We start from the raw sequence: 65,302 nt of genomic DNA on the forward strand, positions 1-65,302 counted from the left end.
CTCTCCCAACGCCTGCAGCCGGAGCCAGGATTGATTACCGATAGAAAACACACTGGCGCTGATTTAGGAGAAAGCAACACTTCAGCACGGACCGTGGGTGGATGCGGGACAAATGTTTGCTGTTTTCATATCTACTGTACAGGTGTCAAGCTGAGAAATCCATTCACGTGACAGGGCGAGGATAGTCATGCGTATGATTCTATTCGGACGGTCTCCGTGACGCAGATGCACTAACGGTCAAAGTCTCAGAAAGCAGTGAAAAGCCCCGGTAAAGTCAGTGTCGGCGGTCAACACCCAGACGCGAACCACTCTCAGCAGCAGTCACTCCATCACATGCACAACTGTTCTGTCATCCGCGCGGTCATATGGTTGCCGAGCTCCGCATCTAGAAACGGAAACACAAGGCCGACGCACCGATGTAAACGTGACTGCGGCCGACAATACATGGTAGAGGCCGCGCGAACCATGCCCTTCACCGATCACGAGAAAGCAGGTCTCGAACAAACAAGCCGTCAAATCCCTTCACACGGATCTGGGGATGCAGTAACTGGTTTCCAGGCTCTGACAGAAAGGCCACTCTACAGAAATTCTTTTACTCTTGAACCACAACCTTCTAACCCTGGAAAAACGACTAAGACACCGAGAAGATGCAGATGCGCCGTCCGGTCTGCAGCCGTGAATGACATGCGAACAGGTACAGCCCTTCCGCACTGCAAGGTAGCATCTTGGACACTGTGACACCTCGGCTGCCTCTCTCGTCTCCAACTCTCAGAACGAAAAAGGCTACGGAGTGTCCCCGGACGCTCCCAAGCGTTGCGGCCGGCTCCCACTAGCGTACGTCAGGGAGAGAAACGCAGTAAACAAACTAAACCGTATTCTGTCACCCAGATGGACATACACGGAGGCGAGCACGCGGGAGAGATGTCTCTTTGAAGCTCAACTCTAACCACTCGCACGTAGCGTAAACGTACCCCGAGTGAAACGTACTCATACAAAAATGGCCCTGGCGCTGTTCGGTGAAGAAAGTGTACGAATTTTTCGCTCTTCGCACTGACTACCCGCTTTCTGCTCTGTCAGGGGCGATCTTCCTGATGCTGGCTTTGAACGACTCGTCTGGGCTCACCTGAAGAAGTTCTGGATACTGCACGCCAAGAGCTGCTAGGCTCTCCGTAAGTCCCAGTATCTCCTCAGGCCTTGGTACGCATACGTCGAATCCGACAGACACTCATGTAAGAACATCATTCACCTGCATATCCAAACTCGTGAGCATTATGTCATGGCAAAGAGACTCCCAGGTCTTCGATAATCTGTACACGCTTTGGCATGTTGTCTACGGGTAATATTACATTTCCTCTACCTACACCTGAGCGTTTCTTGCCCTGGTGAGGGTTTTGCTTCTCTTTTTAAACTGCCCTTCTATCGACAGAGACTAGTGAATGATGGCAAAGGACTAAGTGGAGTTGTAAAACTTTTACACACAGCCTTGGGATTTCGGTACTCTACAGACGGCCAATAAGCAATACAGAGTGAAAAAGTCCGCCGGGAGCCAGCCAATAACGATATGTGCCCATATCGCCACCGGGCTGGATACACACATACAAATCTTATAGCATGTGAAACACACCGTAAGCTCCTGGGAGAGACTCATGCATATAGCTAATATCTGAATAGACGGTAGAGTGCGCTTTTGATAATATACTCATCATTCCCTCACCTCATGAACGGGGCACGGGAGAGGAAACAGCCTTGCAAGGCCTTGTCAATAAGAGATCCAGGCTGTACGAACACTCAAGAAAGCAAACTTACACAGCTCCGTCAGACCGCTGGTGAAGGCATCTACTAGATAATGGCGAAGAAACATGAGCGAGACAGAAAGAAAGAAGCACGGAAAGAATGCTGATCACCATAACATCCTAACCTGTAGCAGGGAAGTATCTTCCAAACTGGATACCTCCAGTCGGGGAGACAGTACGAATCCGACGGCGACGTTGTGGTGCCAACTTGGCGACACCAAATCAGTACAGAGGGACACCGTACCTGGCTCTTCTGAAAGAGAAAGCAAACGCGAGGAGGCACCTTCGCGTCCCGCTATGATAAGAAATGGCTAGCTCGTTCCTGCCGACTGCCGTCTTCTCTCAATGCTAACGTACTATGATCTCGGGTGGACTGCCAAAGGACCAAAAGGGATACTGAGAGTACTTACTAGGAGACTGACGAAAGTGAGCTTTCCTTTCGGACCAGGCAATACACCGGGGCGAGATATTCAGAGACACTATAGGCAATAAAGACCTTCACCATCGTGACAGACGCTTGCGTTCGCGTAGCCTACGTAAGTGAGGTGGAGATCTTCCGTGTCCACGAATGTTTCCCGGCGCGTGTAATCAGTAAACAAGAGAAAAGGACGAGATGAAACTTACGAGAGTAGAGAGAAGCACGAACCCGCAAGTGACATGATATTTTGTGAAGAAGAAAAACATGCGTCAAGGTGCGAGAATAAGGATCAAAAAACTTAGAGAGAGTTACACTCGTGCCGTTCAGCCGTATTTAGTGAAATTTCACTGTGAAAGTTTCTCTTCGGCCTTCTTCTTTTCCTCTCTCTTTCTTCGTCACCAGCACCCGCTTACGGTATACGAGAGGAGAGCTAGAGCGTCAAGGCAAAGAATAAGAGTTCGGGAATCTATCACATGCATCTGCAAAAAACTCAAAACAGAAAGGAGACCTCGAATAAAGAAGAGATTTTTTCGAGGCCAGACTATTCTGCGCGCGCTCAGGAGAAGAGTTCCTGAAATGGAGAGATGTCTCTCATATGTATTTTGACAAGGAAGACTGCTACGAACCTAACTTGTTCCTCTCTCAGAATAGACAACCTTTGATCGGCAGGTGTGCGAAAACAAAGCAGCACTGCACCGACAAACAGATACAAAAAGATACGCATATACAAATCTCCGTCTATTCAAGAACGAAGACTGGACTATACGCAGATGACGTTGGTTTGCAGGGGAAGACACACACCGCATAAATTATACAAAGGAAACCGCGTCGGTGTACTTGTACCTAAAAACATTCTATAAAAGCGTCCACAAGGTGCCCTAAGCCGTAGACAACTCAGATGGGAAAACTAGAGAAGCTACTCCCGTGATCCGAGGAGATCGTCTTTAACAATACGAACGAGATTGAAAATAAGACAGGTAAGCGGATGGCCCACTCACTTTCTAGGCACGGCGATAACAACTCCGGTTGATGCTTCAGCGAGAGACAAAGCCAGGAGCACTGCTACGGAGTTTGTTTTCCGAATTCCTAGTGTCGCCTGAGTGACTGAAGAAGACAAGCACCCCTTACCTTTTCTTCTATCGACTGAAGACCGCGTAGCATCAATCCCGCGACATGCCAGTCCAGTTGAGCTTCTTCGTCTTCATCGTGCTCCTTTTCATGTCTTTCCACCTCCTCTTCCTCTTGGTTGATTTGCATTCTACCTCCGTCACCTTCCTTCTTTTCCGGCCACGACCCCAATCGAACAGCTGTGTTGTCCGGCCAGGGATGATCTCCGACCATCGATCCCTCTCCCGATTCTTCTTTCGTCTCTCGTTCCCTATCTTGTCTTTGGCCTCCTTCTCCTCCACGCTCGTCCGCCATCTCTCCAGGCATAGAAGGCATGCGCTCACCAGCGGGACTACCGGCGACGCCAAAACTTGTCCGGTCAAAGGAAAGCGAAAGACAGGAAGGAGACGATTGAGAACAGAACGAAGACGGTCCATCAGATGGCGGAGAGGTCAACACTGTTGAATGAAGAATCGGACGCCGTGCCAGGTGCATTGCGCAACCGCGGACGAGGAAAACAAGATCTGAGGGTAAAGACAGGAACAAGTGAAGATACACAAACAGTAACGGAAACACCACGGGCCACACACTTATCAGCGTTGGGGGGAACTGCGTAGCAAGCTCCAAACCGATCTCTCCACGAAAAGATGAGAGCCCTCCAGGTTCAAGATGCCCGACGCCAATAGAACTAGGAAAGGTCATACCAGCCAGGCACACACCACACACATGGAAAACTGACACAACTAAAGAAGTCTCTTTCGGGCTTTCTTCTTTCTTCTCTCGTCTTTCTAGCAACGTTGCTTTCTGTAAGCAGGCAAAGACACTGCACAAACGAGGTGAGAAAGGCCATCTTTAACGACCCATCCCAACAGGCAACAGTGTTCATGGATGTCTTCCCGGCGATTGCTTCACTGGATATGACGATTGATATCGTCCCACCGCTACACCCTGACGGCACCGTCTTTCCTTAAGCCCCTTCTGTCGATAGAATGAAGCCTTTCTGAAGCCAACAAAGAGCCCGTTGTTTTCTTTAGTGTCCTGTGTGCATACCTTGAATCTGAAGAGCTGAAAGTCTTGCTGAGCTTCGACTCGTACTGCCGAGACCCCCTTCTTCTTTTCCTTGTCTCCGCCTCCGAGACAAGGCGGAAATCACGGCACCAGCGACGTCAGGTGCGTAGAGTCCACAGGAACAACTACCATGCCAGATGCGAATCAGGCGCTCTACCCTTGGCCTCGTGGAATTACGAAGCGGAGGGGCGTAGGAAAAAGATTCCTGTATTTCCTTATGCCCAACCACGCCTGTGTTTACTGAAGTCTCGTGATAAATCTCGACATCTTTTGTCGTAGAATCTTCGGCTGGAGAACGTAGATGAGGAAAGATCAGATGCTGAACTGAAGAGAAATCACAGTGACCGTTGTCTCTGAGGGGACCTACGGAGAGCACAATTCTCTCAGATGCAGCTGATATGAAAGAAGGATGTCGATGTTGAAGAAGCTGAAAAACATTTGTGACTTCAGTGATATCTTCGAAAGACAGGAGATCGAGATGCTTTAAGAAATGCATTTCTGCCGCTTCCAGAAACTCAATAGGCGCTGCCGTTGCGCCGCCGAAGGCAAACGGAATATATGAAGAAGCTCGCGAGGACATCAGCTTGTAGCCAGGTGAAGTTAGAGATGAATCAGCGGGGAAAGACTGGAAAGAACATGAAGAGACGGGAGTAAGCGATAGGTGCTCTTGACGTGCAACGGTTGTGTGGCCCTTATGAGATCTGTGCGGTGGCCGTGTTCTTTTCTTCGACTTCGTACAATTAAGGAGAGAGACTGAGCCCCCTTTGACTAGCAACTGCAAGAAGAACAGGAGCTCTCGAAGAGAAAACGCATGTAATATCCCATGAGCTTTGAACACAAGGTCACCCCACATCACAGAGGCGGAAGAAGAAAGAGGAAGCCCAGGGAGAGAGGAAGAACGCAAAGAACGGCTGCTAGTCGGTGAGACGCAAAACGACGGGATGGCAGAAGAGGAACTGAAACGAGAGAGGAAAACAGACGGCGACGAAGCAAGCTTTGTCGCGAGAGATATAACCTCGCGGGGGGTATTGGTATCGACCAAGAGCGGAGAAGGCGTAGAAGTCGGAGATGATGAAGCAGCAGCTGAACAGAAGCGCTGAGAAGTTAACAAGAACCTTGAGGAGCAAGAGAAAGGCGTGAGAAAAAGCGAACCGGAGGAGCGGCTACGATGGAGAGGAGGGACAAGATTAGCCGAGACAGAACTTGTCGTCTGTTTTGCAACAGGCGGTCTCGGGTTGGTAGAGCACCAGAAAGAGATGGAAGACAAAAACATTACCTGGGCATGGACACCCAGAAGAGGAACAGAGCTCTTTCTTTCGCGAAGAGATTCACGTGGTTCCCCGAGGGGAGAACTAGCCCGGTAAGAAAACGTGATGGAGTTAACCACAGAGAGACGTCTTCCTGTGTCTCCATCTTGGCTCAGCTCTCTTTTCTTGATTGACGTACCGGGCCTCCGCTCCCGCAGACAACACTCTTTGATACGCAGAAGCGGGGAATGTCTCGCGGTTCGGCAAGCGCTATAACACGCTGTTTCCGGAAAAATAGATGGAAGCATTCCCGTTTGAAAGATGCTTACATGCAGAGAAGGAATCTTCTCTATGCTGTCCTTTCTTGTAAAAAAGAAAGACGCGCTATCCAGGGAAGAGGAGATCAACCTGTAGGGAGAGGTGGAGACATAGAAGGAAGACAACTGACGTCGCGGTAGTATGTCTCTCGCTCGAGCAGATAAAGAGATCTCTCTTTTCTGTTTAAGACCACGGCTCCAGCAAGGAAAAAGAAGCCGGCCCCACTGTAGTTGTGGGTCGTGACCTGCTGATGCTGTAGAGTTGCAAGGTCGCAAAGAAGAGAATCTTGCGCAGGTAGCGCTGCTACTCCTCTCCCGACCTAAGAAGATGCAGAAGTTCCTTCTTCGACTCCTTCCCGTGTGGCCCCGTAGACGACTGGATGGCAGAGAGAAAGAAAAAAAGAGACGTGTTTTTCGGCAGGCAAGATAGCCACAGTGATCCTCATGACAAAGGAGAGGACGGGAGAGGAGGTGCGGTCGAGAGAACATCCTTGGTAGGCGCACGCACTTCACCCGCTGGAACCGTAAGTATACGACATGGCTAAACAGATGGAGAATGATCCGCTGTCAATAAGGTGCCGAGAGAAGTAAAGACACAATAAACAATCTTCGTGAACTAAAGCTACTGACCATGGATAATAACTGTACACACCCAAGTGTACATACGGAATCCCGTATATGAGGGGGTACCAGTGGGTCCCACGGTATCGAGATGCTTCTTTTCTTTTCGAGCAAGCAGCCTGTAGTTATGTCATGTTCCCTTCTTTCTTTCTGTCGAATATTCGTCTACAGCTCCATAACCTCGCCTGTCTGTAGAAACATCGGCTTCACACTGAACGGTATATCCACTCAAAACACATTAGTGGTCGGAAGTGTCTGCATCTTATCGACCCAGTTCCACGGAGAATCAACGGGGAAATACATCTCCGAGGTAGATCACGTTCCTCGCAGTACCCCCACCACCTTGTAAAAAAGTTCATATGCCTTTGATAGCGTACAACACATAGTTCGGGAAGTGAGTGCTGGATGAGAATTGTTTAATCTTCGCAGCGCTGCGGCACGAGGCGTACAGGCCGGTGAAACTAGACTGGAGAGCGAACGTCAAGGGGGATAGGGGGAAAGGGAAATCGAGGAATCCCAGTTCAAGCACCTTGTTTGTCAAGCGGGAAGCTGGTCGGCCGTCTTCGGGAAGAGGTGATTTTTATTGACTCCGGGAAAGTCTTGGGAAAGCCAAGAAACAACTTGACTGACAAGACGAGTGAAAAGAGCTGAGCGTGGAGTTCCCAGCATGGATGAGAGAGAGGAAGAACTTACTTGCGTCGGTCGATTCTCAAACTCGTGAGAGTTGAATTCATCCGTGCATGCATCGACTCTCCAATCCATGCATGCCGCACACTTCCTTCTACGAAACACGCATGCTCCAGAAGTAAGAAAATGCTCCAGAAGCGGGAGAGCAGACAAAACGGACGTTCTCGGAAATCGGAGAAGAAAGTAGAGGAGTTCTCTCGTGTTCTCAGAGTATTTCGCAACCTATTCTTGTGTGTTCACCCGGGGACGATTCGCTCAGAAGTAGGGAAACGCTCCATCAGTCTTGAGGGCGGTGTGACTACATTGAGAGAATCTGTGTTTCTAACGTATTTATTGGTTGTCCCACTAGTTGGCGGTGGAACGTCCCGCTCACGTAGAATGCAGCAGGGAAAACAAGATGCTATCACTTAAGTTAATAGAGCCTCTCACACGCCTTGTATTCTAGAGAAAAGAGGGAGGACCCCCATCTGCGGTATGGAAACGCCGAGCATCTTCGGCCGACAATGCAGATGAGAAGCGAGATTATGGCCTAAAAGAAGAAGAAAACTCTTGGAACTACGCCCGTTGCATGAAACCAGTATGTGTTTTCCCTCGTTCGGCCTGACTTGCAGTTCCTATTTCTCTCCGTGTTTCTACCAGGGGACGGACCCCTCTGGCCTCTGATGCTGGGGTGTGGCTGCATCCCCTGACTCTCTGGGACGGGGCTATGCGCGGAAACAAACAACTCCACACACCAGGAGGAAGTGCACAGTGGAGGCGTCACGATTCCCATTTAGCGGGAGGACGCTGAAAGAATTAACATCCGACGAAGCTGACAAGAACGTCCTCCTGCTTCTTCGTGGATCTTGTCAGTTTCTTGGTTGTGTGGGCTGCGTTCCCCAAGGTTTTTTGTTCTCTTGGCATCAATCTTCTTTTTTACGTACCGCTCTCCGACGTCTCGTTTACAACTCGGAAAGAGAACGGCATTCGCCCGTGTCCACGCATGAAACTCTGATGGCTTGTCTCTGACACCGGAAGGGACCAACAGCAGCCAGCTTCCTTTCATCTACAGCAGGGGGAAACTCCAGCGCCGGTGTCTGCACACCGCTGACACTCCTCACAATGGTGCCAATTCGTGCGTTTGAATGGTTCTTTTCCTCATCCTTGTAACCTGAAGATGAAGTAAAGAAACGATTTGCTTGAGGCGTGCTTCTGCGATACGACTTCGGTAGACTTGAGAGACTGGACCACACAACCAGAAAAGCGTACACGGACACATCAGCCCAGCAGAAGGGGGATATGAAACTTTCTCACTGATCGTACGTTCCGCCATCGGACATCGAGGTCTTTTCGTTCGTTCCTTCTCCCTGACGGTTTCCAACATCACAATGAACGAACCTGGTTTATTTCTCCCTGGGTGTCCTTGTGTTGTGACCTCTGCGTCTCCATCGTCTCCTGTCTCTTGCTGGAAAGATTACAGACGACATGCTCCTTTTTATGATAACCCCCCCACAGCCGCACGATCTGTCAGCGGCTCAGCGGCAGATTCATCCTACTACTTTCCAGGAGAGACAAAATGCCCGTCAAAGCTCCATGCTGATGGAGAAGTTTGGGAGAATTACTGTCTCTTCTCACATCCGAAATCCTGCCAGGCTCAAGAAAGTGCTTGCACCGAGTTCCGAGAGCAAGACTACCGGCGAGGGATGATTTCGGCACCCTCGTCTAACAACTCACAGTCACCGCACGCTACAAGAGAAAAGACAGCAAAAAGACGAGCGCGGACTAGAGGGCGTTTCGGGGTGTATGCTTCCCGTACCTCAACGGTGAAGATGAAAGACAAGCAAAGGAGCTTTTTTCTGGTGAAACCTCGAAGTCACACTGGGAAGAGGCGAGTCACACCTAGTGATTTCCGTGTTGTTTTTTGTGGTATCCGAGAATGCTTCTGGTTGACGGTGTTGTACCATACTCTGGTGGTCTCCGGTGTACGATCACGTGTCCCAGGTGGACCAACACAGGGTGTCCAAACAGGCTCTTTCTTCTGGAGAGAGCAGCCTTCGTGGCATTTCTCCCCTTCATCGTGGCCATCATCTCTTTACTCTCTTTATCCTACTGTTCTTGAACCGCCCTTCTTTTCCACTGTCACTCCAGAGTCTTCTTCTTTATATCACATGGCTTCCTCTTCGTCGTCCCGTCCATCAATATCAGCATCATCTTGTCGGTCTCGTTCCCTCACCCAACATACCTGTTCTTCTGCAGCTCCTCAGCCATCCTCTTCTCCGTGCTCTCCATCTCTTCGGAATTCTCTTCTTAATAGCCTCCCGACCAGTCCGCTCCCCCAGGAGAACTTCCCTTCTCTTCTCTTCCGTCTGCCCTCTTCGGTGGCGTCATCTGCAAGCTTTGCGCCGGACTCCCCAGATACGATTTCGCCCTCTCATCGACCCCCGCCTCCTCTGCCTCAAGCGCTACCTTCTCGTACTGTGTCTCCTGTTCTTGGTGGAGAACGCCGCAGTCTGGGTTACCTCTCATCTAGCTCTTTGAGGAACGGGAGATCCTGTCGGTTGTCACTGCAGAATGAGTCAGGTGTACTCCAATTACAATCTCGCCTTCTCTGTCCCTCCGCTTTCTTGGTTCTCTCCCTCGCCCCACTCCCTCAGAGCCTATCTCCCCCATCTCGCTACAGTCCGCCCGTCAGAAGCAGGGTTTCTCTTTGCCGTCCAAATACATTTCAGCGTGGTTCTACGTCCACTTCGTCAGTATGGCCATTGTCTTGTCTCTCTCGTTCACGCAGTTCTGTTTTTGACCGGGTTCACGGTGCGACGCTTCGTGGAGCAGGAAAAGATGTAGAAGTCTCATCTTTACACTTTAATTCACAGTCCGAGTCTATCTGTTTTCAGTCGGCTACACAAACTCCAAAGGCGACTTCTGCATGGGCTCACCATATAGCAGGTAGGGCGTTTTCCTCCGTGTTTTCCCTCACGGGCTGCGAGCTGTCCCGCCACTCCGACCTGTCATCCAATTATCTCTGTGCTACAGCTTCTTCAAAGGAGTTTACCTCTTGTCCGGTTAATTCAGCTGATTCGTTTCAAGAGACGTCTTCTCTTCTCTCAGGAGAGCGACTCTCGGTTGGGGAGCGTCGCCGACAAGACCGTCGCCTTAACTGGTTCAAGCAGTATCCGTATGCTCCTCAACACCCCGCACCTCCGAAGCCGAAGAGTACAGCAAAAATCGATCTCGATCCAGACAAGATCACGCCGTCTAATCTTCCTCTTCCTTCACGTCGTCTTCCCTCTTCTCTACGATGGAAAGCCTTAGCTGAGACCCCTGTGCCGTCACCGGTCTTGAACGCTGCAACTCAAGCTGCAGTCTCCTCGGCCCGTGAAGCTGTACGTACACTCCAAGCAGCAGGAACAATGGCAAGGAGAAGGAAAGGCAAATCGAAGAAAATCAAGAAAATTGCTCTCGCGAGGGCGGCAGTTGCTACCGCTGTCGCGGCTCAGAAGGCTCCAGGCTTGGCTGCTCTAAAGAGTGCTACTGAAGCTGCGGAACAAGTCCTCTCCTCGTCTTTCTCCGTTCAACAGTCGGGTGGGGGGCTGTCCCCGAGCGAACGAGAAGGAGGAACGGAGAACAGACAAACAGCAGAGGGGGAAGGAAAAGACGGAGTAAGAGATTCTATACTTCTTCGCGGTTCTCCGTCCCCAGGTGTAAGTCCAAAAGGGGGAGAGCGTTCTCCGTCTCTTCTCTCTATGCTTTATCCTGCCAAAGATGCCATTTATCCTCCTGATCTGGCATTTTTCTTAGTGAAACAACTGAGCACAGCCAAGTTCAATGAAACGGTAGAGTTGCATGTACAGCTCAACTTAGGGACGGGTCCAAGAGGAAAAGGAGGGAGACGAAGCGGTCCAACTATTTCTGGGAGGATCCGAGGGTATGTAACGCTTCCTCATGGGCACCTTGGACAGCTGGGTGTTGTTGCAAGACCGGAGGGCGGAGAAGGCGAGGAAATGGATCGGGAAGGAGACGGCGTAAACCCAGTGGAGAGTGAAGATCTGACGGGGCCGGCGGGTGAACAAGACTTAGGGCAGCGAGAGGCACATCAAGACTTAGAGGACAGATCGGCGATAGATATAAAAAAAACCGAAGAAGCCTTTTCCGGGTCGGGTTCGAGGGGTGAGGCTGAGCGAAATCTACAAGAAGAGGACGAGGACGTCAAAGAAGCACACGTCGAGAAGGGAAGGGAACACCTCGGGCCTGGAGCTTCTGAGATTGAATATGACGTCAGAAAGTCAGGAGGACGGCCAGGGAAATCTGAGAGTGGCATTGTTAGGGGAAAAAAGAGAGGCGGTATCTGGAGGAGGCAGAGAGTTATTGCTGCTTTTGTACATAAGACTGATGAGGAGAGAGCTCGACAAGCTGGTAAGGAAAGCGTTTCGCAGGAAGGTCGATAATTTCCTCTGTATCTTTGTATTTTCCCGTCCGTGTTCTTCTGCGCTCCCGCTTTCAGCTGGGTTTTCCGAGTCCAGATCATTGTCACCTACGATAGACTCAAGAATCTATCTACTCCACTGTCCATGGGGTGTGTCTGCTTTAGTTTGATGCCTTGATGATACATCGGCATGCAGGATAAGTTGCGTCCTGTCGCTACCTCTGTCTTCTGTAGTCACACCGAAGCGGAGCCAGACAGCTTTTCACGTCTTTCTGTCGTGATTTCGTATTTTCTCATACTCTTGCAACTGTGCAGCTGCCTCTAAGCAACGCTTTCTATAGCGGCCTTTGATTGGTTACTGGCGTTCCACGTATTTAGAGGTGAACCTCCACATTCAAAAGAGAACTTCTACGCGTTCTATAAGCGCTGCAATGCGAGGTGCTTCTGTTTCCCAGCTTTTTCCCATAGCAGCTGAGTGCAGAGGTGATCCACCCCCAGTTTGTGGTTGATGGCGAGGGCCGGAGAATGAGTACGTAGTTGAGTGGGCCTTTCGGGTTTGCAAGGGGCGACCTCATTGGTTGCGCTTGCTGTAACAGAATTCTTTATATGTCGGATGTAACGAGTTTGGGGGGGGGTAACTTGTACTTCACCTTTGAGGACGACTGATGGGAAACTACTTGGGACGGATGACCTGGGCAAAGGAAGTGGAGGCGGTGCATAAAGTTGGTATGCATGAGAAGAATTCAGCTGGTTTCTCCCGTCTTTGTTCAAGTCATGAAGAGTTCCAAGGCTAGTCCGCAGGACTCCCACAGGCGTAAGATGCTCTAAACTGAATCGTTACAGCCAGAGCTGCTCAACCCGGAATGACTGCAAAGTACGGCCCGGCTACGCACGTATACGGGGCCTACCTCAGTATACCTGTCCTCATTCTTTATTCTTTCAGGTGCGGACATTGTTGGCATAGAAGCGGTTGTTGATAGGATCGTTTCCGGTAAAATTGACTTCGGGGTTTTAATTTCGACACCCGACTTGGTGGCGAAGCTAACGCGTTACGGGAAGATTCTTGGTAAGAAAAAAGACCCTCAACGCACGGCTCTTTTGTCTCAGAAAAAGAACTGTTTCGTCTGCCTTCAGATGGAGCTCTCCACCCTTTCCAAGCATAGTACTGCTGCCTGTCGGAGGATATTTTCTTGCTGTCGCAAGCTGCTACTGTAAAGCTCCTCACATGGATGTAGAAAGCAAATGTGCAAGCGAGGCTTGCTTGTATCACAGGCAGCGTGCACAAATACATGCATGCGCAGCCTGTTTGGTAAGGGAGGGTAGAAGCCTGGCTTGTAGAAAGACATGCAGCTGTTCTTTCTGATCTTTCCGGGCTTTGCAGTTATTAGCGAGTATGGGGATCACATCGCCAGAGCAGGTCAACGTGCGAGGCGCATGACTCCCGGAACTTCTTGCGGCACGCCTGTGGTGCAGTCCCCTGGCACCCCCAGCTTAGCTTTCAGCCCTATGAGCCAAAGAAACTTGGTTCTGCGGTGCCAACCGCGTCCCGCAGGTGTTGAGCTATCCGCACCGTTCTTCGCCTTCCGTCACAGGCAGGGCGAACGTGTGTGTCTGGTGACGAAGACTTTGATGCATTGGCAAGTGTCTTCGTGACAGTGCGTATCATCCAGGCGTAGACAAGACGCCTGCATGATATGCACTGACGCAAAGGCTGTGGAGAGACTCTGAAATCAGTCTTTTTGTCCTTCTGTGCGGGTGTGTGGGAATGGGGACTGCAGGGCCGAAGGATCTGATGCCCCAAGTCGCGTGGGGGACGCTGACGCAAGATTATGTTGAGGCGATCCGGCTATACAGACAGACAACCATCCCTTACCAGGCAGACCGGTTCAACATCATCCATATCCCTATCGGTATCGCATCCATGAGCAAAGATGAACTGCGGGAGAACTTCGAGGCAGCACTCGCGTCAATCAACGCCTGCCGTCCTCCGAAGACAGGAAATAAATTTCTTCAGAAAGTTCACATTAGCTCGACCATGGGTCCAGGCATTCTTATTGATATGCGTCACGTGAAGGGGACTGTTGCCGCCCAGGGCAGCAGACACCGCAACACAAGAGAACAATCTTAGATTCACAAGGTGAGGGAGGAAGATCCCAAAGGGTACCTGGGGGAACACATGGATTACTACTAGGCAGAGAGCGGAGCTATTCCTGACACGGTCTCGAACAAGATTCTCTCTGATTTCCGAGGGGTTCTGCATCCAGTTTGGGGAATTCACTCATGGACAGATTGCACGTTCATCTCTATCCGACCAGGTGCTCCCACCTCCAGTAGTCCTCCAGGCCCGTATGCGGCTCCGGGTATGCGAGCCGCTGCGAAGAGGCTGTAGCGGTCTACAGCTATTCCGCCTCTGCGGCTGAAGAATGCTCATCAGCTTCCGTAATCCGTAGCCAAAGGCGAAGTTGCCGCTCTGTTTGTAACAGGCGACAAGATTTTTGTCAAAATTTCAGGGAGTGCACTGCACACGGACTGGGCTACCGGGATGTGGGGAGCACCTCACACCGGGCTACTTCAGTGGCTGGACATGGTCTCCAAAGGACATCTTTCCCAAGCACTTCGATTTCCCCGTGCTTTAGCGAGCCTTCTCCCAGGCAGTCTTTCAAAATACGATGAGACAGTAGAATGCAACGCGAACTCACACTGCGCAGATGTGTATCCTTATTTCGTAATGGCACTTTGCGAATACCTGTGTTCGTGACAGATAGCAGCTTGACCTTTCCATTGCAGCCTCGTAGACATCCTAGCGCGGCATCTGTTCTTGCATTGACGTCTACGAGGTGCCACGCGTGGCGGAACGTACCCAACTTAGTGTAGTCTGGGTGGCACAATGGGCAGCTTTTGATTGTAGAACTCTTTCACCAGCTCACTCGTGTACATGCGGGTCACGTCTGGCTGGCTCTCCGGCCTCTACCAGACGAGTGGGACCCAGTGGAGAAGAGACAGTGACTCCTCGACGGAATGACGCTGTGCCCTGTGAAGCCAAATTGTGGTCCCCGCAGCACGTAAAGCTGACATCGTCTCACCCCGAATCCTAATGCGTGCTGCGCCAACGCTGGTCTGTCGTTGCCCCTGGAAATCCGTGCCGGCTGGCTAGGACGAATGGGCCCTATCACATTTGCCCACGAAGTGACAGCAGTTTCTGGCATGTCGCTGCATTCCAGAAGTTACAGAATGAGGTGGTTTTACCGGAGTCCCCACTGTCTCTGTGCTGCAAGCCTGAGCAACTTAAGCTGTGGACCCTCAAGCAGACCACCCCCAGGTTGATAGGATTGAGACGGTGTACCATGTTGTCTCCACGATGGTTTTCTGAATTGTCCTAACTTTCTAGGAAAACGGGGAACCCGGGGCTTTCCGTGCGTGTCCCCGGGCCTTAGGTGTGTAGCACGTCCAGTTTGGCGGGTGTGCAAACCGGAAGTACGGAAACCGCGAAGCCCTAGTTTCTTCCAGTTGCAGACGCTTCGAAAGATTTTACAACAGGTTCCTATCGAGAAGGGCTCTCCCTCTCCGAGCTTAGGCATTGTCCGCCGGTACCCTGCGCCGACCGTCATGGGCACCGGTGAGCTCCAGGGTACGGCGCGGTCTAGGAATGCACTCACTGAGGGGAAGTGAGGAACCCCCTATTTAAGCCGGTTGTCTACGGACAGGCGATTTATATTGTCGACTTGTGTCACGGAAATGTTGGCACGTAGTAACAACTCGGAAGTCACTGGGCGGTCCGGCCCAGGTTACTTTGACCAGAGCTGCGACCGAAGGTGCAGCCCCCCCCTGTCCCAGCCCTACCACAACCAAGCTCAGCCCGATCCGTAAACCGTTTTAAAGACTGGCCACAGGAAGAGACACTTTGCAGTTGCGTGGAAGACGCGACTGGCTGTCTGCCTTGCTGGCCCGACAACATTTTTTCCGTGACCGAGCGGCTTCTCGTCACAAAGCAACAGGATGTGGCCCGGTGTCAGCGCATGCGGACGACGTCTGGAAGCTTTCTGGTAGCACTGGCGACGTGGCAAATCGCCATTTCTGGGGACGCTCCATGGCGTGCAAATTATGAGCAAACGGACAGGTCTGCCCCTTGATCCCCCAAGAAGCATAGTAGCTGAGACGCTTCAGTTGATGAGGGCCTCACCGAGTCCGGCGCACACCCGCTTGTCGATTTTCCTTTTGCAGAGGCACTGCCGAGTACTTGTCTTGCTTGCTACTAGTAATCCAAGTGGGAAAAGATACCCCTTTACGATGGCTCTCAGTGAAAAAGGGGTCACTCCAAGTGGCGCACCAACCCCGAGCGAAGAACGGTGCAAGCCTGATGGGACTCTTCACCCTGTTCCTGGACAGCACAAGAGAGACAACGCCGAAAAGGCCCCCAGAGCACAATGCTCCCGGGGGGGTGATGACGACAACGCAAGCTCCTTGTCTCTCAGCTCGTCTTTGCCTAGCGCGCCGAAGAAGTCTCGCATTGCCAAAGCTGTGCTTGACAGACCACTTCTCAGTTTGGACTCCACAAGCACACTTTTGACCGATGGCTCTTCCGGCAGCTCACGGGGGTAAGCTCTGAGTGCAAGCGACTGCATGGGCCCGACAGCTCTCCGAGGGTCGAGACACAGTAAGACTAGCGCGGGGAGTCAATGCCGGTCTGCAGAGGGATTTGCCTTCCCGAAAAAAAGACTGAAAATGTGTACGCGGGGAGAAACGATTTCTGCCACTCGCCCTGTACACATTTTCACCGCCTAGAGTCTTACGTGCCTTCCGAACTGGGCGGCGCGAACCTTCTCGAAATACTCGTAAAAACGCATTGGTACACGAGTATTTTAGCACATGCGAGGACGCTGCACTATGAAAAACGACGTCCACGGCGTGCTGGGGCTTCTTTCCTCGTTCAGCACTTACGCGGCGTCGAAACCAACGACCAAGAAAGGACCGACGATGATGTCAACCGGCTCAGGTTGGGTACAGACGACACACAGGCTTGTTGAGGAGCGACCCGGGTGCACGCGCTTCAGGCGATAGGTGTCAAAATCGTAGCGCTAGGCCGCGCTGCTGGGGTATCGCAGAAGTGCACGCTGTGATGATAACGGAGCGCACGCGCAGTGGTAGAGATCTTAACTAGTGAACACCCTCACCGCAGCCAGGTCTTGCAGACCCTCCTAACGGTCCCGTGCGAGGCCGGTCTCCCTTAGCGGCTTGGTTATCGCATTAAGGACGGAAAGACGCAGGTTCGCCCTCTATAAAGAAAAAGATGCCTTCGCTGTTCGGTTTTCTTGCGTGTCACAGTTGAAGCACACCGATAGAGGCCGGCTGTATCTGTCGCAGAAGGACAAGAAAATCCTCGTGGTCGAAGGGAGCTCGGGCGCATTTTGCGTTGCCACTTACGAAGGGACCCCCGAAGAGAAGGCTACGCAAATGACGGGACGATTCGTTATCAACGCCACCGTTGAGGTACACTTTCAGGTTAACCACGTATCATTCATGTATTTTCACAAGTGAACAAACCGGCATTTGGTGTTAGTTTGACCGAACTGAAGAAATCGTCGTTGGGAACTAAATTTTTACACACGCTCCATGCTCATGTGAACATCATGCAGGCCGCCCCTTCTGGCCAGCTTGACGGCCAAGCCCTCTTCATTGTTTTCGACGTTGTCAAGGTCGGTACCCCTTTCTTAGCCCGCCAAGCGCCGGGGGGACTTAAACGCACGTTGACGACTACAAAGCTATGTGTATGGCGTACAAGACACACATAACTTTGTAGGCCACCTTCGTTGTATGTTAGATGTAATGAAAGTATGTGCTACAGCCCCCTGTTATATATCAGGCCGGAGATAGTACCGCTTCACCCGTTTCTTCTACGTCTATTGCTTTCTCTCGCAGTAGCTTAGAGAGAGACGCTCAAAACAAACAAGGGGGTCCGGCAACATAGCATGCAGGTTCCATCTGTTTCTCCCTCACACTTGAAGAATTTCTCTACAGTGTTCCGCTGTAAGCAAGTGTGGGTTGCCAGAGATCCTTTCCTTGAAAACCCATGAGTACCAGTGCCCACTCACTCACGGGATACACGCGGCATACATGTCACGGTGCTCTACCCAGTGTATTTTGGATCCCATGATGCCCGACTTCGACGGAGGCGAGGTAAAAACTTCGGCGAGCTGTTGAGTAGGACCCGCACCTTCGCTCCTAGACGCGTACTGGCCTGATGTACTTTGCTAGGATGTTTTCTGCGCAGGCCGGGGACGTCACAGGAACCTGTGACTTCTGCGCCCTACATCTGAACTGCTCCACGAAGTAAGCCTTTGACGCTCGGGCCCAGAGGCGGCACCTGTGCAACTTCTGACTGAAGGTCAAGGCCGGCACGATGCCGCAAGACCGGGGCAATCTCTTTCTGGTCACCCGTTCTTCTCTTGACACTCAGGGAATATCGGGTCGAAAGCTATAAAATCGGGGGAAGTTTACGTGTCCTGCAGGTAGGGTGAGTCATGAACATGCCCTCGCGCGTCTCCCGCTGCTCGCGCTGTGATCAATCGGGCTTCGCGGGTGTCCCGGGCTAGTACGACACTGCATCGCTTGTCCCGTGAGACACCTCACTGCGCTGTCAGGACCGGCCTCAGTCGGGGCACACACAAGTTAATACACGCATCACCTGAGAGGTCACGTTTCTTTGTTTTTTTTCTCGACCACTGTCATTGCTTGCAGACGGCCGCCAGCGTGGCCGAGTTGCAACCTAACCAGCCGCTGTCGGTGCGTGTGTTCTACCATAATGATGTCATCAGGTTAGCGCCGGGCACTCCGGTCCTCGGAACTCATAGTTAGGGGTGCCCCGCGAAGTCAGAGGGCATGGCGAAAGTCGTAGCAGAACGAGGAATAGGAACTGCTCCGTAGACCCACGACCCCCTGAACGCTTGTTGACGTTGTGGGCATTCGCTAGCACACATTTTAGAATGGCCGAGGAGTAACCCCTTTCATGTCCGGAAAGAAGCGCTCGTGTGTTGCTTTGCCATTCGGCCACTTACCGCGTTCCGCTGTCGTAGTGTATCGCGCCCTCCGAGGCGAGCGGCTTTCAGCCCGGCTCTTTTTCGATAAAAGACCGGACACCAGACGACTGCTACAGTCAGCAACCGATAGATGTTTGCCATCAGTAACCGTCAGCCTTAGCCCTTAAAGATGATCTGGAAAAGAGGGCCAGCAGCAACGGATTTCTTGGGAGGACACCACAAACCGGCGTGACTTGCTCGGTCTCTGAAGTGATCATGACCCGTGGCCCTGCGGCGTCGACTCCTCGGACTGGTGTGTGATACTAGCGTTCAGATAAATGATACGCAGGTGACAGACAATCTGTATGCAGGCAGGTGGCCTGCGCTGTTCGGGGAGACGTCTTATACTCGGGGCGTCGGAGTCGCCGTCTATGGCCGGACACGAGCAGTCGTGTCCAAGTTCACTTTAACTACAGACTGCCCTCCATTCCGTGCCGGTGAGGGCAAGATATACATTCAAGCCCTCGTCTGGGGGTGTGGTGCACCGACGAAGAGTGCACAACGTATGGGAGAGAAGTTAGTTTCACGGGCTCACTCAACAAGAGAACCATCTGCACGCGCCTGGCCCAGAAGGGACCTTCGATAGATGTCGGAGAGAATAGCGAAAACGAATCACGTCGCCGTCTGGTAGTCGTACTTGTCAAAGGCGATGCTCCGCGGCCGTTACGAGTTGAGAACCCCGCTGCTTTTTCTTCAGCTGCCGTGCTGGTCGACGCCCGAGTTTTCCTTAGTAGCCGTCTGATGCTGGCCTTCGGGTCTCGCGCGATCCAGACAGGTCTCATCCCAAGGTTTCCATGTGTCCTGTGCTGTTGCTGCAGGGTGCCATTGCGGTTTGAGCGGTGTCGCTTGTAGAGGTCTCTCCTACGAAGAGAACTGCCAAGACGGCGGACTGCTGGCAAAGTATTCGCCGCACTGTCTCTGTCACACAGACTTCCACTATCAGCTGGGGTTCGATGGGACCGCTTCTGAACCGAGGTGCCAGCAGACTAAGGCACCGAACGATCTTCGCAGTCTCACTGCAACACGCTCGCATCCCTCTTTGTCCCCGGTGTTGTACACCTTGGGCCGTGTTTTAGATGATGGAGTAGACCACCCGCTAGGAGCGAGTCGCCCGTTTCATGAGCCAGAAAATTTCCAGGTCGAATTCCATCTTAAGCCGGACACAGTTAGGCATGGCCTTGAACTGCCTAATGCTACAGAGTGGCGGAGCGCGAGACCCACAGAGAAGAGGAACTGGAACTGATGTCAATGATCGAGAAGGATATACTCCGAGACTTCTGCCGTAAGGCCGTGCTTTGGCGTTTCACTCCGTGTGTGGCAGCCAGAGTGGGAAAACGCGGGCAAGTCTCGCCTACTTCAACGCGTGCTCAAGCAGGTTGTCACTTGCGCTGTCGGCTAACAACTAGCAGCGGAACATTGTCCTCCTCAACATGTCTCCTGCTATCCTGGCGCGCGTTGACTCTACAGATGTCCCCTTCGACGACATCGCGGGGCTCGACAATGTTAAACGACTTCTTAGAGAGGCTGTGATTCTGCCCGCGTTGCTGCCCGAGGTGTTCACCGGCATACGCAGCCCCTGGAAGGGCGTCTTGCTCTTCGGGCCTCCAGGCACAGGTGCGTCAGAAAAGGAAACAGGTTCGAGTCACCCGAAGATGAAATCTGTGGCGCTCAGATGACGCCAAGCCTCGGACGAGTCTTGTTGCGCACACCTGCCGCGCTGCTGCGGCCCCCAAGGCTTCCGCCGACAGTCGGAGGGAGACAAGTACGACTCCACCCAACTAAGTTGAAATGTCCGTGTGGCCATGTAGCTCTCTCCTGTCGATCCCCCAGCGGGGGTTGGCTTCCTCGCTTTTTGGGCCCCTGTGACTGAAGAACAGGTGACCACCGGGGTGACGGGCCGGCCCCGCGGAGAGCGCTTAAAAAACTGACCCTGCAGAAAGTTTACCAGTTCCTAGCAGATGCACTATCGACAGCTGATTTCTGCAAGCCTCTCCAATACTCCTGAAGCTGCTGGCTCCTATTTCTCAACTTTTTACTTGCGCAACGCCAGCCATGATCGATCTTCGCGTTGTCCTCGGACAGGCAAAACGCTGTTGGCGAGGGCAGTTGCCGCGGCCACACAGTGGACATTCTTCAACTGTTCAGTGGCAACCTTAACGTCCAAATGGCGTGGCGAATCCGAAAAGCTTATTCGGACATTATTCCAGGTACAAGTCCTATCAGCCTGGACAGTGTCAGTGAAAGAACTCGTCCGGCCTGGCCCTGGCGAGTCTCGAGACGCAGCGATCACGCTGCGACCAACGTTGGGACACCTTCAGAGGTCCGTGGCGTCGGTACGACAAAGGCGGGAGAGAGAGAGAAGGCACGGGACAGATACACGCGTACAGACGCATACTCAGAGGTCTTCGTGCGCACAGGCCGGCCGCAGACATTGCTGTGTGCGGGTTGTTCCATACAGATGGCCCGGGCGCGAGGACCGTCCATCGTGTTCTTTGACGAAATCGATGCTCTCATGTCTAAACGGGGAAGTGCGTCCGAACATGAGGCCTCCAGAAGAGCAAAAGCTGAACTACTTGTTCAGCTTGACGGACTCGCCGGTGACAGGAAGAATTTTCAGCGTAATAGCGCAACCAGAGGAGTGGCCGACAGCCAGCTCCCGGCTGATCACGTCATGGTGCTCGCCACATCAAACACGCCATGGTAGGTTTCTCCGGTGATGTCGCCTGCTACTTCCTTATATTCTCCCCGCAACTCCAGGCGACCTTCTCCAGGTGCCACCCCGCAACTCTGGGCAAACATCTGTAGGTGTCGCCCCGCAACAGCGGGCGAACAATGTGCAGGTGCCACCCGGCAACTCTGGGCGAACATGTCTAGTTGTGGGTCAGCCGCAACTGATGGGCGCGGATACCATTCTTCTGGTGTCTCTCTAGCCAGAAGTCACTGCCAGCGCCGGCCCTCCAACACTACTGGCTCACTGCATAAGACACGGCGAATGCGCGGCACAGGTGAATCTCGCGCGGGACTGATCATTCACAGCTTGGTGCCTGATAAGAGCTCAACGCTACGGTAGAAGCTTGCAACGATTCACTGTCCTACGATCAGACCGTTCTACGTGCGTCTCTAGAAGTCACGTCTCCCCGAGGATCGAGGTGGGGCCATGCTGCTTGTGGCAGGGATATCGATGTTGCTTTGCGTCGACGTTTGGAGAAACGAATATACACGCCCCTACCCGACGAGAATGGGAGAGTTGAGATGCTTCGAATCCATATGCAAGATATTCCAGTAAGGTTCGCGCCAGAGTCTATACCACGCTCGCGTTTTCACCGGCAGTTCAGCTTCAAGACATGCTTGCGCGAGCCCGTGAATGCCAACAGAGAGATTTCCCGAAACTTGAACCCGGTGAAGTGACGTGAATTGTTGCAGTACCACCCAATAATAGTTACATAAGCATCGCAGCATACAATGGGATACCATGGAGTCTCGCTCTTGATTTGCGCCCCCACTACCGAGTTTGACAGAATCAGCAGTCTCGCTCCGGGTCAGCCTGAAGTTGCGAGGGTTTTTCTTCTCGGTCTACACTGGAACTCCGCGGAGCCTTGGCCCGGCATCCTCGGGCCCATCTGGGACACAAACTTCTTTGGCTTGGACACCCCTGAAGGGACGAAGGGTTCTGTGACACATCTGCAGGTGGCGCAAGACGTGGACCTTAAAGAAGTAGCTTCGCGGACAGAACTGTTCTCCGGGGCCGACTTGCATCAGCTCTGCCGCGAAGCGTGCATGAACCCGCTACGGCGCCTGGTTGAGAACCTGAGCCTCGAGGAAATCCAAAGAAAACGATCAGACGGTGCTCTCGACGAGGTGCGTCTACAGAAGGTGGATGCACACAATGAGGACGAACCGATGTCATCGGCCGCATAACAGATAACAGAGATCTGCCTCCGAGCAGTGCACGACCAAACTTTGTATGTGTAGTGTTGCGTGTCTGTATTGTTTGGTTGGTTTTTCTTCTTTTGCAGCAAGCGACTCAGGTGACGATGCGAGACTTCGAACAGGCCTTGGAAAAAGCCAATCCTTCAACCATCTCCGCGGAAATCCAGAAATTTGTAGACTGGAATGCTCAGTTCGGAAGTGAATAATAAGGCCATAGCAGTGGCGCGCGATGACGCTGCTCCGTGCACACGGACATAGTAGTGCGTACTTGGGCCAGCAAGTTCCTCAAGAGGTTAGCTACGGACAGGCTCAGTTCTAATCTATTGGAAGGTCTACTACACTTCGGGGTGGCACAGACCGACAGTTCAGGTGCAAGAACAGCGGCCAGCAAACTGGGAAGTGCACGGGCACCCTTTTGCCTTGAGAGCGCGGCAAAGAAAGAGCACTACCTCCTTCCTCTGTCTTCACGAGCAAGACTTCAGGTTCCGGACCCAGGCGTGGACCTGCGTGGTCGCTTTGCTGTTTGCCGTCCATATCCTCAAGGCAGACAACACAGTTGGCCAAAGTGTTATCAACATACCTCACCGCTGCGGCTCCTCAACTCGCACGCAAGTCCTGGCTTGGTAGCAGGCGCGCCGCCCGTTCTTACCGGGTATGTGCTGCTTCCGCTGGAGGCACCTAACACTCTCTGTCTTGGAACAAGGCACATGATTGGGCCGGGGTCCGCACGGGCAAGCAGATCTGCTATCCTCCCGTCCCCTCCCCTTCCACTCACAAACTAAGTCCTCTCGCTAACCGGCAACGTCGCCTCTGCCTTCTGCTCTTCCCCCGCCTAGGAGAGAGCCAGGACCGGCTTCGCCGGCATGTCCAACCACTCTCTGTCGTCCCAGAGGAGATATAAGTCGGAATTGAAGAATCAGAGCCTCAGAAAGGACACAGTCATGCAGCTCTTTGTTTTTGGTGACTAGACATGATGGATTCTTAGAGAAGACCTCCCCGTACAGAACTTTATTTGTTCGCACCCCAAGATGGGGTGCCGTGTCCGCGTGGAGACCACTTCTTTTGGCTGCGTGTCTGTCTGATAAGCGAGAGAACTCCTGAAGACTGTCTGAAACCCACGAGCTGGAGCAAGTCAAGTATTTGAGTGTGTTTTCTCTTAAGCGGAAAAACAGATTGCGAGCTACGGCTTCACACCAAGCCCGGCGTTCACTCATGGGTGGGAAAAGTGGGAGCCCAAAGTTAGGTGCCAAGCGTAAACAGTGCGCTTGCAATCGCCTCTTGAGCGCTCCTCTCGGAGGTTGTGCGAATTTTCCCAATCTGTGCTTGGAGACTGTGCAAAACTTTGCTCGAAACGAGAGCCGAGCGCCAAGTCTCTCAACTAGTATCTGGGGTCTTTGATCTTCACCGGATTTGCGTCCTGCGACAATAGTGACGCAGTTCTACATGCAAAAGCAGAGCTAAGCAACGAGCGAATTCCGCGATATACCGGAAAACGGGGTGAACGGGTAACGAAGTCGCGGGGAGACTAGCGAAGCTTCGTCTCAGCATGCCAACAACAGTTTGCAGGACAGAGAGAAAAAGCGGTACACTAGGGACGGAGACTTGCTGTCCGAGCCAATATCTCCCACGGCAGAAAAATAACTGCCGTCGTGAATCTCTCCTTGAAGAGCTACACAAGCTACAGTACACTACCCACTACGGCTGACGAACCTAACGACTACCGCTATCGCCCCTCCCGCCTTTGTACCACGTTTTATCTCTGTTGCCGCGCCACTCTGTGCTGAGAAGTCTATACAAAGCTTCGTACCCGATGTAGTCGTTCTGCCGTCACGGGAGGCGTTAGTACAAATTGCTTGTCACGATAACAAGCGAGAAGAGAGATTCCATGTAACGCAGGTGAAGGAGGCCTCACACTTCCACGCATGCAAACAAACTGCTCGGCTCCAGACGGTTCCACTTTACTCCGATAAACAAACAGCGCATACTTCATGAGTAAACGCGGGGACGACCACCTCTCGAGTTTGAACACCGGAAAAAGAACGCTCACGCAGAGAAAGCGCAATTCGAGAGAAGAGAGGCAAAGCTGAAGAACAGTAGAAACGAGTCAGCAACGAACAGAAAACCGGACTTCGTAAGAAGGATTGGTTAAAATGTCACTCTTGAGAACGAGTTCCGGAAAAGAAGAGGAAATGGAAGCCGTGCAACAAAAAGACAGTTCAAACAACATTGGTCCTCCGCTTCTCTTGTTCTGTTTCAGAGATATTCTCCCTTCGTCTTGCTGTGTGTCATGTGACTCCGCTAGTTACCCGTGTGGATAGAGTTAACGTTGGTGTAGAGACCAGCGGAGATGCATTTATGAATTAGAAGAAAGAAGGTGAAGAAGTAGTAGGCCTTCGAACTCCTATGGTCTCCTCCAGCATCTGGACTCCTCGTAGCAAAATATTACTGTCTACTCGTCTCTGTAGAAGAGAAAGAAACAAAAGCATGACGAGTATCTGACGGCTTCATGATGCGAAGTAAATGAAAACAAACATGAACCGACGCCGACAAAATAGATGGAGCCCAGTCCTCCAGTCTGGGAGCACTTGACATATATCGGACAAGCCCGGCACCGTAATATCGTAACACGTGAAGACATGGAAGTCGAGTGTACCTACAGATGGGACCGAAAGGAAACAACCGCATTCGAGTCGCTACACGGCAAAGAGAACGTATCTCTCAGCGCGCCTTTGTGTCGACTCAAGATCTCACCAATAAGAAACTAAAGCTTCTCCTTGGCGAACACCACATTTTACTGTCTTGTACAGAAACACTATGAAGGATTCGAACGCCTCACTGACGCTCACTGTACCCAACACACCTAACCGGGGAGACAGGGAACGCAATATCAAATCAACGGACCTCCTAACCAGCTTCCTCCCTCTCTAAACAAAGACTCGAGTACCCCCCTCAGTTCACACGCAACAAGAACTGTCATTACCACTCCCGCTTGGCTCCTCCGCTCCCTCCCCCCCTCTGTCCTGCTAGGAACAGTAGTCGTCGTGGTCAGGAGGCAGACGACAGAGCTCCATGCAAACAACAAAAGAGAACACTTCTCTTCTTCCTCTTCCTCCTCTTCCTCCCCGAAATCACCACCACGAACCCTACCTACCCGCAACTGAGCCATTCTCCAGCTATGTCTCCAGTGCTCCAACAGCATGTAGCATCCTAAGCCCACACTACAAAGAGCGATGAGCTGATTCAAACGACTACTGAAGAACCTGAAGGAGGGCGGAAGAAAAAGAAGAAAGAGACATTTCTTGAAGGACGAACGAATGGTAGAAAAGGCACATAACCCAGCGGGTGCTGCTCTTCGAGAAGAATGACTTCCAGAGAGGTGAGATGAAAGACCATACAGAAAGCTTGTAACTCTTCGGTCTTCCTTCCTTCGGTCATCTTGCATGAACCTCCCGAACAAAGCGAAACTATGCACGCATACGTGATGTACGAATGTATGTACGTGAGTACCTGTGTGAAAAAGGAAATCTGCACCATGCTTGAGTGGTTTTATGTGTACTGACTGACCTGGAAACCCAATCAAAGAACGGACTAGATTTGTTCTCCCGATCATCTCGGTGAGACAAATTCTGAAGGTTCGACTCTGTGGTAGATGCCACTTCCGTCTTGTTTTGTATAATGATATTAGGAGGAGGTAAAGGCTTCGATGCAGCAGCCGTAGCTAGCTGTAGGTGTAGCATTTCTCCTCGTAGACGTTGAAGTTCCATCAGCATCAGCATATGAGCTCGATGACTCTCGACTGGAAAAGGTGGCGGAGGCGGAGAAGACGCGGACGACGACGAAGCCAGCTGAAGGAAGAGAATGATGAAAGACTACAACGACTACGTGTTTTATGTAATATATACACCCGAACATAACTCAGCGTGCGTTGGCTTCGGCTTCGGAGGAGATGACTGTTTGCAGGAAAGAAGAGTCATCAAGACTGGAAAAACGACATAGAAAAGAACCTATCTCGAAAGATTGATGAGAAGCAGTGAACGATAGTATGATTCCCTTTGAACAAACGAAAGTAGAGGAAGATGGACTGTCGGAAAGAAGAACAAACACGAGGAAAAAAGCGCGACTGAAGAATCGGGATGAATGACACGCACACTATTTGAAATTGAAGCTACAGAGAACACAAGCGGATATCTATCACGATCAAAATGCGCCTAGCATCTAAACGATTCTTCTTCTATATTCAGGGCCCCTATCTATCTATCTATCGCAGTAAAGCCTGCAACAGAGCTGACTTTACTATTAGCTGAGATCCGAACGGTGGCCGGCAGAGATAGATTGGTGTGGCGGGGTGACAGCAGACTCAACCAGGACTTCCTTTTTTCCCTATCTTCTTCTGCGAGACAGTTTTTGACTTCATGAGAACAGACGCTGAGAAGAGAGAAGATGACACCAAAGTACAAACACGCGTTCCTAGAAGAGTTCACCAGACTGAAACGAAGGAAAACAGATCTCTTGTCCCTTACGTAGAAATCGTCAGGAGAGTAAGGAAATCCCCGTCCTCCTCCACTTCCTCCTGCCATAGTTAGAGTGTTATGGTTCATGATGGGATGTCTGGACAGCGCAGAAGACTCATACGCACCAGGCATATAAGGAAGCCTGGCTGAGGAGAGAAAAGGATGTTGATACGGTCGAGGTACAAGAGAGCTTTCATCATCTGTCTTCTTGTCTCCTCCTGTTGCTGATGCTGAACTATCCCACTTCTCTTCTCTACTATCGCCTGGCTCTTCAATCTTATACGGTGGCGGGGTCTGAGAGAAACTTCTTTTCGGCGCGGACGTCTCTTCCATTCTTTTCTGCACACAATCATCTCCCGAAAAAAACTCTGATCTTTTCTGAACTCGTCTCCCCTCCTGTCTCCTCTCTTTTTTCTGGCCTGAATGTTCTCTTCCTTGGCTGAAGGGTTGCTCACTCTCTCTAGCGGAAAACGTGCCTCCCTCTCTCTCTCTCTGTCCCTCCTCCTCCAGATCTCCACACTCAGAGAGACGCGAATCTCCGAGACATCGAGCTCTACCAATACCAGCAGAGCTACTACGACTCCGCTCAGAAGGGAATGGGAGTACACTTTCTTGAGTTTGGTTTTTGAGACTGGAAGGGGGAGGCGATGTCTTCTTAAGGGCCGATACAGTCTCACCAAACCGCTGCAGAAGCTTTCCTATGGGATTGATACTTAGGGCTGATTTGAAAGACGTTGACGTAGTCGAGCTGGAGGAGACAGGAGACGCTGTCTCCCTTGGAGTGAGAGGGCCTTCTTTAGAGAAGGAGGAAGACGAAGAGAAGAACGGAAGAAAGACAGCAGAATTTTGCTTGTCTGGAGTTGCAGAAGAATCAAACGACGGAGACGATGAAGAGAAAGTGGAAGAAGAAGAGGAGCAAGGAACACGTGCAAGAGATGAATGAGAATCTAGAGAGAGACGCCGTGAACCTGCACCTCCAGGCAGACTCGCTGCTACGGGATAAAGAGAGGAAGAGCTCTGCGAAGTTTCTAACGAAGAGAGAGACGAGAGAACAGCCGGAGCGGAAAGTGGAAGAAAGGATGTTTTTGCAGCTACACCGAAGGAAGAAGAATCAGGTCGTTCTTGTCCAGATGCAGTATTACGAGCAAGAGATGAAGAGTACGGCGTACTGTCACTATGTGTAGTCTGTGCCGTACGTGCACCACCTAATAGCGATAAAGTGGAGGTTCCTCGATTCCCCTCCTCTTGTTCGAACGCCCGGGCGTCTTTCACTGGGGAGTTTGGACGAGAACAATTCACACGAATTGCAGAAGTTGAAGTGAGGAGGTGCGGAGAAGATGAAGAAGCGAAGACTTGAGCCGAGGAGAAAGACGAAGCAAGAGAAGCTGCCTTTCTATTCTGATGATGACGGTCTCCTTCTCTTACCTCGGTACACTTCTCGCTACAGAACACCTCTACGTGATTTGCACTTTGCGCCTTTCTCTCATCCTTCAAAGCAACGACACCATTGACCGCTGTTTCCCTACCAGGAAAGGACGAGGAAGAGGAGAAGAGAAAAGTTCTTACCTCAGAGGTTTTAGAAGAGACACATGGAGAAAGAGCATTCTCAGATTCCTCGTCGTCCGAAGAAGAGGAGGAAGCTTCCTGGGAGTGGTGTTTATACACCTGGACACTCTCCTTTCCTACTGCCTCTTCTCTTTCTTCTGCTGGTTCTTTACCTTCCTGTTGAGATCGCCCTCCGGATGGCTGTAGGTCTTCTCCGGCTGTTACGCCAGTCATTTCTTGTCTTGTCCCCGCAGATGAAGAAATACCGACAAGATCATCTCCACACGGCCGAGAGACAATACTGAACATGATGAGAACTCCCCTTAGACGCAGACACGACTTCCATAGAAACCAGAAGGAACGGTTTCCTTTTCTCGAAGAAACTCTAGATAAAAAACAAGGCCAAGACCCTGCCTATTTCTGTCGGCCTGGTACACGGAAACTGTTTCATTGATGGATCGGTGCAGTATGCCCAGTGGAGGGCTAGACAGGAAGAATATTCAGCTCATATCCAAGGGTCCGATAACAAAGAATCTACAGACGATTTTAGCACCAACCCCCTCCTAGAGTTCACCGAATAGTAAAGGGTTCTCCGTTTAACACAGAAGGTGAAAGGAGAAAGGCAATCGTTAAGGAGACCAGACACAGCAAGCCGCGAACGAGGCATCTTAAAACTTGAAGAGCGTACAGGAGGAGGTCTTCATCGCTTTCTCTTCGAAGCAACGTCGAGCGTACGACAACGGAGAACCAGAAAATGAAGAAACAGAAGAAGCACAGTTTGTGACGTAGCAGTCCATTTCAGACCAATTTTCTTTCACCCGTCCGCCAGAGATCGGTTTGTTTTTGATACCAAGATGTAGCAAGAAAAACGGAAAGGGAAGGGCCGTGAGAAAAGAAGAGACAGCAAGCAAAGAGGAGGTGACGGAAAGGACGGCAGAGGGACCAATGATGAAAAACAGACTAACAATGATCGGAGAGTGATTGGAAGTTCTAAACCGGACAAAATTCGACTAAAGAACTTTCGCGCAAAGGGAAGGGAGACTTTTCTTTCTTACCGAGTGAAAAACTCGGTCAGCCAAGCACGACTCATCCCTTTTCTCCTCATCTGTTGTTGACAGCGTTTCTCCCTCAAGCGAGAAAAATGGAGAACGGGTTTCGCTGCTCCGAAGAACCAACAAAGTATGTAGAGGTTCTTCTCATAAGAAGAGATGCAAAAAGGGAGACGGCACCAGAAGGGCAGGAGGAAGAAACGGGATGACTCCCGATTGAACGGTGAGAGTGAGGACACTTCACCTGTTCCGTTAGTAAATCGATTCGCACTGCTTCTCAAAGGAAAACTTCGGAGATTCTTTCATTTACCACAACAACAGCGACGTAGAGGCTTCCGGCTTGACTAATGAAGTTTCCTTCTTCTTGTTCGAGACGAATTCGCCTGCCTTCCTCTACTACCTACACACAGCAGCAAGACTCAATCGGATTCTCCCAATCTTCAGACATTCTTCAGTCCGACGATTTTCTTTCTTGCTCTCTATCCGGTCAATTGCTCAAGCAAGAAGGATCCGTCTATCATCCTTGGACGAAAAAACTCATCCTTCACCGAGCCGCCGCCCCCTCGGGCTTCTCGGTTAGCTCTGGGATCTTTCGCTTTCTTTGGCGTCTCTCTCCTTCATTTGGAAAGACCAAACTTCTCCTGTTCGTCTCCTCGCCTTTGTCCGGGTTCTCATGAGAGACACTGAAAAGACTTTTCGTCCGGCACTTCTCTTCTTACTGTGGGGGTCCGGATTTCCGCGCTGCCACGCGGCACGGGCGCGGATGAGGGCCTGGCGACCGTTCCTCTCAGCCTGTCCAGCAGATGTAAAACTTCTTCTTGTCTTCAGTCTTAAGTAACGCACAAACTAGGGACTTCCTTACCTCCCAGCTTCAGAAAGGAGACACGTCTCTACAGCAGAGGGGTGCAGTGGATTACATGGGAAAGACTACACTGCCTTAAAGTCAAGACGGGATTTCTATTCACGCTGTATACATACATACATACAGACATCCCCTCGGCTACACTGCACGTGAGACTATGAAGCCTCATGACGGAGGAGGTGGGTCGCGGGTTCTGCTGGGAAAGACCGCCTTCTACATTCCCCGGTTTCTTCATTATACGGTAGTAGGTCGTCTCCTTCGGGTGCCGTTCAGCTTTCGGTTTGCTCTCTTTTTGACATGAAGTAGAAGAGATGACTGAAGGTGAAGGAGGGAGCTTATTGGACGGGAGAAGACGAGGAGGAGAGGAGGAAGGGGTCGACGATGATGATGATGAACTAGGCGATATTTTCACGGCGGTTCAGCTTGCTGAGGAACTGAGTCAAGACGCTGGAGAGAACGCGTCACGTCCTGTCACCCCGTTGTCTCGTGAAAGGAACTGCCCGAGTACACCTGAAAGTGTGGGTAGTGGGCGTCATACAGCTGATACTGTACTCAGTGTTCAGACGCCTGAATACTTGCGTCATGTAGTAAGTACACCCACGTCGGCTGTACGTACGCCACAAACTGGACATCAGCTTTCCACTCCACCTACAGTCAGACGAAGTACAGATCCATCCCCACTCATGCATGAAGGCAGCTCGGCTCTAGGAAACCAGAGCAGCCAGAATCCAGTCATCACCAACTGTGCTTCTCCGTCCGGGCCTCTTTCTCGAGGAGGGATCGCGTCTCGACAAAGGAGTGGAGAGAGCCAGGATCGTGACGATGGAAGAAGGTCAAGACAAACTGTCCCACTGGTAACGGAAGCGAGACTTTTATCTCCTCTTAGGCAACCGCGGGGCTGCGCACAAACATCACGTCACGCGGGACGGAGTGCGAGGACACCTGAGCATGAAGGACGGGGTCTGGGTACAGCTGAGCGTGGAGGGCGGAGTTGGGGTACATCAGAACATGAAGGGCAGAGCGTAGGTATACGAGGGCAGGGGGGATGGGCTGTAGGTACACCCGGACCGAGTGTAGGTACCCCTGCACATGGAGGGCCGAGTGTAGGTACCCCTGAACATGGACGGCCGAGTGTAGGTACCCCTAGACATGGAGGGCCGAGTGTAGGTACACCTGGGCGTGGTGGTCCGCGTGTAGGTACACCTGGGCGTGGAGGTCCTTGTGTAGGTACACCTGGGCGTGGAAATCCGAGTGTAGGTACACCTGGGCGTGGAAATCCGAGTGTAGGTACACCGCGTAATGGAGAGGTAGGAGCCACAGATTCTCAGTCATCACCTGAGCACGCCGTTCTGCGTCAACGCGATGAACGACCTTCTCCTCCTGAGGTTTCTGCGCCCCGGGTGAATGAGCCCTTTGAACTTGAAGATGACCTTCCAGATTTTTTTGACGCCCCTCTGCCCGCGTCAGGGGACTGGAACGACTTTCTTGCTCTCCGAGTGCGACAGGAAGATCCACAACGGAGAAGAGATCAGGGTAAAATCACCGTCCATTCATACGTGCACGTACATGCGTGCCTACACATAGAAATGTTTATCAACATTCATACATCATGCATATTCAGTCATGCCGCTTCATGCAGTGGTCGGCTGTGGTATATGTCAAGCGTTCCTTGGAGACATAAGCTCACTGAAGCCTATCATTCTCTTTTAGAGGGAAAAGAGAGAGGAAGGCCCCGTGGTAGCTGAGATGACACTTTTCCGTTTCCATTTCTTTTGCGTTGCCGTCTGTCCGTCAGCCGTGCAGAAAAACGAACCGGTTTAGGTGCTGGCTCAACAAGAGAGATTCTATGTCGGTGCCTGCTTTTTTCATTTTTGTCTTTTTTCTGTAGAGAGAGGAGGACAAGAGAACTCTAGTCGATTAAGCGCGCGAGATTGTTCTCAGTTGCGATTGAGTTTGCCTCTTCTTCCTTCTTCTTCTTCTTTCCCGTCCACTCCTGATGCATCAGCAGAACGTCATCCTTCCTCCGCTGTCATACCGACGCCTACCGCACTTTCTCAGAATGGTGTACCCATCGCTCCGCCACCCTCCCGGCCGAGGTTGAGCCCTCCTTTCATTCCTGCTGTTGCTTCCGTCATTTCTTCCGGTCCTTCTTTTTCTTCCTTGACTGGGAGACTTGAAGAGGAAGACGTGGAACGTGTGAGGCAACGGCCATTGAATCGTAGAGATCTTGGGGGGTCTATACTACTTGGCCGTTCTGTACGTTCGTCGTCTGTCCTTTCACCTGCTCCTGTAAGGAGTGGATTCTCATCTTCTTCGACCGCTGCCGATGCATCAGTCAATTCCCCATCCCGGCAATTAACGTCTTCTCTTCTTTCAACTGAAGGGGGCCAAGGGAAAGCCAATCCTCTCCGAACGCACGTAGGAAAGACTCCTGGGGGGTCACGATCACGTACAAATCATCATCTTGCTACAAGGCCTCCTCCTCATCTCTCTGTCTCTCTTGACGACTATTTTTCTCCTGCCCGGAGAGATGCATCTTCACCCTCTCAACGTCAGCCTGATCTCTCTTCTGTGGAAGCATCGACAGTCACTTCTTCTCCCCGTTCTTCTTCTTCATCCTCTGCTCCACCTGTCAATGCTGATGATGGCGGCGCCTCTTCTGATCACACTATCACGACTTCACCTGAAGCATTAGTCCCGTCTCCATCACATTCGTCTTCTAGTGCTCCTCCTCGACCGGGGTCTTCTCCACCCCGCTCAGCTGCCTTACCGTCTCCCGCGCATGATGATCCGTCTTCTTCTTCCTCTACGACTTCGTCAGCTGGGTTGTCGGCGTTCTCTTCCTCTTCTGATGGATCTTCTTCGTCGGTTCCACAAGACTTAAGCAGGGGTGGTAGTAGCAAAGCTGCGTACCCTCCGAAACGTAGAAGAGGTCGAAGTTCGAGTGAACAAGAGGAAGGCGATGGAAGTTCATCAGAGACAACGTCTCGAGTCGGAGCAAGGGCGAATCATACTGAAGCTTCTAGATCAAGAGGTCGGAGGACCTCCCGTCTTCTGTACCATCTACAGAAGGAAGAAACTTGCGCTGTGTGTTTGGCAAGGCTGGATATCGCTAAGGAAACCGCTAGCATAGAAGACTGTAGTCATGCCTTCTGCGAAGGGTGCATTACTTTGTAAGTCTCTCTTCACACCTACTAAGCATGCTGACGTCCTTCTTCTCCCTCGTACTTCATTTTCTTTTTTCTCCTTCTTCTCTGTCTAAGCCTTTGCTTCGTCAATCTTCGTCTGCCTTCCCGAGGCTGGAAAGAGAGACTCTTTCTTTCTTTCTCTTCACCAGTTGCCGTTTCTCGTTGTCGAGAGCCATGCAGACTAGTTCTAGGGAAAGAGATGTCTGTCGTTCTACGGGCAAAGCGGAAACTGGATGGGATAGGGCAGCTAGAGATACTACCTGTTCTGTAGAGGGCAAGCCGGCCCTCTTTCCTAGGAGACAGCATGGGTTAGAGGAGCATTCCGCGCTGGATGTGTGTGGTCATTTAGAATCTGCCGTGTCTTCTCTTTCTTCGTCTATCTGACGACTTCTTTTTTGTGAGGTATCTCCCTTCCGTTCAGTGATGGACAAAGGAATGAGGTGTAGATACACCCATGTTAATTCTATTCCAGCGGACACTTTCGTCCTTTTCGTATGCTTGGTCTTCATCTTTTTTCAATCAAGAGTTGATACGGGTACGCGCCAGAACCTTGTCCTCCTCTTGTTTGTAGTAGAGCAGTGAGATTTCTTTCTCTTTCTGCTTCTGTCGTCTACCAGAAGAAGTCGAAAAGACAAAACACATGCCGGTGCCCGCTTATCTCGCTTGGGTTCATCCATTGTATCTATTATAGTCTTGTATTGCTCTATCGCTCGTATTCCGTCTTCGTCTTTGTTCTCTTTTCTTCAGATGGATTCATCAAGGCCGAGATACATGCCCCCTCTGTCGTGGTTCAGTGACAGCCATCCTTGTATGGCGACAAGGGCCGCCGCCAAAGAAGAAGAAAACGAAAGAAGGCTGTCCTTCTTTCTTACCTTCTTCCTCTTCATTGCCTTCTTCTTTTTCTTCGTCTGCTTCCTCTTCCTCTTCTACGTGTAATAACAACGACGTAGCGCCTGTCCGTGTCTCCGATCAGAAAACGGCTCTCCTTGAGTCGCGGTCAGAGGGGTGTACAGAAAGCACGTCATATTTCTCTGAAGATACGGTGTCCTTTGTCTTTAAAAAGAGATTAACAAGACAAGGAAATAAGTTCAAGAAAACGTCTTCTCCAACTCCAGCAGAAGTTACTCGTATTAGTCGTGTGACGCCCGCTTCCGGCGGAGGAATCCTGGATGCATCAGCGGCAGCACGAGCTTCACCGATGACGCCAGTGCTAGGTCCACTTGATTACCTCCTTCGAGGCGGTAAGTAGAGGAATAAATTCACGAAGCAGTCACGAAGAGGTTGAGGTTTATTGTCAGGCTCTCTTGCAGAGGAGAGGAATTGGATCGGAACTTGTAGGAAGTCTTGAACCTCTCGTGTGTACAAGGCGAAGTCAAGAGAGACAGATCCACGATAGTCGTGGTGTACTCAGCAGTCTGGATAGTTTGAGGTGGTATGTCTGTGTACAGGAGTAAATAAATGGTTGTCCCAATTTCTTTATGAATACTTATGTCTTTTCATCCTTGTGTAGTGGAATAACACAGGGAGTATGTGTGTCTGTCAGACCGGACTGTTATGCTCAGTCTGCGTACTTAGTTGGATCTCGAGAGAGGAAGTAATTTTCAACGATAAAGCAGTAACACATAAGTGCTCTCAGGGATGGATGTCTTTTCTTTCACTTTTCGGTGTGTCGCTGCTGTCTGCACAGCCACTGTAAGAAGGTCGTTCTTTCCTTCATTCTTTTCTCCCTGTCCTTCACTTGCTTTCTTTTTCATCTTCAATCTCATCGCTTTCTCTCACTGAAACACGTCTTTTGTGGTGTGCCTCTTTCCTCGTCTTCTTTCTCTTTCATCCTCTCGTCTTTTTTATCTTCCTTTGCTGCCTCATTCGCTTTCGTATTTATCTTCTTGCCTCTCCCCTTGTATGAGCTCTAGCATCACCTTCTTGTCTCCCCTAATCTTCCCTCATCTCTCCTCTTCTTTGATGTCTCCTGCGTGTCCCGCCGTAACCGCAGAGGCACGAGAAAGTAGTCGAAGAAGAAGAACGGAAACGTCTACTGCCACAGACTCTCATCCTGAAGCTTCCGTCAGACCTTCGAGCTCGGACAGACCGACACCGCCTCCTCCTCGATCTTCTTCATCCTTGACTTCTTCTCACGTTTTGACCGTCCCTGGCCCTCCCCCACCTCCTCGTCCGTCTCTTCATGGAAATACATCAAGGAGGACTGCTGTCACAACATCTTCGCTGTCTGAGCAGCGTGGTGAACTTTCATAGGACTCCTGAGAGGAAAGGAAGAAAGCTGTTCAAGTTGTTCGTTGTCTTCTCTTCTGTTGTGAGGTGATGATTTCTGATGGAGATACTGTTATATGAAGTTTTCCTTTCTCCTGCCGGTGCCAGGATTTCACTTGAGTTTTCCACCTTGGCTTGCACGGTTGTTGGCTGGCCTTTCAGTTTCGTGTTAAAAGAGATCTATCCCGTTGTCTCGTACAGTAGTGGGGTGTTCTTTTCTCCTCTGGTAGGAGACGGGGTTGATCTCTGAGCAGGAAGTGAGCCCACACGGTAGGGATTACACTCGTGTGATCCATACAAATATAGATGATGAGGGCATGTACACATACATGCATATATGTGCGTAGAGTTATGTGGATACAGCATGCGTGTAAGGTACAAGTATATATATATATATGTAGATGTATATAGATATCTGTGATGCTTGTGTATCTCTCCAAGGATACATATATGAACAGATAGAGGGGTGATGCGCTAATGTGTTTTGAATTGAGTGTTCTTTTGCACCTGTATATACACATACAGATATGTGATTTTGTATTTATGGTAACTTGGTATATATGTATGAATTTTTTTTGTCTATCGCTGTATCATCAGCTGAAGGAGTAAGAGAGGGGAGGGAATTCATTGTTTTCGTTTCAAAGCTCAGGTAACATTCCTTTTTAGATAGAGAGGGTACGCAGCCGCGATGCAGCAGGAGAGAGTGCTTTTCTCTGTGGGTGACTCGGATGCATTTATGTTTCATATTCAAAGGTTCTCACTCACGTTGCACGTTGGACAGTTTCCTTCTATGCAGAAGAAAACACTCATCGGTCTTATATACGTTTCAACGACTTCACCGGTTTCCGTTGTCAGAGAATTCTCCAAATAACAAGGAAACGAAGAGAGATCACCCTCTCCTGTGTAGTCAAGACTAGAAGAGAAGAATATGGTGTCGACGCCAGGCATGGCGACGTTAGTGTAAAGCTTTCCTTTTCAAGTTTAGATTGATCCCGTGTTTTTGCTAAAGGAACTGCGGTCGCATGGAGCTCTTGAGGGTATCTTCATGGAAGTCGTGGAGCAGAGGCGGACGGTACGGCAGTCTTATGTTACACCTCATGATTCTCATGAGCTATCTTTTGTTTTTTTTTCTCGTAAGAGAGGCTCGCGGAAAGCTCGTCCGTTCTCCTCTTCTTTTCGACGGCACAATAGAAAAGAAGTTGGAGAGAGATTTATGTTGTCCTTCAGTTCACCTGGGCGTAATGAAACCGGGGTTTGAACCGATGGACGGACTGAAATGTTTCTTCGTATCTCCACTTTACTATCAGGACTCAAGATATCTTTCTTTCTGCAGACGTGAAGCGAGGCTCAACGATAGCTCAAAGACTTCCACGTGTTCCTCTCTTGACTTTCTGACGTCACTTGAGGTGTACCTACACCCTCTCGTTTTGAGTAGTCGTTGTCGTGGATTGGTTCATTTTCATGAACGACGTATATAAACTCTAACGACGTCCATTTCTAACAGAGAGATAGGCAAATCGTCAACGCGAAGAAAACGGTACAGCTCACGAACTTCGCAGAGAAATATTCATGAAGGAACCAACAGTAAGAGGACTCAGAGACCGCTAGGTTGTGTTACTCCAGTCTTCACTCACTCCCACTCTTTCGTTACAGACAACAGGCTTTGCTAAGATTGCGAAGAGAAAAGTGAGAATCCCAAGAATCGGAATGAAGAGATTTTCGGTATTGACAGCCGATCTACTCATGCGCCTAGCAGGACAGATGTGTGTCGAGTGTATCACACAGGACAATTTACGGAAGAAGAATCGACTTTCTTAAGCAACGGGAGAGACGAGTCTTATCTCTTTCACATGAGTAACGCGACGAGAAGGCTGGGGTTTTTCTTATGTGTAAGGGAGAGTGGGAGAAAGTCCTGTGGAAGAAGAATCAACGGGAGTGGACTGCTGCTGTCCTGTCGTACAAGATTCGACCACGGTCCATTGCAGCTATTCAGTGATGGCGACCTCGCCTCTCACTTTTCTTTCTTTTTTCTGAATGGTTAATTAGGAGTTTTCGAAATCTTTGATATCGCAGTTTCAGAGGGTTTTGCCTCCTTTGATACTGCGAGTATCATGAAGCATTTCACGGATAGCACCCTACAAGAAAAACAGAGAGAGATGTGTGTCTCCCAATTTTCCCGGGGTGAGGCGCGACGACTACACGAGACCGGTGAGGTTTCACAGAGAAAGTCGCCTTCGGGAAAGATGCTACGTTGTATCTTCATCTCTGTCTCTACATGTACAGAACACAGGCAGGTGGTATATATTTATGACTCTGGGTACAGCAAGCAATAGACTGGAAAGACGGTGAGGACCTACTGACGGTCTTGTATGCGAACTTTCGGTAAACTATAGAGACGATCGAAAGGACAATACACACATCGGGGTACCTCCTTGTGCTCTCCAGCGTCGCGTCACCGTCTATTTGTTTGATTCGTACTAGACACCTCTAAGTATCTATAGAGAGTGGGAGAAGAACCGACAGGAGAGTGACAGACATGCTGGACCCGCGCGTCAACTACTGTGCATGTACATGTGTATGACTATACACCCAACCGTATATCTATTCAGATGTGTGCATCGTATAGGCATACCACAGTACGTACTTGGTGTGGACTCCACGCTATCTTCTCCGTTGGAGTATCTTTGGATCTCTCCATAACTCGAGCAGATCTGTGTATACGTCTGGATGTTGTACGGGGAACACTTTCGAGAATTTTTTTACCTGGAGGGAAGGCCTTTCAAGGAGCTGACCGGCTGTCGCGCGTTTTCTTGGATCTCTATGAAGCATCAAGTCGACAAGAACTTGAATTTCCGATGAGTAGTGTTTAGGAAGTGGAGCTATCTGAAAGCAGAACCAAACAAGGAAGGTTTCTCATCACGGCGGAGGAGGAAAGGAGAGAGGCAAAGAAAGTCAAGGTAGAAAGAGAATCCCCGTTACAGATCGAGGGGTTTCTGTGAAGGAAGGAGTGGAGAGTATTAGCTAGGACCGAATACGTATATATGTTTCTCCGTCTAAACCGACAGGACATTTTTCTGAAGTGAAGATGTCAGAAACAGGGATGGATGCGTGACTACACAAGAGGGTGAGGGACATTCAACTGGACGACGGTGAGAGACAACAGACAGATATACAGATCGATCAAAGTTTTCTTTTGTTTCGATTTCGTTTGGTAGAATGCCTGTTCATCACAGAGAACGACTATCTTACATCGATGAATGTGATCTTTTGAAGAAATTTCCTCGCGTCTGGTTCGTATCAAAAAGACGTCTGTGGTGTAACGTCTTTCTCTAATGACACCCTAGTCCTTCCCTGTATGTCTCCAATGACTTATGACACCGGCGGTCCTGCTATGTCTATAGCTTCGTTATATTACTTAGTGTTCATCGAAAGTTTGAGTGGATCTTGCTCTGAGAAGGCACAAAAGAGAGATAAAAAGAGGAAGGAGGTACGGGAAGGAGGAAAGGAACGAGGGATAGAAATGCGAAGCGTCACCAGTGCACTGAAGATAACTTTCTGTCTCTGTCTCTCTTCTTCTTCCTCCCTCCTCTGTGAGTGTGTGGGAGCTTGTAAGTGACTTTCCCTTCTCTCTTCTCATGATGCTTACTTACCGGCATGTTTTGAATCTTGTAACACAGGTCAGGCAGACTTGTCGCCATATGGAAGGGCGTTTTAAACGTCGCTAGCTCATATAAGACGCATCCTACAGCCCACATATCACTTGCCGTCGCGTACGGCTTCCCCTGCACGCAGCAGATGGCCAGCTAAAGATGCGAATACCTTCCTATCGGGTATGAGCATACAACACGCTCCTCGAGAAGAATGAGGGAAAGCAAAACACTCAACGCTACTGGAAGAATGGAAGTAGTCTCACTAGTGAGACTACTTCGTGCATGAAATGACAGTGTCCGGTAGAAAACAATGCTAAGATCCTAACAAAGAAGAGGCGAGAGAAACCTCCGGCCAGTTCATGGAGGTTGGTGACTCTGCACACAAATCCATTACCTTAGCGTGAACAGGTAGACAATGTGGTCGAGGGATTCCTAGGATACATCGGTAAAACAAACAGTGAGACACAGCAGGCTTCTGTTGTCACTTCCGTGTTTTAGACAAAGCGTCTCAAAATGAATGAAACATGCAAACTGGAGCGGGGTGATAAAAAGGACAACCATGAAGGTAGTGTGGATGTTGTAGCGGTCTAGAGTTGGTTTTTATATAGATGAAGCGTGGAAGCCTCTCGACCTACCTATAGACACGTTCACTATATGAAAAGATAAGAAAAAAGCGAACATGGAATTAAGAATTAGAAAGAATGAACTTACAGCGCAGAGCTCCGGACTGAGATAAAAAGGGCTCCCGATGAAGGTTTTGGCTTGAGCCTGCGTATGATCAAGAAGTTTACTTATCCCGAAATCCGCCAGGCGAATTCTTCCATCCCAGTCTACTAGAAGATTCTGACTTTTTATGTCTACGACGAAAAAGAGAAAGACAACCAAATCATAGCTTCTGATGGCAGTTTACTGCAGCGAGACTGAAAAATTTCTTCTGACTGTGATTATCCACCTACCTATCCGGAGTAATTGAGCGTGAGAGACAAAGGGACGATAGATTTCTTTCTCTTAGCAGACCTTTCTTGTTCTACCTTCTGCCTCTCCCTAACTGATGAAGAAGGTCTCTTTTTTAGCGCGTACGTATGAAGAATAGGCAATTACAGGTGTCTGTTCTCTCTAGGCGGCACTCGTAAATTCAGGCATCCGTGCATCCGAAGATCTATCCGTGTGTACGGTGTAGAATGCAGAGTGCTCACTGGCTTCTACCCAGCCAACTCGACCACGAAAAACGAAGAGCATACTTACCCCGATGAATGATCTTATGGCTGTGTATGTGTTTCAAAGCCATCAGAATCTGAGCAAGCCATCTGAGAATCTGCGACTCTTTGAAGGGGACCTGACTCTGGCACCTCTTGTCAATCACACCTGCTAAATCTCCATCTATTGAACACATCCGCACCAGGAAGGCGACAATTGAAGACAAAAGAGAGAAAATAACAGATACCTTTTACCTCCTCGAAACGGACTCAGGAGGTAGGAATGGTGACGTGGATAGGATATGGCAGGAAGGAGTAACGAGGAGAAAAGTCTGACTGACATTCTGCTTTTCCCCCAGGAGTCGTTTTCTACTCATTATTAACCTCTAGGAAGATGGGATTCTCTTGCGACTTGATAGGAGGTCGTGTTTCTTTTCAAAACGAGACTGGAAAGAAGCGTGCACTACCGGAACGCGCACGCCGGAGTTGGAAAGACCACGTTGCTATCTTAGAGATACGGGAAGAGTACTGAGTGAGCAACATCCCGCCGTGGCTTTCCCGGGTGACATAGTAGAAGCTGCTACACTCTTAGAAGAGACGTTTTCGGCTTGCCTCGTCCCGTCTATTCTTCACTAAGAAGAAAGAGTCGGAGGGCGCTCAGATCTCTGTTGCTCTTGACTGCTCCGAAGCCTTGGTTAGGCTATCTAGCCACTGGGATAGGTTGTCGTGCTTCTGAGTGGATGGTCGTAAACTAGTTTCCCTGCTCTCTGTGGAACAAGCAACTGCCCTGAAGAATAGAAACCCGTCAGACGGAAGGCCTCCGAGAGAGCGGAGGGGGCCGCGGGACGACTATTGAAGGAGTCGTGGGGTGGCTTACCTGCGCAATAGTTCATGACAATCTTCAAGAAATTCCCATCCATGAAACTATCAAGATACTTCACTACGAAAGGATGTTCCAACCGAGCAAGAAGCTGAAGAGAAAAGCACACACACAAACAGTTCATAGAGAAGCGATGCAGCCAGGAAAAAACGATCTAGATTCTCTCTTGGGGCTTCAGTCTGAGCAACAGTAATGAACCAAAACACGTCTTCACTTGAACAATTATGAGGTCTGGCTCTCCTCGCAAGTGTCTTGCAAGGGAAACTGCAGGGAAAAGAAAGCAAGAAGGCAAGATGAGGCCAAGCAACATGTATTTTCTTTTCTTGGCGGACACGAGAGTGTCGCCCGAGGCCAGGAGCTGATCGTTCGGTTGTGAAGAGTCAGACGGCCACACAGACCGGTATTCTCCAAAGAGACTGCTAAGCGGTTCCACTGGAAGGAACGAAGTAGAAGCACTGGCATAGAAGCCGTTCTTCTTGTCACTGGCTAGGCACCAAACAGGAAGTTTAGTGGCCATTTGCTCCAGGGGAAAGAGCATTTGTCCGTGAAACAAGAGGACAGAGAAATGAGTGGTTTACTGAGGAGGAAAAGGTGAGGAAAAATTGTATGCAGAGCCTCCGGATGAACAGCGCTCAAGAAGAGGAAAGAGGACGGAGTTGAACTGACCTGAACCTCAGTGATACAGGATTGTCGTTCTTTTGGGCTCATTCGTGTCACATCAATGGATTTGATAACGCACCTAAATGAAATAAAGAGAGAAACAGGGAAAGATGGAACCCATTCTCCCTTAGCGATTCTCGTCTTCGGACAGGAAACTCGAGCCGGTGAATGCTACACACATACTTGTTCCCTTCCTCATCCTGTGCTAAGTACGCAGTCCCGTAAGCCCCTTCCCCAATCTCTTTGATGCAGGTGTACTGATCGACTTTCGCCATCTTGTCTTTCTTCACAGTTCTGTCCTTCGAGGGCTCTGCAGGAGTTCGAGCGAATGATTTTTGATGTTTTCAGTTGAAACTCGGAGTCTCGCAGACAAAAGTGATTTCACCGGTCGCCTAGCCTCTCTGGTTTTGGAGTGACAGCGGAGTAGGAGACATCAACAGGAAAACCCTCGGCAGAGACAAAAGATCATCAAAAGCCTGCCAAACAAGCGAAAGAAAAGAACCTGTCTAAAGGAGAAAAGCAGGGGAGAGAAGACTATTTATCACGAATTCCTCCTACTGCACCCCTGCCTGCCAAGCCGCCAGTTTGCAAGACCTCTTTAAGATGAAGACGCGTGGACGGAATTCCGTACAACAAGAGTAAGAACTATTGTGTAGAGACGGGAGGTGATCCTCCGTGTGTCTTCCCACATCAGAAGTTTCGTACGGTTGTGCTGGCGTGTCAGTTCAGTCTAAGTTGTTTATGTCAGTAAGCTCGTGGAGAGGCTATTGCTGGGGAAAGAAAAAAGAAAGTCACCAGTCACAAGGAAGAAGGGAAGTTTATCCATACATACCAGAAACTCAGGAGTCAGCATATTGTAGACCGCGGAAAGCAAAGCACAAAATCCGTACCGAGCATTCGATGTTCTTCGAAGAGGAACACGCAGTTGTGTGACCCGCTTGCGAGTGCTCGCTTCTTTCACCAGACAGATCGTCAGAAGCGTCTTCTCGGGGGACTCACCGCCTGGTGAGCATCATCTAGGAGTAAGTGCTTCATAAATAGAAGGGCGTTCTGTCGTGGCTGGTCCGCGTTGTCGGCGGAGAAGATCGGCATCGGTTGAGATGCTAAAAACCAATTACGGTAACTGGCTCGTAGGATGAGATTCTCCTCTCTAAGAGAGAAAGTATTGTTTCTCTCTGTGAGTGGCGTTGCTCTCTACGCTAGGAAACTTTTCGGACCCGCCGGTGATCAACAAACGACCTCTAAACCGTCGGTTCTTCTCTGTAGAAAATCCAGGCCGACGTGGACGTACTTACAAGAAGGAAAACTTTCTACTGCTGGAGTCCGGGTGATACGCTACTGCCACTGAATTGAGGTTTTCGATCGTTGTGTATCTTACGCGGGTTCTTCTTCAGACGTTCTCGCCTTCAACTTCTACGGACGTGTCTCCTGGAACTGGAAAATCAGACGCCGCCGCACAAAACTGCGCATGCGTCTGAAAGGGGAAGGCTATCTAATGATCGGCTAGTTGTCCGTTCCCGATACAGCATGGAAACGGACAACTGACTAGAAGAGAAGCTGAACGACGTTTGAGAAGGAGACTTTCAGCAGATTTATCCGTTCAGAGGCGTGCCTAAACCTATCACCTGTGGAGCTCAAGTCCTACAACTTACTGACGGAAAGACCTAATACCCCCCGTGTAAAGTGTACGCGAACACTCGGGATCTATTCTCCCGTAGCTAGCAGCTTCTCCTATCGCAAATCATCCGCAGTCCCAGAAAAGAGACAACAAAAAACGACATCGCTGCGACTACGCACTCCCACGGACACCTATATTGTCTTGACATACGTGTGTACGTTTCGGTACTGAGCTGCATAAATCTACATCCATTTGTGGGGTGTATGCGCGGTGGCAAGTAGTCTGGTGGATGACAAAAACTGGAGGTTTCCGGGGAATAGGTCTCGTTTTGCTTGAAGAAACTCAGTAGTAAAGCTTCACATAAACGTGGTTTGGACGCTCAAGGAGCTCAAGCTTGTCGCTCGACGTTTCGATGCTTGTGCCCGCCTGCGGCCCCTGGAATCGAAGCAAGGACCGACTAGCCGATTGGAAGTGACAACTTTCCCAATCACACCTAAGACGCATGCAGACACTGAATGGCTACGACTGGTTCTACTTCGGAGACGTAATTCTCATGAAACATCCTGTCTCCACTCATCAACTTCTTTCGACTTTGGCCTGGCTTTTCGCTTCTGATGGGCATCTATCATTCTCACCTAGCCTGAAGTGTGTTGCTCGCACCCATCGTACTCCAGGGTTTTCCTCTACACACTCGACTTCATCTCGAAAGAGCGAGCCGAGCTGCCAAGGAAAAACAAAGCCCGTGGCCCTTCAACATTCCTTTTCTTTTCTACCTGCCGAGCCACTTTTTCTTGACTCTATGGATGCGCCCTGCATTTCTCTTTTCTCCTTACCTTTTACCCGTCCTCACTATCAGAGATTGATTCGGTTTGGATCTTGCTCTCAAGATCACTCCAGGCGGGGACAGGCTAACATGCCCTCCCTACGGCGCCTGTCTCTACAGGGGCCTAGGAGGGACGGCTGCGGAGAAGCTGGGAAAGGCAGCAACATTGTTCCTCCGAGTTCTTATTTTCGACGTCATCGACTAAAGCAGGAAGGGAGAGTCTTACGATTCTCTACTTCCATCTGTCCACCCCGCTCCGTGAGAAGACGAAGAGTCCTTGATCAACCTTTGTTTTCTCTTTACCGTCCCTTTGTTTCATCTCTCGGACGAAAACCTGGCTTTTCATTGAGATCGCGCTCTCCTGTATTTTCTCCTTTTGTAAACTCTTCGCAAGATTATACTTCAGCCTCAGCAAGTACCAGCAGAGACTTCCTCGAGGGTATGTGCACTACAGCTGCTACATCCTCTTCTCATCAGCTGCTCGCCTATCTGCCCTCCTGTTGTCACCTTTATTCTCATCCCATAAAACCACGGTCGCATCGTCTGCTTTTGAGGAAGGAAATCAAATACCACTCTCTACACTTTCCTCTCCTCTATGTTTCAGGTATCTCTACCTCACCTTGTTGCTCATCTTCTCCTCACATCTGCTGTTCTTATCCTTCTCCCGACACTATTTCTGCCTCCTCCCCTCCTTATCTCCGACCACTGCGGACCCCTCCAACTTTTCATCCCTTTCGCGAGTCTCCCTTTTGCTCCTCTCGTTCGGCTTTCTTTTCTTCTTTTGCTTTCTCTGAATGGAGGACAGAACCGATTCTTCATCTTCGAGGCGTTGGCAAAGTGTCACGACCTGTTATTCTTTCCACCTCCTTATCTTCTTCCTCTTCGTCTACCGCTGCCCCTTCTTTGTCTCCTTGTAAAAGCAACAGAAGACTCATACCTTCGGAGAAGGAACTGATCTACCCGGTTCAGGGGAAAGAACAGCAGAAAAATTCGAATCACCCTGGTGTATATGATGTTTCGTCTCACCTATCGGTAGAGACTTCTGTCTCTCCTGTTTCTCGTAGAGGTCGGTTGTCAAGTGGAAAAGAGGAATCTTCTCTCTCCTCTAGACTGCCTATGCAAGGCTTACACGATAAAAATACGACTGCTGTCTCTTGTGAGTCTCCTCCTTCTCACTCAAGGAATGATGGCGAGAGGAAGAGAAGGAATGAAGTCTTTTTCGTCTCATCCGGCTTATATACGGAGAAGGAAATAGGTGCTGGAGCCTTTGTATCCGATCCGCCATGCAAGGGGCGGATGTTGGACGGGATTATGCGCTACAGAAGTGAGGATTTCATCGTAAGAGAGATAGATGAAGATGGGAGACTTTCTACTGTCTTTGAAAAGAGAGAAGCAAACGAGGGGAGCTCACAGGAATCTCTGTTCAGAGGACTGGAGGAAATTGACAGAAGGAGAGAGAGGCTGATGAAAGCTCTTGAAAACTGCCGTAATGAAATACAGAGGAGAAATAATAGCTTGGCGCATCCTTCAGACCACACTGCTCCCATAGCGGTTTCCTGTTCTTCTTTTCCTCTCCCTTCTTCCCCGTCTTCCTCTTCAGCCTTGAGAGAAGTTTCTGAGCATAGAGATGAACTGATGAAGATCACTCTTGAAGCTTTAGCGAAAGAGGCTGAGGCGCTCTCTTCAATCAAATTTGTCCTTGTCAAGTTGAACAAAGAGACACCAGGTAAAGTCAGTCAAAGGGGGAAAAGAAGAGGAAGGAACCGTCTCAGGTCTTCTTCTTCTTCGCACAATGCGCGAGGGCGGGGGAAAGAGAAGGCGAAAGAAGGCTTTTCCTGACTTCGGGAGCACGGGCTCATGCGCGCGTATTTGCTGTGCACACTACCTATTGGCGAGATGTGTCTACAGTTCTTCCACTACATGTGGATATATGCTGTTAGACAGGAGTGATGGGAGGAAGCCAGTCTATATAGGAATGTCGGCGACTACACGGTCATAGTGGCAGTACTACATGAGGAGAAGCATGTGTGATCTCCTCAGTATATTCTCTCGTTCTCAAGCAAGAAAGACAATTTCTCTCTCGTCCCTTCTAAAGATCAAAGGAGACGAAAGAGAAATGGAGTTGTGAAGAGTCGTTAAGAGCGTTTGATACCCAGAAGGGAATGCGTTCAACTTTTAGTCAGAAGAATCTCCGGCGCATATCTCCCATAACCGTAAATATACCTGGATATCTGTCTATCTCTATACCTCGAGTTGACCACACAGACCTTGAAAGGATGCGGCACCTCCTCTGACATTCGACAAGACAGCAGTAGTAGGCGAACGGAGAGATAGTTGTGTCTCCATACATATAGTACGTGTATACCAAGTTGCGCGACGAAGCATTTTTTCTCACAGAGGGATTCTGCCTACGAAAGAGAGACAGGTACGAAGTGAAGAGGTGTAGTCAGGGAGTGTTGAATTGGCCTCTTCATCAGGCGTCCCTACTACCCAGAGAGAACGATCAAGTCTCTTTTCGTGTCTTTCTTTGGTTTCTGACTTCTTTCTGTCCGTTTGCAGAGGCTCTGGAAGTTTTAGCAAAGGCGACAGGTATCGACGTATCTCGCTTCTCCTTCGCAGGTATGAAGGATCGGCGTTCCATCACAACTCAATGGATCTCTTGTTCTAACCCTCTTATTTTGCCTGCGGATAGTACTACGATAACGACTGCAACTTCGTCCGCTGTTTCTTCCTCTTCTTATCTTCTGCCGAGTGGAGAAGAATGGGAGAAAGGATGCGAATCATCTCCCTCAGGTAGAGCGCGTCGTGAGAAGGGGATGCGAAGAGGAAGTGAAGAAGAACAACCAGAAGAAGAAGAGGAAACGCAGATGAGCAAATCAACGGAGACGGCAAGCAAAAGTTTCTATCGATATTCCGAGCTGGAAGAGAGGGACATGGGAGACCAGAGTAAAAAGTCTCTCCAAACAGAAAGAAAGTCGTCTTTCTCTGCTTCTTCTCGTCTCATGGCCAGAAGTCGAATTTCTTCGTCTGCTTCTTTACCTTCCTTCATTCCTTCCTCTTTCTCTTCCGCTGAAGATAGGGAAACAAGTTCACATCACGTCTTGGGCAAGCCTTCTTCTTCTCTTTCCTGCGAACCCCTCGCCGCTTGTCCGCATCAACGTAGTGATAGCTCTAATGCTCTCTCTGCCTCTCTCCATCCGGGATGCGCGACCACCGTCCTTCCAGGAGAACGGAGTCCAAACCATGTAAACAGTTGCGCGAGAACAGGAAAAGAAGGGAAGGGTCTCAACGGAGAGGAAGCTGAAAGCCGTCTTTCTTCCATGTCAATAACGGAGAAGAAAGGAGAAATAAGTTCTCCACCGTCTCCCGTTCTCCTTACTGCTGAAGTTGCTCGGGAGGCTATTCTTCATCCATCCTGGGATTCGTCAGGTGTACGTACGCCTGGATGATTTTCTTCTCCGTGTGTTGAAAGTGTAGGGTCTAGATTGTAGAGGATTCTTCATTCCAAGTGTCATTCGGGTGAACACCTAAAGCTCAGTGGTTCCGTGGTCAAAGTCAGGCCTATTACGCTTATCTATTAGAATGGTACGAGACTTGGTGGAGGTATTAATCTCGGGAGACATGACAGGGAATGAGAAGGCAGATCTCATTCTCTGAGTAGTGGTGCAGGCATACGCCCATCTGTATTCACGAATCTCAACACAGTATATCTTTGAAAGACTGAGGCACCCGTCACTATAGAGATATATACATACAGATATATATGTAATGGTGATGATGTGTCGATATGGAGGTGTGGGTGTCTCTATAGACATGTCTATCCACCCATACCATCCAGGAGGGTGTATTTATATGTCTACATGAATACGGTATAGATGTATGTAAGTGTATATACAATGCACTAGGCATCCGTCAACCATACCGGCACGTGCGTAACGCAGCCGATGCAGAGAAAACCTAGTTCATCATATATGTCTCTCTCTATGTATATGCCTAGAATATATATTCGTGTCTACAAGGGATTATACAGAAGAGACCTCTCTCTAGATGCATAATCTGTGCTGATGGCAGCAGCTATGGACACCTGAGCTCGTATCATAGACGCTTGCTTAGTTGTATACACCACGCACCGCTTTGACTGAATGTGTATACCCCACACAAGAAAAGAGACAGACGTGTATATATATATATGTGTCTTCCTCTTTATTTCTTTACATATACATATATATCCTGTCGTCGTGTCTCCTTTTTTTCGTAGATCTACTGGGGGAACTTTGAAGTTGGAAAAGTCTACTTAGGGTGTTTAGGCGGAAATCACTTCTCCATTCTTCTTCGTAACCTTCAAATGACTTCTCTCTCAGACTGTTCGAAAGGCAGGTGCCATGAACACACCATCCCTGCTAGTGAGAATGCTTCTTCTTCTTGTTCATCATCTCTCAGTGTCTCAACTGTATTCTCTTCCCCAGTAGATTCCGCTCATCAGCAGGGGAGGTTTCCAGAGGAGAGGACTCACGACAACGAGAGGGAGAAGAAAGAGAAGGAGGAAGAACTCCTAAAAGAATTTATGAAGGAAGCAGCGGTTTCCATAACACGTCGAGGGTTCATCAATTACTTTGGGTAAGTATGGGGTTGTTCTTGCCTGTGTGTGTAGCTAGCTCCTCTTGCCCTCTGTGTCTAGAAAGAGCTGTACGGTAAAGTGGACACGTAGGTTTTTCGCTCGATCAGGAGACATGTGGATCTGTACCTCATTGGTACTTGCCTACCTGCGTACAGTTATGAGACACAGGCCTATATCCACCTGTATAGAGAGAGAGACCCACTCGCAGACAGAAACGAAACATAGAAATATGTAATACGATTGAAGTTGAATTTTTACGACGACTTCTTCATCTTCAAACTGACAACATGTCCCCTATGTGAGAATCTTTCTTTGCTTCAAAGGAGATTCTACGCATGTACTGTACCTCCCTTTGTTTCTTTCTTCTCTGTCTTTTCCTATGTCGATACATGGGACCACCAGGCCGCAGAGATTTGGAACTGGACGAAGACCTTCTTATCATATTGGACGTGCCTTGCTTCATCGACAATACAGAAAAGTCTGCAACCTCATCATGATGCAGCCCCCCCTTCCTCCTTCCCTTCCTTCTAGTCTCTATCAGAAGCGTGGTGAATCGTCGGAGAGAGGAGATATCTCAATGTGTGAAGATCAGAAGAACTTTCTCAACACGTCTCAAGGTCAACAGCATGAGGAAGACCCGAAACGACAGAGAGATGCGGAACCACCGGGAAGGAAGGATGATGGTGATTTTGATAAGGCCGAGATAGAGAGGGATAAAAGACATGAAGAAAAGAGAGAAGTGAAGAAGAGCGAAAGCTCTGATAGTATGATGATGACGAAGAAAGGAGAGGGAGAACGGCATCAGGAAGAAAAAGCAGAGGAGATTCCTTTTGAGAATAGTAGGACAAATTCTTCTCTCTTAAATTCGGATAGAAAGAAAAACAACATCTCTCCTTCTTCTTTTACTTATCGTCTTCCTTCCTTGATAGCACAAAAGAAGACCCAGGACATTTATCGGAGGTATCTCTTAGCCCAAGAGGCTTTCTGGCAAGGTGATTTTTATCGAGCGTTTGCATGCCTTCCTCGGCAATGTCGACAAGAACGTCAACTCCTTCGTAGTCTTCTCTCTTCTTCTTCTCTTCCCACCGCTTCCTCTTCAAACGGGGACCTCCCCCCTCATCAACCCTTCAGAGAAGGCGGAGCGCATACGAGGGAAGGAAGAGATCGACAATCTCTTCTTGACGACGATGGTGATATGGAGGAATGTCTTGAAGCTCTTGAGTTAGCACACGCCTCAGGAGGTACTAATCCATCCGAACTCATCTCAGAGCACGGGGAGACCTTCATTTTTTCTTATTCTCCCCTTTCGTCCTCTTCCTCCTCTCCCTCCCCCTGGAAAGATTGCAATACAAGTGACCTCCAAAAGGCCAAAGTACTATTGACTCATCCTCTCTCCACTGTTTCCTTCTCAGCTGATTCCTCATGCTCCATAGAGAGAAACTCCCAAAAGAGTTGTGATACTCTGATCTATGAGAAAGATACTGATGCTGATGATGGAGAAGAAGGAAGAGAAAGAAAGACAGAAAGAGGACTAGGAGGAGCACGATTTGCGAGAAAGGAAGATGTCATGAAAGCTGTTAAGAGTATTCCCAAACTTCAGCGAGTCTTATTTGTCAAAGCTTATTCGGCTTATATATGGAATCGCTGTGCGACAGAACGGATACGTCTCTATGGAGCTGATGCTCCCGTGCCTGGGGACTTAGTTCTTTGTCATGAAGGAAATGAAGAGAAGAGACTCTTTACACAAGGTTCTACACAAAAAGAAACGAATAAGGAGAGTTCATCCTCTTCTTATTTTTCTGCTCCTCATTCGTTGTCTCGTAAGGGTGACGTGCCGTCGTCGCCTTTAACAGAGTCTTCTTGTAAGAAGACGACAGAAAGAAGGAAGTGTGGAGATCCTGTGGTTAAAGTTCTCAAGACAAAGGAAGAATGTGCGAAGTATTCCATCGCAGATGTTGTGCTCCCGTTGATAGGTGTAGGTATGCAGTTCCCTGAGAATAAGGTCGGAGACTTCCTAGCTCGGCTTATACAAGAGGAAGGTCTTCATGAAAGACTTTATCGACGGGAAGGTTAGTTCATGAGATTTCACTCGTCAGTTCCCTCTCTCTGTTTTTCTTAGAGGTATGAACACAGTGTGTGTACTGAGATAGATCTGTCCAAGCACATTGGAAAGTACTTGTACGGGAGAAAAAAGACAGGAATATATCAGCTCAGGTATGTAGAGGCGAGAGAATCAGCTCTCTTCCTCGTAATCTCAAGCTTACGCGCCCGTGATAGTTTAGAAGCTACGGACAAATATACGGAGCGTTTCGACATGATCTGGTGTACGTACTCCACGTACACAGTCAGATATACATGTAAAGCAACTGCTATGCATATCTTCCCACTGCTACAGTAGGCATAACGTATATATATATGTATATGTATACTCACATGTATGTATACATATACGCATATATATATATAGATATCTTTGTGTACATTCATATAGTAGGCTTTTCCCAAAAACCTCGTCACTGTGCGCGTATTATCTTCCTGAAGGCACCCTGTAAGTGTTCAGTCCTCACAGGGACACTTCCCCTCATTCCCCCGCCAAATACAACACAAAGTCATGCATGCTGATTATTCCTTTACCTCCTCTTCTCCAGCCTCTTTCTTCACTGAAGTAAAGATGTTGAACTAATCTTGCTGGAGTGTCATCGTCTCCCTGACTTACATTCCTTTTACAGTCGTTCACTTCTCTCTCATCAAATATGGATCCACTTCTAGATAGATGGTGCAGTTGATGCCCCTTCTTTCTTTCGTCTGCTGCTAGTCAACGTCTCAACCAGTCTCCGTCACCTTATCTGCCCGTCTCTTTCTGAGCTCCCCTTGTCTGCGCAGCGCTAAATTTATCAATTGCTTATCTCTCTGCGCCTATCTCTCACCTATTTGCCTGTCTATGCCTCTGTTCCTTTCCTAGAAACGCTCTCGTAGCATGTTTAGAAGTTCTGCTATTGGCTCGGTAGAGGAAGAAGTTGAAGTAGCCACCTCTCCGTCCTTCTTCTTATCTTTTTCTTCTCTTCTAGGAGAATCTCCTTTCAACTGAAATAAGAAATTTGATTAGCTCTGCGGTCTCCAGAAAAAGAAGATAAGAATGCCATCAAAAGAGTTGCCGACAAAGACAGAAGACGAAAAAGTCAGACTTTGAAAAGTTATGAGCCAAGAAGCCATACAACTCTGCATACACATTCATTACAGCTGTGGAACTGTCCACATACATACATATCTACAGCTGAATATATGCCTGCTACCTGTGTAAATACGTCTGTATAGGCATACCTGTAAGAGCACATACGCATGTAGATATAGATACCTTTGACTGCCATTGTTCTTTTCCCAAACCCTCCCTCTAACCATTTCTCTAACCATTTCTCTTCCTTTCTCAAAAATAATCAAGAAAAAGAAACGAGAGAACATCCCAAGTGTTTTCTTTTGATCGTCTTATAAGAACTAATAAGAGATTGAGGAGAAAGATGAAGAGACAGCACATCTAGTCTCGTCTAAGCCCTTTCGTTCTTTGTCTCTCTCTCTGTCTCTCTTGTCTTGTTTTACAGAAGATATCTTCCTTGACGCCTCTTACCGTCCCCTTCTGTCCTTCCCGCGCAACTTCTCCTGTGAGCTTCTCCGCCTACGACTTCCTCTTCCCCAATCCTCATCATCATCTATGCCTAAAGAAGAAGAAAAAAAGAAAAAGGAGAGAGAAGGCAAGGCAGACAATTTTTCTTCTGCTCCTCCTCCTACAGAGACTGTCTCTGATGCTGCGTCTCCTTGTACGGGAGACGTTCATCGAAAACGTTTCGACGAAGATCAGAAGTCTTTGCTGAAAGTTTTTGATGGCGAAGAGGAGAGAAAGAAACATCACATAAAGGAGAAACAGATACTGAAGAGGGAGGCGGGCACGAAGGGAGAAGAACAAGAAAAGAGGAAAATCAAGGATGAGGAAGAACGGAGAAGACGAAAAGACAGTGTAGAGATACATAGTAGTACTAGTAGTGGTAGCTGTAGTGATAGTCGTTGTCGTAGAAGAGAGAAGAAGGCCAATACACCAGAGAGGCGAAGTGAAGAGGGAAGAAGTCGACAGATGAAGAAGATTGAAAAAGAAAAAGAAGAGACGGAAGAATCTTGGCAAGGTAAGGAAGAGATGACGGTTGTTTTTTCTTCTTTTCCTCTTGCGCTCCTCGTAGACGTATATGTCTTCGCTCGACCTGACACCTGTACCACGTCACTTACACTATATGAATATATAGTGCATACGTATATATGTATACACATAATTTCTGGCCGGTCGACACTCACCCTCTGCTGCCTATAGGAGGGAGGAAGAAGTTTCTTAAGGCATCTTAATGCCATAAAAAAGCTTCTTATATCAACATCGGTGTGTCGATACAGAGGCACCTGGATGTAGACAGTAAGGGAGGGAAACTGAAGATAAAAATACATATAGATATATATATCGACAGATACGTAGTTATCGAGGCATGTACGTCTCTCTCTCTCCTTGTATCTATCTATCTTCTCTCCGTGTCTCCATATTCTTTCTTTCTCCCTCGCACAAAGTCTCTTGTCTCATCTCCCTCTCCTCCTCCTTTCTTTTTCCTGATCTCGTGCTTCTTTCCTTTCTTTCGTCAGTCATCTGGAGTAGCAATACTCGAAGCAAGACAAGTGAGAAGAAAGAGAACACCCCCGAGGATGAACTGCCTTCTTCGGTTTCTTCCTCTCCTTCATCCTCATTATCACCCTCTTCGTCTCGCTCCTCTTTCGCATTGAGACTTCATTTCACTCTTCCTCCAGGTGTCTTTGCATCTTCTCTCATCCGAGAATTCACACACTCTCCCTTTAAACATCCGTTTGAACAGCGTCTCCGTGAGAATCGTCGACTTCCGTCTAACAACAGAAAGACCAAAGAAAATCTTCTCTCTCTTCTCCTCTCTGCTTCTTCCTCTTACCCACCTCAAACCTCTTTTCTTCCTTCTCCCAAAAGACATCTCTCTCTCAGAAAAGACCAACCAACATAAGACAAAACGATAAAACCCAACTTCCTATGTATATACAACTTCTATCGCGTGTTTTCTCCAAGTTGGAAGGGAAGGAGGCTGCCAATGAGATTCTGTTTTTACTCTCTCCCTGCCTCTTTTCATACAAATATCACCCTTACGGTGGTCAACGTCAAAGAAGATCAACGCAGTTCGTTGATAATGGAAGTATGTATGCTGTCTTACCTTGAGGACTGTCATAGCAGACGGTCGTCGAAGTGTACGTACACCGTAACTGAACGGCGGCTGAACCGAGTCGGTTTTTCTGTCCTCGTTACGGTCCTAAACAAAACCGTAGAACTCAAGCGGAGCGTGTAATTTCAGCTTTAATCTGGTTCTATCACTTCAAGTGTGTATACGTGTTTTGCTTTCTTCTCATGCTTGAAGCTTTCTCTCGTCCTGCCTTTGAAAAGAGAAAGAACGACGGCGACAGAAAAGTCCAGGTGGAATGACTAGCGGCATGCCTCAACGCTCCTGTCCTACTTCCAGAAAACAACAGTAGAAATGGGAGCAAATCTTCAAGAATCTCACTACTACTTGAGGTGTACACACACCCGAGGCGTGTACATCCTGTGTACCCGAGAGAGCCCCCAGCGCGCGGGCCGTAGAAACGTGTTGATACGATTCGCAGTGATTGAGTCACCTAAGGGAGGGAGCACTGACAGGCACACCTGTAGATACCCAACACGGCCTCACGGAAATAATGGGTTAACCTTCATTTTGAGCTACAAGAACTCCATGTGGTAAAGAAACCAAACGACAAAGCTCTACTTTCTCCCACTTATTCATTCACATCCACACAGAAGAGGGGAGACATATGGATGTCCTAGGTACGTAAGTATCACAAACTCGATTATACAGATATACGTGTACATATATAACGTATATCTATCTGCTTATCTATTTGCCTGTCTGTAGGACATCGTGTCTGAATTTATAGAACCTTTCCTTTGTCCACACAGGCTTTTCTATAAGCGAATCACATCCACATGCTGCACTGCCTACTTCGCTCGATGAGCCAACATCTTCTTATCATCCTGGTCAGTCGGAATGTCTCTGTGCAATCTGTCTGCATCTCTAGAAGCTTGGCTGTACAAGGATGGAGTTTGCTGTACCTGAAGAGACTCACGACATATCGTAGACTTGAGATCTGGTATTCTGGCTTCTTTTTCTTTCCTCTCTTTGCAAAAGAGGAAAGAAAGAACATTCGTAAGAAAACTCTCCTATTCTACCAATGTTCCCTTGAATGGAGAAGAGAGGCTAAGAGATCTTCATAATCTTGAGCAGAGTACTTGAACGTATCTCGTCCTCCTGCTCCTCGTATCGCATCATCTTTTCCTTCCTTCTCCTTGCTCGCCTCCCAGCTCCCTTGCACAGCTCCTCGTGCTCTCCTCCCTACCGCACCTCGAAGCCTTCCCTCGTCCACTGCTGTATCTCCAGCAAGCGTACACAGAAGTCTTCCCCTGAGGGAGAAAAGGAATGAGAAGAAAACTGAAAGAAGAATTATTTTGGTAAAAGGAAAGGCTTAAGAATAGAGAAAAAGAGAAAGGGAGACTACCCGGGAGAGAGATATGTATATAGATGAATAAACGCATCATATCTGCGTATACCTGTATGTGTGTACACGCACATGTACCTGGACATGGATACGTAGGCATCGTCTATCAAGAAAGCGTTACTGTTTCTCGTAGACCTGAGCCTAGACACACGAGTAGACGTGTACACAGAAGGCATACTCCACGCTTCTAATGTAAAGAGGAATAAAGCCACCTTTTCCATCTTCTTGAGAATGAAGAACAAGAATCCCTTACTTCTCTTGAGACGGATTGAAAGGCGGAATCTTTTTTGCTATATTCTCAATCACTGTCCAGCAAGGCGTCGGAGAGCGAATGTTCCATACGACAAGAATTCTGCATGCATTCAGGACACACGTAGCCCCGAGTTAAGAAGGACAGAGCTAAACACTCATCATCAAAGAAGAGAAAACAGGAGGAGAAGCAAGGGGAAAGGCTTACACATCCCATAGTAAGGCTCCAAAGGTGTAAAAGGACGGAAGCGAAAGAAGAATGAATGACAGGAGTCATCGAGACTCTTATCGGAAGGATCAAGTAGGTAAGGCAACAGAAAAAACCCTTACAACCCCCATGTCCCTCGCATCAATGAATCACATCGACGCTGACTATGGCATTCACCAACCCATCACCTATACCTTCTTTAGCGTCATTTATCCTGACGAGCTCCGAAGATGCATAGGAGAACAACAGGCCAAAGGTCGACAGAACCAAGGAGCTTTGTCTTAGAAAAAAACGCGGCGGATCTGTTGTTTTCCGATCTTTCAGCTTACAGATATGACGAGCCGTGCTCACGGGCAAAGGAGATTTGAGGGAGGGAGAGGTGAAAGGAGGCCTGAGGCTGTAGAAAGAAGAGAAACGAACCATCACAGGTCCAAGAAGAAGACGATACAAGCGGACGAGGACGAAGAAAAGAGACGAAGAGAAGAAAGGATGGTTGACTGAACGCTGGAGAGGCGTGAACTCGAGACAGCACCGAAGTAGAATGGGAACAAGATAAAAAGAAAGAAGAGAAAGAAATCTTTCCCCGACAAAAAGCAAAACAGATACAAAAACTGGCTTCCTGAAGAAAACACAACCCATTCGCCCTTCTCGTCTTGTCTACGGATAAATATATATGGACATATATTTTGCCTTTCCAAGGTAGAAGTGTAAAGTGATACACATAGACACGCGTATCTCGATCCTCTGCATCGACTTTCCGAGGTTTTAGTACTTACTAGAACCGTTGCTTTGATTTCCATGAAGAGCCTCTCGATGACAATCGACTCTATTTGACCACCATTGATTCCCTGTATTTTAACTTCGACACTGACGTCATACGGCTTTCCAGTCTCTCGATAGCCATTAACCCATTCTGCCTTGATCTCGCCTTCAAGATTCCTCTTCTCTTTCTCTTCAAAAGGAGTCTGTCTCTCTTCTCTCAACCAAGAGCTAGAGCCTTTCCCTCCCGTCTCATCACAACCGCTGTTATCTCCTGAGATCTCCTGCTTCTCTCCTAACTCTTCCACGGGTTCTTCTACTCCTTCATCGCGAGATTCATTGGCGAACGAGAAGACGAGAGATGGAGGAGAAGTACACGAATGAGAAGAAAGAAAAAGATTCCGAGGAAAGCAAAAACGACCTCTGCGTACCCAACAACAAGGGCCCTCCTGTGTTCAAAAGAAAAGGAAAGATACAGATACATGCAGAAAAGAGAAACACAAGGGAGAAAAAACGAAGGGGGGGGTGGGGTGAACAAGAACAACAACAGTAACACCGGCGAAAGATTTCTTGAGTTTGGTGAAGATTGAGTTTGTATTCTGCGCGCCTGCCTGAGTATCGTGCGTCCTCTATCCAGACTGAGCGAATGCACACGCGTACTATGCTCATGCCTATACAGACAGAGAACCAGTAGACAGATATATAGTTGAATCAGTAGACTGGATACTTTCTGCGTATCTAAGTGTACATATATATAGATATATATGAGCATTTCTGTATNNATACAGAAATGCTCATATATATCAAGTGACAGACATCACTCTCCTCACTTACCCTAATGACGAACCCTTCCGGGAGTGCGGCCTCCTTGAAGCCGGAAGAGGGAGGAAGAACAGCAGTGTAGGACATCCGAAGAAACTGAGGAATAATCTTGGCGAATGCAAAGGCTTCTCCACGTCTAAGCAAGATCAGTCGTTCACACAAAGCGAGAAGGAAAAACGCGTAGCTGATAAAGAAAGAGCAACGGACAAAAAACGCAAGAAAAAAAAAGGTTCCTAAAGAAAATAGACAAGACTAGCAAGAGAAAAAATGAAGAGGGATGAAAAAGAAATCGCCAAAAGAAGGTGAAGATCAGACACTCTCTAGCATCTCCGTGAGGTCTGCATTGACCCACTGCAGACTCCAGCCACCTCTCCCCTTCTCTTCCTCTGTGTGTTTAGAAAACGTCCATGGCACCCCGGACATCATTCGCACACTAGAGTTCATGACAAGGGTGACTTTTTCAGTCTCCTTCTTGCCTTCTCACTTCTTTTACTTCTCTCTCTCGCGACGCAAAAGAAAGAAATACAGCTATAAGTAGGCACACGGGTGCTTACACAAAGAAACGAGAGTCGTTCGGTAACTACGCTCCATAAACATCTTTGTCTAGGCAACAGAGGTCGCGAAAAAAGTCGAGCTACCATAGCACCGTCGCCGCCTTACCTTCCTGTGTCAAGTTGACTGTCAAGCCACTCGGGAGTATGCCTGACAAGCAGAGGAAGAATCTGCTGCAAGCGGTGAATGTACACATCATCCCTAAGGTCATCTTCACTTGTCTCTCCCCTCATCCATGCAGTTCTTTTCGGGAGAGTCGTTCGAGACGGAAAGGAAGATGAGAGCAAAGACTTTTTATCGTCTTCACTAGACAAAGAAGAAACCCGTCGTCTCAAACATTCCCCTTGAATCTCTGAAGAACCTTGTTTCTCTCTTCTCCCCCCTTGTTCTTCTTCCCCCCCCCTTGGTAAGACAATCCCAGCCGCCTTTAGAGCGGCTTCAGCTTCCTTAACCAATGCAGAGCAACGAAGTATTTGAAGAACCCGGCTTACTGTCCCTTCTCTCTCTTCTAGATCTTCCACTTCTCTCTCAGCCTTTGACTGTGGAAGACTCTCTTCCTTCTCCTCATTCATCCTTCTACCCTGCGCGTCGTCCAACCCTGTGATATCTATATCCTCCACACCTGCACCCCCAAAAGACGCAGGGAGACAAAAAACATCCTGATATCTCCTCCTCTTTATTTGTGTGTCTTCGAAGTCTTGTGTAACCTGCTGCTGGTCTCTCGCTAGAATCTCCTCGGAGGAGGCACCTGCTTTATACTCGCTTAGACACCACGGCACTCTCTCTCTCTCCTGCAGCGTAAGAAGTCTCTTCCCTTGCTTTGACTGACATGCTGGGGTGGAAACAGAGGAAATTTCCTCGTCTTCTTCTCGCCGTCTCTTTCCTCCTGTGCCCGCTCTGTCACAATATGTTCCCGCAGTCCCTTCGCCGCACAGTGCAGGTGAGGCAGACGGAAGTGTCTGCTGTGATACAAGTTCCTGTTTAATTGCGGGGGTCTTCGAAAAGATTCGTGAAAGAACGAGATCTACATACGAGGAAGGAGAGGAGGACGAGGAGGTGAAGCGTGAGGTAGTAGCTGAAGGAGACGAAGAGGAAGGCTGAGCCGTTCGACACCATTCTTTAAGAAGTGCGCGGACCCTTTCCTCTCCGACAGAAAAGGGCCGAGAAGATCTGGCCGTTTCTGTCTTGCATGAAGAGGCAAGTGGCGACGGCGTGGTGGACGAGAACCCACGAGCATCAGGGAGCTTCTCACAAGAGAAAGAGGACGGTCTCCACCAAGACCTTTGCATTGAAGAGTCTCCTGGTAACATGCCACTAAGGGGCAAGGAGAAAGGAGAAGCGCGAAAGGAAATAAGCTGGAGTATACGACGGATGGAAAGTGAGGCAATCTTTAGTCTGCCGCCATCGATGGGTGTCGCCTAGTCATTAGACATTGAAGGAGTAAGAGTTGAGTAAAAACAGACATGTGTGAGCCAAGGCATCTTCTTTAACACGGAGAAGAGTCGCGAAGAGGAACGGGAGGAATGTTGAGAAAAGAAAGTGTCCTATCCAGAAAAAAAGCTTCGTACCTTTAAGGAGTGACCGCCAACAAAGGGCGGAGACCAACCGAGAGAAAAAACTCCTGAGAAAGAAAAACACGAAGACGTCAATCAGGCGGAGCGGTTGACCTCATTGCGGCTTCTCTCACGTGACGATGGCGAACGACCCTTTTGTCAACAGACATCAGAGACCATAGAGTGCTAGCAAGCACCTGCGTCCTCAGTCAAGAAAAATCTCAACACTCCGCGGCTTTTCTGGGAAAAGGTCTCATCGCCTCCTTAAGCGCACTCGAGAACAACTCGAACGATAACAGGGAGATTCCCGCTCATGTCTTGTTTGAGTAGGAAGGAGCGTCCAGCGTGTGTGACAGGCGGGAGGTCGTCCAGAGAAAAGGCGGAAGCGGACCTGGTAGATGCACAAGAGGCTGTCCGTGAAGGTAGCGGTAGTCGGTCACGAATGTCAGTGACAGCAGAAAACTGACTACAAATATTGCGAGGACAGAGCGGTAACCTGTTGTGAAAGGCTTACTCGGTAGAGGCGGATCTTCTGCCCCAGCGAAGGTGCCTCACCCAAGCACGGTTAAGAGGACAGGCCTGTTCGTGGCCGGGAGCAGACAGACTCCGGGAGGAGAACTGCAATCCAGTTCTTTGTTGTTCTTTTCCTCGCCACGCTCGTGCATCCACTCGGTATGGGGATAGAGCCACATAGTCTCAGTTGTTGCCCAAGGTCTTCCTGGGCAATTCCACCAAGTAGTATTGATAGTATATATTGATCCCAAAAGCAGGTATATCCAAACTGTGAACTATTTAGTAGTGGTAGTAACGAGTGGCTTACTCCACCCGCCCCAAGGAAGAGCAAGGTGTACTGACGCTTCGTGTCCGTACACTGCAAAGAGTCGCGTGCGTGGAGCCGGCCGGCTGTGGTTGTCCGAAGCAGGGATGGCCTATTCTCGTTACACATCTTGTACACACACACATAGTAGCGGGTGGAGAAACCGGGCTGTTCCAACGTGCGCCGCAGCGACAAAAGTTGATCAGCCTTCCCGGGTCCCTGATTCCCTTCGAGAGATCCAAACAGCAAACTTTATGATATGCCGATCCCTCTGCTCGCGCAGCGCCGGCTACTGTCGAGCTGTCGCACATGATTGGTAGGCGAATTCTCACCGGTACGCTGCATATGAGTGCCCGGCGCGCCTTGCCTGTTGTCCGGAACGACCAAGGGGACTGGTCGGCCTGCAGAGTGTAGCGCGAGCCTCTGCATCCAGTGATGAAAGAAGGGTGACGAGAGAGGACTTCGTACTTTCAGCCACTAGCGGCTTACCTGTCCCGCGGTTCGAGTTCATTTCATGGGACTATTGTTCGAGAGTGCAGAATCCCATCGGGAGAGAAAGTGAGAAACGCAAAGCTCGCGTGGTAGCCAGCATTTTTTTTTTAGGCGAGAGTGGGGTCCGGATAATTACAGTTATCCGACCAGAGAGTCTTAGTCTGTGTCCGCGTACTCGCTTCTTAGAATGAAGTGGTTGGAGTGACCCTTCGCACGGGAGTTGGCCACTGCCGCACTTCACGTCGCCCAAGACCGTACTGCTGCGCCGCAGTCGCTCATCCTTTGTAACTCACGCTTCCACGAGAATGCGGCATTGTTGTTAGTCAGTTGATCACTCGATTCTCTCTCGGTGATAGAATCCGTGTACACTACAGAGATTCTTCACACCGGATACTCCCCCGCGGTATCACTCTACAGACATCCTTCTCGGGCTTATCTACCCCATACGCTGAAATATACCTTGTCTCGGGCATCGGTTCCAGAGTCGCGCTAAACCCCATCCGAAGGGCAGGGGGAGGTGCCGAGGAACATGGGCACATGTCCAGTCACTCTCTGCCCTCACCAGGTATGTCTGCTCTCCTTGCGATCTCCTGCGCTCCCGTCCGACGACAACGGAATCGCCCGGACACCTCGCTGATTCCTTCCTCCGACTCCGCTCACAAGCAACTCGACTCCGCGACCCGACCAGAGGGGTTCTTGAAGTCCTCATAACTTTCGAAATACAAGTTCGCGAAAACAGAGTTTTCCGCTAAGCTGAATTCTGCCCATACTACAGCGTCAGAACAAAGCACCAGCTGTCTAAACGAAAGAATCACCGTATCTGCTCGCTCATCTTCGTCCTTTCATGAGTTTCCTTAGAGGAGACGCTTCTTCAAAATGGCTCACTCTTCCCTATCTGCAAACAACAATTTATCTTTAATCCCAATACCTCCCCCACCGTTGTCGCTCTTCCTTTCTCCTGCTGGTCCCTCCCCCCTCTCCTCCACCTCTTTCTAGCCTATGCCTGAGCCAACAACGATGCTCATTCTCCCCTCCTTCTGCTCTCCACTTCCCCTCCACCCTCCCCGGTTCCCGCTCTTTTCAGCCGCCAGAATGACGTTGATGGAAAAGGGCGGAAAGCACGGGAGTAAAAGAAGCTACTGATTGATCGGCAACGGGTGGTTCTTGGTGGGGTTGTTCTTGATGCGTCGTTTGGCGTCGTCTTTTTCCTCTGTTTTCCAAAAACTCTTCTTCCGTCCTCCATTACACTGTCCGTCGCCATTTTTTCTCTTCTTCGCTTCTCGTCTTTGGAAACAGGAAGCTTGATTTCGGAATGGAAAGCATTCAGCAATTCTCTTCTTGCCTTCTTTATCTATAGTTTGTATTACTGCTTTTTGTGTGGTTGGTTGTTTGACCGTCCATTTACCCAACAAGCTTATCCGTATCCCGCGTTTCTTTTTTCTTTTTCAGCTCTGCTCTTCTCTAGGAGCTTTGTTGTTACTCTTTTACTCGCCCTATTCTCTTCGTGTTTTCTTTTTTCCCATATTTGCCTTTCGTTTTCTTTTACCTCCCTTCTCTCGATGACTGTAGCTGTCGACTTGTCCCTTACCCCCGCTCTTCATTTTTCTCCTCCTCCTCCACGGCTTTCTAGGGAGCTCTCGTGTTCCGTGTGGCCATGTTGGGACTTCTTATATCATCAGAGTTGGATGAAAAGAAAAAAAGAAGCCTCAATACCGGCGAAAGAGAGGACGAACTCAGCCGTTCACCCTCTGCTCTTCAGCCCATCTCGGCTGCGCCTTCCCGGTTCGGGGTTCGACGATCTCCCCTTTTCTCTAGAGACAGTCAAGAGAATGGATATTTTTAAGGACTAATATGTTGGATTGGCATTCTATTTTTCTCTAAAGGCATTTTTCCACGTGGCACTGCCTCTTCTCTCTTGTCGCGGTCTTCCGTTCACCCCCTCTCTCCCTTCTTTCCTGATCAGTTTTTCTCGTGAACGAAAGGAGATCACCATAGTGAGGTTTCTTCTCATCCGCGTCTTTGTTGCCTCTTACTTCTTCCCTGAAAAGTTTTCAATACGATACTACTCCCGTGGTTTTCTTTGAATTGCCGGGACTCTCGTCTCTTTGCCCAGCAACCGAGTAAACTGCGACAGTATGGCGCTCGTGAACATCCCTCGTAAGTTGAATGAACTTCGTTTTTTCCGAGTCTCTTTTTCTCTTCTTTTCTGTCTTTTAGACATCCCTGACACTCAGCCAGATAGATATACGCAAGCAGTCTTTGTGTTTCGGTTGTGGTTAAGATCCTCACTGTCGGCCGTCAGCTTCTCGTCTGAGTCTCTCCCACGCCATAGCAGGCGGCATTCACGACTCGAGTTGTCCCGTCTCCTCACTTCATAGAACCGGCAGAGAGAGATAGTGAATGAGAATGGAGCAGTAGACGGTTGGAGATTACTCTTATGAGGAGGCCGGATGGTAATTGTCGACAGAGGAAAGCAGCATAGCGTTGTGGCATGACAGCTGTTGTATCGTGGGCCTTTTCGCTGTCCGGTCACGTTTGGAGCGGTTGTTCTGTTTAGAGTGGAGACCTTCTCTTTTTACGTTATAAGCCGGTTCTCGAAGTCTGTTGCTATTTGAGTTGCCTCTCCGGTACGCGTCCTTGGGAGAATTCGGTGGACGCCGGATGCAAGCTCTCAAAGAGAGATGAGGAAGAAAAGGGAAAGGATTTCTTCTCCCCGAGTTAAAGTCTTTTGTGTCAAACGTTTACTCTGGAGAAGGGACATCGGATTTCTTATCTTCTGCCGCTTTTTTTCGTCTACGTCCCTGATTGTGCCCTATTTATTCAAGAAAAAGGAATTCGAATGTTACCAAGGAGTTGCTTGACTCGAGTGGCACCCGCTGATATTCTTCGCCTTCTGTGGTTACTTTATCTCGCTGTTGTCTACCTGCATCTATGGACACCGTGTCCGCCCAAAAGTGACGGTATCTCTCCATCTTGGTAGGTCAGAGACATGAGATCTCTTGTTTGTGTCCGTGCATGGTGTCATCTGTCGTCTGGTTTGTTTGTAGGGGATCGTGACGATCCGAACTATCGCTATAAGATGCCGAAGCTTGTGTCGAGGATAGAAGGCCGAGGAAATGGAATTAAGACAAACATCTTCAATATGGGGGATATCGCTAGGGCTTTAAAGAGGCCTCCTATGTATCCTACGAAATTCTTCGGGTGTGAATTGGGAGCCATGGCGAAGTTCGAGGAATCAGAAGAAAAAGCTCTCGTGAATGGGGCTCACAAAGAAGCCGATCTTGTCAACATTCTAGATAAGTAAGATGGAAAGGAGTGAGATGTATCTCTGGAAAAAAAGCTTCTCTCTCTATTCCTTCTTCGTCTTCTCTCTGCCGTTATGTGACTCGACTGGCGGAAAGACGTTCAAATTCTCCACTCTTTCTTCTGCATGTTCACATAGGCGGTGAGATCTAGAGAAACTGCTTTAGATCGTCTTGTCGATCGCGTTTCTTCTCAAGCTATGCTTTGTATCTTTCGACACCTGCCAGTGGCTTTTTCCTTGGAACCGTGTTTCTCCGGTTCCCAGGTTTTATTTTCTGTCCCTCCAGGGTGAGTAATGGCCCCTCTGGTGTACATGCATCTGGAGAAAGTATATATATATAAATCCGTTAAAGCTTGTCAGGTTCCTTTTATATAGCTATCTC

At 49.2% G+C, this 65,302-nt stretch overlaps 9 protein-coding genes across 9 annotated transcripts in view; 5 read left to right on the plus strand and 4 right to left on the minus strand.

Annotated features, from left to right (window-relative positions):
- CSUI_000739 (uncharacterized protein) overlaps positions 1 to 7,239 on the minus strand; it is a 9,766-nt gene extending 2,527 nt beyond the window's left edge. The window contains exons 1-6 of the mRNA XM_068060970.1: positions 4,369 to 7,239; positions 3,340 to 3,842; positions 2,625 to 2,690; positions 1,715 to 1,776; positions 1,124 to 1,193; positions 1 to 12 (exon numbers count right to left, since the gene is read on the minus strand). The exon at positions 1 to 12 is cut by the window's left edge and continues 102 nt beyond it. Of these exons, the coding sequence (XP_067927043.1) occupies positions 1 to 12; positions 1,124 to 1,193; positions 1,715 to 1,776; positions 2,625 to 2,690; positions 3,340 to 3,842; positions 4,369 to 6,439 (2,784 nt within the window). The 5' untranslated portion in view covers positions 6,440 to 7,239. The remainder of the gene's footprint in view (positions 13 to 1,123; positions 1,194 to 1,714; positions 1,777 to 2,624; positions 2,691 to 3,339; positions 3,843 to 4,368) is intronic.
- Positions 7,240 to 7,442: 203 nt separating this feature from the next.
- On the plus strand, positions 7,443 to 14,802 carry CSUI_000740 (50s ribosomal protein l1). The gene is made up of 3 exons (XM_068060971.1): positions 7,443 to 11,650; positions 12,604 to 12,726; positions 13,439 to 14,802. The coding sequence occupies exons 1-3, from the start codon at positions 8,626 to 8,628 to the stop codon at positions 13,786 to 13,788; spliced, it is 3,498 nt and encodes a 1,165-aa protein (XP_067927044.1). The 5' UTR covers positions 7,443 to 8,625; the 3' UTR covers positions 13,789 to 14,802.
- A 5,125-nt stretch (positions 14,803 to 19,927) lies between these two features.
- On the plus strand, positions 19,928 to 22,869 carry CSUI_000741 (katanin-like family protein; the record flags this gene model as incomplete). Its single annotated transcript, XM_068060972.1, has 7 exons — positions 19,928 to 20,015; positions 20,201 to 20,347; positions 20,816 to 20,940; positions 21,192 to 21,433; positions 21,907 to 22,015; positions 22,421 to 22,591; positions 22,750 to 22,869. The coding sequence occupies exons 1-7, from the start codon at positions 19,976 to 19,978 to the stop codon at positions 22,867 to 22,869; spliced, it is 954 nt and encodes a 317-aa protein (XP_067927045.1). The 5' UTR covers positions 19,928 to 19,975.
- Positions 22,870 to 24,603: 1,734 nt separating this feature from the next.
- On the minus strand, positions 24,604 to 30,010 carry CSUI_000742 (microneme associated). Its single transcript, XM_068060973.1, has 4 exons — positions 27,184 to 30,010; positions 26,228 to 26,508; positions 25,815 to 25,923; positions 24,604 to 25,122 (listed from the first exon to the last, which is right to left on the minus strand). The coding sequence occupies exons 1-4, from the start codon at positions 29,026 to 29,028 to the stop codon at positions 25,024 to 25,026; spliced, it is 2,334 nt and encodes a 777-aa protein (XP_067927046.1). The 5' UTR covers positions 29,029 to 30,010; the 3' UTR covers positions 24,604 to 25,023.
- On the plus strand, positions 29,723 to 39,671 carry CSUI_000743 (zinc c3hc4 type (ring finger) domain-containing protein). The gene is made up of 4 exons (XM_068060974.1): positions 29,723 to 32,163; positions 32,519 to 33,803; positions 34,566 to 35,059; positions 35,812 to 39,671. The coding sequence occupies exons 1-4, from the start codon at positions 30,942 to 30,944 to the stop codon at positions 36,069 to 36,071; spliced, it is 3,261 nt and encodes a 1,086-aa protein (XP_067927047.1). The 5' UTR covers positions 29,723 to 30,941; the 3' UTR covers positions 36,072 to 39,671.
- Positions 38,099 to 42,771, minus strand: CSUI_000744 (serine threonine protein kinase). Its single transcript, XM_068060975.1, has 8 exons — positions 42,656 to 42,771; positions 42,479 to 42,551; positions 41,810 to 41,903; positions 40,982 to 41,116; positions 40,448 to 40,593; positions 39,737 to 39,868; positions 38,850 to 38,969; positions 38,099 to 38,221 (listed from the first exon to the last, which is right to left on the minus strand). Exons 1-8 carry the CDS (start codon positions 42,745 to 42,747, stop codon positions 38,162 to 38,164), a joined length of 852 nt encoding a protein of 283 aa, XP_067927048.1. The 5' UTR covers positions 42,748 to 42,771; the 3' UTR covers positions 38,099 to 38,161.
- Positions 42,772 to 44,664: 1,893 nt separating this feature from the next.
- CSUI_000745 (trna pseudouridine synthase d) lies at positions 44,665 to 54,904 on the plus strand. Its single transcript, XM_068060976.1, has 6 exons — positions 44,665 to 46,639; positions 47,473 to 48,344; positions 49,172 to 49,530; positions 49,934 to 51,600; positions 53,128 to 53,703; positions 54,203 to 54,904. The coding sequence occupies exons 1-6, from the start codon at positions 44,890 to 44,892 to the stop codon at positions 54,586 to 54,588; spliced, it is 5,610 nt and encodes a 1,869-aa protein (XP_067927049.1). The 5' UTR covers positions 44,665 to 44,889; the 3' UTR covers positions 54,589 to 54,904.
- CSUI_000746 (uncharacterized protein) lies at positions 51,492 to 60,670 on the minus strand. The gene is made up of 8 exons (XM_068060977.1): positions 58,863 to 60,670; positions 58,215 to 58,386; positions 57,398 to 57,829; positions 56,951 to 57,018; positions 56,418 to 56,516; positions 55,722 to 56,069; positions 54,793 to 54,888; positions 51,492 to 53,241 (listed from the first exon to the last, which is right to left on the minus strand). Exons 1-6 carry the CDS (start codon positions 60,062 to 60,064, stop codon positions 55,835 to 55,837), a joined length of 2,208 nt encoding a protein of 735 aa, XP_067927050.1. The 5' UTR covers positions 60,065 to 60,670; the 3' UTR covers positions 51,492 to 53,241; positions 54,793 to 54,888; positions 55,722 to 55,834.
- Positions 60,671 to 62,282: 1,612 nt separating this feature from the next.
- Positions 62,283 to 65,302, plus strand: part of CSUI_000747 (uncharacterized protein) — a 9,536-nt gene continuing 6,516 nt past the window's right edge. The window contains exons 1-2 of the mRNA XM_068060978.1: positions 62,283 to 63,773; positions 64,664 to 64,916. The gene's annotated coding sequence lies outside the window, so the exon portion shown is untranslated. The remainder of the gene's footprint in view (positions 63,774 to 64,663; positions 64,917 to 65,302) is intronic.

The sequence above is a fragment of the Cystoisospora suis genome (assembly GCF_002600585.1).
Source record: "Cystoisospora suis strain Wien I chromosome Unknown contig_290, whole genome shotgun sequence".
NCBI lineage: Eukaryota > Apicomplexa > Conoidasida > Eucoccidiorida > Sarcocystidae > Cystoisospora > Cystoisospora suis.

What these genes read in the sequence shown, in the direction of transcription:
- CSUI_000740 (XM_068060971.1), top strand. Translation starts at nt 8,626, where the DNA reads ATGAACGAACCTGGTTTATTTCTCCCTGGGTGTCCTTGTGTTGTGACC. An exon ending in GGAGAGAGCTCGACAAGCTG is followed by an intron (nt 11,651 to 12,603) that starts GTAAGGAAAGCG and finishes TTATTCTTTCAG; the next exon opens with GTGCGGACATTGTTGGCATA. An exon ending in GCGTTACGGGAAGATTCTTG is followed by an intron (nt 12,727 to 13,438) that starts GTAAGAAAAAAG and finishes TGGGGACTGCAG; the next exon opens with GGCCGAAGGATCTGATGCCC.
- CSUI_000742 (XM_068060973.1), bottom strand. Translation starts at nt 29,028, where the DNA reads ATGTTCAGTATTGTCTCTCGGCCGTGTGGAGATGATCTTGTCGGTATT. An exon ending in ACTCTCCTGACGATTTCTAC is followed by an intron (nt 26,509 to 27,183) that starts GTAAGGGACAAG and finishes CTCTTCCTTCAG; the next exon opens with CTGGCTTCGTCGTCGTCCGC. An exon ending in TTCTTTGATTGGGTTTCCAG is followed by an intron (nt 25,924 to 26,227) that starts GTCAGTCAGTAC and finishes GCCCTCCTTCAG; the next exon opens with GTTCTTCAGTAGTCGTTTGA.
- CSUI_000743 (XM_068060974.1), top strand. Translation starts at nt 30,942, where the DNA reads ATGACTGAAGGTGAAGGAGGGAGCTTATTGGACGGGAGAAGACGAGGA. An exon ending in ACAACGGAGAAGAGATCAGG is followed by an intron (nt 32,164 to 32,518) that starts GTAAAATCACCG and finishes TTTTTTCTGTAG; the next exon opens with AGAGAGGAGGACAAGAGAAC. An exon ending in TGATTACCTCCTTCGAGGCG is followed by an intron (nt 35,060 to 35,811) that starts GTAAGTAGAGGA and finishes CCGTAACCGCAG; the next exon opens with AGGCACGAGAAAGTAGTCGA.
- CSUI_000744 (XM_068060975.1), bottom strand. Translation starts at nt 42,747, where the DNA reads ATGGCGAAAGTCGATCAGTACACCTGCATCAAAGAGATTGGGGAAGGG. An exon ending in TCAGTCCGGAGCTCTGCGCT is followed by an intron (nt 39,869 to 40,447) that starts GTAAGTTCATTC and finishes TGCTGCGTGCAG; the next exon opens with GGGAAGCCGTACGCGACGGC. An exon ending in ACAAGATTCAAAACATGCCG is followed by an intron (nt 38,970 to 39,736) that starts GTAAGTAAGCAT and finishes TTCTGCTTTCAG; the next exon opens with ATAGCTCCACTTCCTAAACA.
- CSUI_000745 (XM_068060976.1), top strand. Translation starts at nt 44,890, where the DNA reads ATGGATGCGCCCTGCATTTCTCTTTTCTCCTTACCTTTTACCCGTCCT. An exon ending in CATCCTGGGATTCGTCAGGT is followed by an intron (nt 48,345 to 49,171) that starts GTACGTACGCCT and finishes TTTTTTTCGTAG; the next exon opens with ATCTACTGGGGGAACTTTGA. An exon ending in GGGTTCATCAATTACTTTGG is followed by an intron (nt 49,531 to 49,933) that starts GTAAGTATGGGG and finishes TGGGACCACCAG; the next exon opens with GCCGCAGAGATTTGGAACTG.
- CSUI_000746 (XM_068060977.1), bottom strand. Translation starts at nt 60,064, where the DNA reads ATGTTACCAGGAGACTCTTCAATGCAAAGGTCTTGGTGGAGACCGTCC. An exon ending in AGTCAACTTGACACAGGAAG is followed by an intron (nt 58,387 to 58,862) that starts GTAAGGCGGCGA and finishes TTTCTTTATCAG; the next exon opens with CTACGCGTTTTTCCTTCTCG. An exon ending in AAATCAAAGCAACGGTTCTA is followed by an intron (nt 57,019 to 57,397) that starts GTAAGTACTAAA and finishes TTCTTTCTACAG; the next exon opens with CCTCAGGCCTCCTTTCACCT.